This window comes from Dipteris shenzhenensis, chromosome 5 (genome assembly GCF_047967505.1).
Source record: "Dipteris shenzhenensis isolate YYH24624 ecotype China chromosome 5, Dip_SZ_1.0, whole genome shotgun sequence".
NCBI lineage: Eukaryota > Viridiplantae > Streptophyta > Polypodiopsida > Gleicheniales > Dipteridaceae > Dipteris > Dipteris shenzhenensis.
In genome coordinates, this window is record NC_141600.1 from 27,990,740 (window position 1) to 28,062,828 (window position 72,089).

A 72,089-nucleotide genomic window follows, 5' to 3' on the forward strand; every position below is an offset into this window, starting at 1 on the left:
TTTTCGGGCCCAAAAACATTATTATTTTGCCAAGTTTCCTTGAGGGTGCAAAAAATTCACCTAACTTGTGAAACTTTGCCCAAGAAAGGACATTGATGACAAGAATAACAAGGATTGCTTCCTACCTCTAGCCTTATCACATGAGAAGCGGAATCTCAATGGCTCTTTCAAATGCTTGATTCCCCTGCATCTTCATGCACATTTCTATTAGTTCATCTTCACTAAATCCATCAAATGTAGGGCTACCATCCTCATCGCTTGAGCTAGATTCAACATCAGTTGTTCAATCTCTTCCATCTCATCATCTTCATCCTCTCCCATTCTCTTTTTCCACCATTGGTGAGTTTCTATGTTTTAAGCATTTTTGCTATTGTGTACTAGTGAATTGAGGCTTGCATGCACTTTTACCATGTGCCTTTTCATATGGACATGTGTGTGCCTCCCATGTAATGTCTAAGTGTTTCTAATACTTACACGCATGTGTTGCATAGCTATGAAACGACTTTGATGCCAATTTGGTCAATTATTGGACATGAGGCATGACAATTAATGCATAGAGTTAAAATTGACAAGTATGTTCCAAAACTTTGAAAACATGCATGTAAAAGATGTAGAATTTTACTTTATTTTGTTGAACATGCAAGCAAATCGGCCTTGATTTCTAATAAATTTTATGCAAGAGCTCGGGTGATCTAGTTGAGCGTGCATGAATGCTTGGAAGCTCAACAGCTTTGTGGGAGGAAGGAGAAGCTCTGTGGGAAGTGTTATGGGTGACTTTACTTGCATCGGAGTGTGCAGAGACCTTGGAGGAACCTTTGGAAAAGTCACTTTGGCTTTGCGAAGTGGTTTTGAGGGCCTATTAAGTGTTTTCAAAGAAAAAGTCATTTTTTGAGCTTTTCCCTGTTCCTTCGATGACAGAGACTCTGTATTGACTTGTAGAGGCAACTATGGCTTGTTTTTGGTGTCCACTTCACTTCAGAAGCTTGGAAACACCTTCATTCTTGAATCTAGGATCATTTCATTGGATTTCTGACTCACTGTGTCAGTTTCTGCGTTTTTCTGCCCGGGTGTTGGAACTCAAGTTTACAAATAGTTCTATTTCCAAAAACGTTTTTCAGTCCATGTGTTGGACCCAGTGATTGAGACCACAGTTTCCAAAACCGTCTGTCCCATTGCATATCGGACGCCCAAAAACCCCTACCTGTCAGTTCTTGCGCGACTCGGTGGAGTATTTTCAGAGTTATAGATCTCTGTGTATTCGATTTCATCTCTCTATTATGCATTTTTCATTCCAAGGTTTTGAAACCTTAGATTTATGCCACATGGCAGTGGATAAGCGTTGACTCCCATTTCTCACTCATCGGTTGGGATTTTGGAGTTCCGACAGAAGAGAGATATCTACAAATTTTCTTGCAGAGTCCGATTATGCGATGGTGCCCATGTTTTGAGGCATCTCAGGTTCTATTTTCAGTAGTGATCTTTTCCGTGGGACCATGATTTCTTGAGCATACCTTATGCAAATCACTCTGGTTGCAGTTTGAGCCATGTGCGCTCATTCGTGATGTGCATTGGGTTGCAGTGGATGATTTATAGGCCATTTGGATGCATTGCGATCCTTATTGGATGCGCTGATAGGCCCAGATTGCCTTGTGGGATGCTATTATTATGGACGATTTGCACATGGATGCTATTTTATGTTGAGGGATAGCTTTGACACATTGCAGGTGATGCACTGATAGTGTTATGCTCTCTTGGATGAGATATTATTGATGCATATGCCCATGGACGGTGTTTATGCTTGAGCCATTTGGCACTTATTGGCATTTTGGATTGCCATTGCAATTGGCATTTTCTTTTGGGCCAGATTTGCTCATATCGATGCATAGTACATGCACATGAGTCAGCTGTATGTTTTGAAGCTTTGAGCTTTGAGTTTTGATGATATTTCAGTCTATTGTGGCATACACATTTGGGTGCACCTGGTATTTGGTGTGATTCTCTCTTATAGGCACTAGCATTTGGGATTTTGCTTTATTTGCATCATGGCATCCTCTTCCATGTCTGAAAAGGAGTTTTTCAACATTAAAAAGTTTGATGGGACAAAATTTTCTTTGTGGAAAGAATAGATAAGTGATGTGCTTATTCAAAAGAAGCAGATTAAACCCTTGGCAGGGATTGAAGCTAAGCCTACAAATATGTTTGAGGATGATTGGAATGAGTTGGATGCATTAGCAAAGTCTACTATTAGACTTCATCTTGCAGAGTCAGTTTATTTCATAGTAGTAAATGAGCAGACTACGAAAGATTTGTGGAAGAAACTGTGTGCTACTTATGAGAAGGAAACTGCCTCTAATAAAGTTTACCTCATGAAGAGGTTGTTTGAGCTGCAGATGAAGGGGTCTCCATTGCTTCTCACTTGAATGAATTCAATATTATTTTCAGCCAGCTTCAGGCTCAGAAAATGAATTTTGATGCGGAGACTAAGGCAATATTTCTCTTATGTTCATTGCCATCCTCATGGGATACCTTCCGTACAGTTGTCAATAACTCTGCACCTTGTGGAGTACTGAAATTTGATGATGTTGTGGGTAGCTTGTTGGCCAAGGAGATTAGATGGAAGTCTATGGATGGCAACAAGCAGGATGCAGCCTTAAATATGCAAAGGGGCAAATCATAGTTCAGGGGGAAGTCCCAAGAAAGAGGGAAGTCTCGTAGCAAATCCAGGGCATGGAACATTGAGTGTTATCGCTGTGGCAAGAAGGGCCATATGAAAAAGGATTGCTACAAGCTGAAAAGAGAGCAAAAGGATAAGAAAAAGAATGCAAATTGGGGTGCAAATCAAAAGGAAGAGAGTCCAAGGGAGGACAAAGGAAAAGTGAAGATCGAGAAGATCAATGCAGTCACACATGATAGTGACAATGACGTTCTCTTCATGTCTAGTTTATGTGTAAAGTTGCTTATCACTTTAGATGATGCATATTCCCAGGATTGGATTTTGGATTTTGGTGCTTCATTCCATGTTACTCCCCATAGGGAATGGTTCTCCACTTATGACAGTGGAAAGATAGATTGTGTGCATCTTGGAAATGACTATGCATGTGACATAGTGGGAGTAGGTGACATAAAGTTTTCTTTTGCAAATGGGTCTACATTTTGAAACATGTGAGACATGTGCCTAAGTTGACCAAGAGTCTTATTTCAATGGGTCAGCTAGATGATGCTGGTTTTCACACTACTTTTGGCTTTCAGTGTTGGAAAATTCAAAAGGGCTCTATGCTTTTGGCCAGGGGTGCCAAGTGTGGAACTTTGTATCCCTTACATGTATTAGGGGTATTTGATCATGTTGTTGCAATAACCGAGTAGCCAAGCACTTCTTTGTGGCATTGCAGGTTGGGGCACATGAGCTAGAATGGAATGAAACTCTTATGCCGTTTGGGTTATGTACCGCATTTGAGTTTCTTTGATTTTGAATTTTGTGAGCACTGTCTCTATGGGAAGCAGACTAAATCAGCCCATAAAAGAAGGGGAAAGAAAGAGTTTGAAAAGCTTGATTTGGTGCATTCAGACGTATGTGGTCCCATGCCTACACAGTCATTAGGCAGGGCTAAATACTATGTGACATTCATTGATGATGCAACTAGGAAAGTGTGGGCTTATGCTATAGATCGGAAGAGTTATGTGTTCCAGGTATTTCAGAAATGGCTGGCCTTCAGTCAGGTAGAATGCTTAAATGCCTACGGACTGACAATGGTGGAGAGTATCTCTCTCATGACTTTTAACATTTTTGTGATACACGTGGGATTAAGAGGGAGCTCACATCCCCTCGTACTCCAGAGCAAAATCCAATTGCGAAAAAGATGAACCGTACCATTCAAGAAAGGTTGCAATGCATGCTTTCCAATGCAAGTCTTTCTGGTGGTTTTTGGGCTGAGGCAATGAAGACTGCAATGCATATGATCAATAGATCACCTAGTAAGAGTTTGGATGGTGGTATTCCTGAAGAGGCATGGAGTGGCAAGAAGCCCTCTTACTCTCATTTGCGTATATTTGGGCGTGAGGCATATGCACATGTGCCAAAGAGCTTCGAAAGAAGTAGATCCTAAGTCTAGGAAATGCATCTTTCTGGGTTATGGTGAAAGTGGAGAGATGGGCTATCGTCTCTGGGATCCAAAAGAAAAGAAGATCATAAGCAGCCATGATGTAGTCTTCAATGGGAAGAAGATGCATAAGGCACCCATGAGGGATGTTGAAATGAGGAGAATCACTTTCCAGGATGTGAATCCACCTGCATATGTTGATAGACAACAAGCTGTCCATGCACCAAATGTGCAAGAAAAGGTACCACCAAATACTCCCACAGGTATACAATCAAGGGTAGATGATGGATCATCTATTGGTGGAAATGATGAGCCAAATGTGGCTGATATATGCAGGTGGGATAGCAAGCTGAAATGCCCTTGAGAAGATCATCTAGAGTGTCTAGACCGCCTGATAGGTTTGTTCCAGGGGTAGACTATGTGATGCTTACTGATTGCAGGGAGCCTTCTTGCTACAGAGAGGCTATGATGCACGAGGATCAATGCAAGTGGGAGTATGCTATGCAATCAGACATGAGTTCACTTATGAAGAATAATACTTGGAACTTGGTTTCTTTGCCACATGGAAAGAGAGCATTGCCATGTAAATGGGTCTACAAAATGAAGGTCACACGTGATGATGTGCCTAGGTACAAGGCCCGTTTGGTCGCTAAAGGGTTCAAGCAAGAGAAGGGTGTGGACTTTGATGAGATATTCTCTCCGATTGTGAAGATGACCACACTTAGATGCATGCTTGGACTAGAGGTAGTAGAGGATGTGGAGCTTATGCAGATGGATGTCAAGACATCTTTCTTACATGGGGATTTGCATGAGGAGATTTACATGGTGCAGCCAGAAGGCTTTGAAGAAAAGGGCAAAGAACATTCAGTTTGCAAGCTGAAGAAGAGTCTCTATGGTCTTAAGCAAGCACCTAGAGAATGGTATCAAAAGTTTGATGCTTTCATTCGGTCCCAGGGATTTAGGAGTGAAATTGATCACTGCCTCTACACTAAAAGGGCTAAAGATAATAGCCTGATAATCCTAGCACTATATGTAGATGATATGCTATTGGCTAGCAAGAATACTTATGAGCTAGATGCATTAAAGTCCAAGTTGCATGAGGCCTTTGATATGAAGGATTTGGGACTTGCAGGTCATATTCTTGGTATGCGCATAACAGAAGGAGTATGTTACAAAAGTATTGCAGCATTTCAATATGGAGGGGGGGAAGGCAGTGAGTACTCCATTGCCTCCATATGTGAAACTGAGTCATACAGATAGTCCCAAATCAGATGAGGAGAGGGCCATGATGGCCAAGGTTCCTTATGCATCAGCGGTTGGGAGTCTTATGTATGCTATGACAGCTACTAGACCAGACATTGCATTTGCAGTGGGAGTTGTTAGCCGGTATATGGCTAATCCAGGAAAGAGGCATTGGGAGGCAGTTAAGTGCATCATGAGGTACATGAAGGCTACCAAGGAGATGTGCATTTGCTTTGGTAAAGGAGACATGCGTGTACTTGGGTACACAAATTCAGACTATGCAGGGCATATGGATAGTAGGAGATCCACTTCTGGTTACATGTTCACCTTTGTAGGTGGTGCAGTGTTGTGGATGTCTCGTGCACAGAAGTGCATTGCTTTGTCTACCACAGAGGCTGAGTACGTTGTAGCCACAAAGGGTTGCAAGGAGGCTATATGGCTTGATCGGCTAGTGGGAGATTTGGGGATTCATACAGGTGTACTGACATTGCATAGTGATTCCATGAGTGCTATTTAGCTAGCACGGAATCCGATCTTTCATGCAAAGACCAAACACATTGAGGTCAGGTACCATTTCACCAGGGAGGTACTTGAGGACAAGCACATAGAGCTTGTCAAGGTTCATACAAATGATAACCTTGTAGATATGCTAACGAAGAGTCTACCTAGTCAGCGGTTTGAGTATTGTCGTGTATTGATGGGCACTGGATAGTATGCTCACTGGTTGTTCTCCCTTAAAGGCACATTGTCCTTTAAGTGGGAGGTTGTGGGGGTTAAAGGTCACTGTGCCTTTACCCCGGTTATGTATAATACTCAAACACATATATAAATGAATGAAAAAGAAGATTAGGGTGGTTCTGCACCCACCAAAACTTGCGTGGCTCTCTGTTTCTCTCTCTCCCACTTCCGTTCTTGCCTCCGTTGAGAGCACTCTCAATAATTCTTTCATGGAATCTTTCATTAAGCATTGTCGTAACGACCAAGCAGACAAGTGACAGTGCTAGCAACAAATCTACATATCCAAGAGCAATTAAAGTCATTATGCCATGTAGAGGTCTAGTAAACAAAGCCAAGCATAACCATTAGTTATGAGATTTTCCTTATCTCACAGTGGCTATACAAGTGTGTGTTCATCCTATATCTCTACCCTTATTTTCCTTTTCGTTCTTCTCAAAATCAATGACAAATAAAATCAATTCAAGTCCATAACAAATTAAAATCAAAGGAGCCCTTATAGTATTGCATCAACAGATTCTGTTCCAATAAGTCACACCCGTACACCATTCTCATCTACAGTCCCATGCTATTGGTGTCATAAAAATCCCGATCATGAAACAAAATAAGATAAAAATTTTGAGGACCAAAGCCACTTTTTGTCCAATATCATTCTAGTCAAACTTTCTTTGATAAAAAAGGAAAGGAAAACTGGTCCAAAAAGACATACAAGCCTGGCGCAAACTTTCATACTAAGATGCTTCATAGATATTCTACTAAAATATGATTGGCAATGGTAGTTTTCTTGAAAAGGAAACTATATATCCAATATATTAACACAAAAAAAAAAAGACCACTAAGGGTTTTTCATTGTCTCTCTAGGTTCTGCCCAAGTGGTTGGGAGTTCCATATGAGAAAATGAACCCCCTCTAATATTTTGGTGCTGCCATAAAGGTCCTCCTTGAAGGTTGGCATAATCAATGCATCCCAAAATGGATTCTTTGATTGCCAACATCACTCATCCCACCAATATCATAATGCCAAAGATATTAATCTGTAGACCCGGCTGAGAAGTGCACCAACTCACTTGGAACCATCACAAACAAACAAAAGCCACTAGAACATTCAATTCATCTTGTGGAAGCCACGCTTCACTACTAGCACACAATTTTCATTCATGTCACTCTACTCAGATTAACAACATGTAAACTTTGGCATGCATTTCTTATCATAAATTGTTGGCTACCAAAATGTTAAAGTGTGTTAAAATTATTTTTCAAAAGAGTTTTCTATGCACTTTTTCTTATGGTTAGGGCTACAAGGGGGTATCGAACTATTTTCCTTTTATTTCCTCTTGCAACCATTTGTCCTCTTTCCTCCTTCATGCCCAAGTCTGTACTAGAGCTTGAATCCTTCCAAAGGAGGTCGCAAGGAGGTGCTTGACGGACGAGTATATCACTTTTGACATCAAACTACATATTCCATCTCCAATTTATCTGGCCGACAAATCTTATCAACAATATTTTCAACCAATCGAGGGAATAGTAGGCCATATGGTTGGGCGTGGCCCGGTCTAGAGACTATATGGGGCGAGTGGTAAATCATGTGAGGGGAACAAGTAGCAGAATGCCTTATGACCTGAGCATTCTCCATGTAAATCCTTCTTGAACTCAACCACATCGTCTCTGCAGTTATCAGTGCCTCGAGTTATGTGTGGAGTACATTTCATCATGATCTCCTCTCTTGTTTTGTGCATCTTTGCTCGACAACCGTGCCTTCAAGATTCGCACTCATCTTTTTTCTTCTTTGTCGGGATGTTGCAACATCCTCATGGACCTTTATGCAATTAATGTATGTATCTCACCACCCACACTTCAACAGCTCCTTATGGTTCCAATCACCGTACAACCACATACAAATGGCTTATTCTCCCATAAATGTGAACCTTTGCAATGTCCAATGAGTGAATAGTAGGGCCTATGGAAATCCACTACATCTCAAGTAAACCCTTTTCCCTACTAATATCCTAGGGGTATAAGGTATATACTTCCAAGCCATGGTCCTTATTTCTGTGTTGCCCTAATCACATGAAATCGTGCAACTTCTTCTCTCTTTTTCTACCAACGTATTACACATTTATATATGTATTTTTTTTTCATAAATCTAATGATCCCTTGTGTATAGCTATCTAGTATTACACATTCCTTTTACATGGACTAATAAAATATCCATATATACTTAAATGGGTAAATGCTAATTCCTCTTAAGGGAAATCCAAGCACAAAAGAGGTTGTATATGTATCTATATTTCTCCAATCACTAAACATGAGACCCCCTTTTTTTACTTTGTAGAGATAAAATGGGGGGCAAAGAGCTAAGATTTGAAATGTTCCCATGCTGGTTATAATCCTCATCCTTCTTTCCTTTGGTAATAAATAGAGCAAGTGTGGGGTGGCTTGGGGAAAGACTAGAAAAGCTCCTAACCTATTCCCTGTTTTTTTTGGGGGGCTATTACCAAACAATACAGTTAACTCGTTGAAGAGAAAATACAGTTGGATTATTACTCTTGGAAACTATAGTAAATCTAATAATATTGTGATTTACACGTTATCCCAAAATTCTTGCATGAAAGTCATTCAAGTGGGTATGACCATTTAGGATATCTCAACCCGAGCCCTCTCAATCCATGAGTCAAGTCGAATCTCCCATATCATTTTCCATTTGATCCCTAGTTGATTATTAAAAAAAAGGGAGCTATAAAAGGGGGTGACACCCTAAAAAATAGAACATTCTCCTTAAGTTAATACTTATGTGGGCCAAGCATCCAAGATGGAAGACAAAGAGACATGAGCTAGTTGGCTAACAAGCAAGTATTGACAACAACCTATTCACTCAACTGAACCTCTACTTCAAGGCTAACCTCTCCTCCTTCGTTAACCATGTTGTAACCATTGCCAAGAAAAAAGGGACAATGGATAGAGATTTAAGAAAGAACTTGCACCCTCCAGTCTTGAGAGGCTTGGATGTTTCACATAAAGGGTTCATTACTGCCATGTAGAAAAGGATTTTGCAAAATGCTGGAATGGTTTTGACCTCACCATCAAATATAACTCTTTTACATCCATATTCTCATCGACCTTTCTCTCCTCTATGTCCTCTAGTCTCAATAATATTGCTAGCTTCATCCATGTAGCCAAAGGGTACATTGAAATTTGCAATAGCTAATGGACCAAGTGGAGGTTATGGGGAGCGTATCAAGGTTAATAGACTTAGGGTAATGGCTCACATCAAGATTGGGACCTATTGTGTCCAGCTTCATCATCAAAGGGTTTGAGTGTAGCCAATCCATGCAAACAACCTCTAAGATAGATATGGCTAGGTGTCTTGTTGAGTACAATCACGACTTGTTTAACTCGAATATTGAGGTGCCACTCCAATGGAGATCATTGAGATGTGGACAGGAGTGGAAAGAGCAAGGGAAAGTCTTGCAAGAGAAAGCACTCCAAGATCTTGAGGACTTTGGCCTCTAAGATTAGGTTCTAGGCTCTATGACTTTAAGCCCCTTCATTGATATTAATTAGCAGTGGCACATGGCTAGCGTAAATGTGAATTTGCATGTGCTTTGTTGAAGATTTGGTATCCATGTAATCTTCATGCGAGGAGAACATCCCGATTGGAGTATAATTGTCCCTCCCGCAGGGATAGTAAAGAAGGAATCTGCCAGGTTTAAGATTTTGCTCCCATATGAAGCATGCTATTTCATGTGACCCCTAGCTTAAGGATAACCCCTAGCCAATCCCAACCTATACATTCAAGGTCTAAAATGGAAACCCATATGAATTGGTGAAGTATGAGAGAAGGTTTGCAATAGAGCTCACTCAAAACGAGAAGGTTCATCAAGTCTTTTTACAAAAATCCTTGCATATTCATAGTCACAAGTCGTACACTCAACTATCCACCTATTCAACTATCAAGGAACATATTCCCTAATGACGAATATGAAAAAGGCCCTTTCTTCTTGGGAAGGAGGCAAGCGGTAGCACCCTCTCTCATATGTCAGTGTCACTCTGAGAAGGTTGAAAATGACTTGCATGGAGACGAGAGTTTGTCATTTGAGCAATGTCTTTGAAGTCGGTGGTCATGGTGACGGGGTGAGCATTGTTAGCAGCTTTTGTTGTAGAATTTGCTTGATTTGAAGGATTAGGGATTTACGAACCATGCCCCCACCTGCCAAAGCCACATTTTTTCTCCTTTTGGGGCGGGCAAGGGTATTTTAAGCCATTGCTAAGCTTCTACCTACATGTCACAAGGTGCCGGTTTCAAGCCTCATCAGCCACGTTGATTTTTTTTTTGGATTCAAATTGCAATAAAAAAAAGTACCCACCCCCTTGGCAAGACCCTATCCAAAATTATCCTGGCAGCATGAGTGCTGCACTCAATAAATTTTTCCCATGTGGTAGCCCACCCCTGGAGAAGAGGTTTGGTGCGCGGGGGAACCCTTGGTTTGTAAAGGCCCCAAGGATGCTCCTTAGGTTGGGTTCAAACAAGGGTTAGGGCCCAAACACCTTTTGGAGGATGGCATCTGGCACCACAAACATAAAACCATTTATTTAATTACCAAGCTCTTTGCATAGCGCTGTTGTGGGCCCTCTTGATTATGCGAGAATGCTTACTAGTTGCTTTGAAGCCACTTGGGTTCATATCCTGATTGCTACACCATGCCAAATATTTTGATTGGATAGAAGAGAAGAAGAAGAAGAAGATTTTTTTAAACTTTAGGCCACAAGGCAGGGCCCTCACGAGGTCATCAGGTGTCGATCATCAGCATTGGCATAGGCAGTGAATTGCGTCTTTCGTTACTTGAAGGCCATGTAGCATTTGCAACTATTCTATGGTGATCAGTCTTCAGTGGATTCGCATGCATTCACGGTAGTGACAGTGATTGGACCTCCGTGGCACGTCTAAAACACTCAGCGTGCATGGGCGATCGAACTCAAAACACCGAACAACAAGAGTCACTAACAAGTTTGCTCACCAAGAGCGGCGGAACGATGGCCGCTGCGTGGGTTGAGGGTGAAGCGGATCCACCATGTGACCACCAACCACCACGACTACAGTTGACCACCAACGCCCCTTTTGGACATTGTAGTGAACTCCAAAATGATCAACGGTTGTTGATGTGGCACACCAGCTCGATGTCCTCCAGGGTCCTTTCCACGCCACCTGGCCCACGGAGGCACCCGGGGTTCTAGTTGCCTCTTGGGTCGTGTTTCCATGCCACCCAGGTGCGTGACAGCCACAAGCGTAGCGGTGCGCAACCAGATCCCTGAGTGCCTCCATGTGACAGTGACCAGTACATGGAGGCACTCAGGGATCTGGTTGCGCACCGCTACGCTTGTGGCTGTCACGCGACGGTGGCCAATCCAGTCCACGGAGGCACGCATGGATCTGGCACTTAGGGATCTGGTTGCGCACTGCTATGCTTGTGGTTGTCACGCAGCGGTGGCCAATCCAGTCCATGGGGGCGCTCAGGGATGGCTGTCAAGCGCGCAGCCATGTGGCTGTCATGCACCTGGGTGGCGTCCCGGAATTCTTTCCCGCCTGCAATTCACTATAAATACCTTCTAGTTCAAATTTGCAGACCTCATTCACTTCGTAATGCCTACTGGTTTGCTTCCTTGCTGCAGCTGTCCTCCTCTTCGTATACGAGCTTTGGATTTTCCTCCGCAGAACGTTTTCCTGTCACATGCCTTTCATAGCCTCCACTTTCATGGATGCGTACACCACTTGGTATGTTATTCATACATGTAATCCAACGGCGACATTGATTTGCAGTTTTAAAACTGAATCAAATCTTAATTTGTGATTCTCGGGGGAGCGCACGGCATCCCCGCCCTTTAGAGCTTTTCACTAAATGTATGGAATATAGAAACTTGTTGCAGCCATGAACAATGACGGAAACCACTGCAAGACAAGCGTTTGTGAGGGGACTGACACCGAAGTCTGTCAAATTTCTTCGGACCCAGAGTCAGTTGGTCTTTGGTCCTCTCTTTCTACTTACATACAGACCGACAAATGGAACTGCGATGCTACGGATACATCCGAAAATATGCTAGGTAAAATTTAGGATTTATTATCTCAACTTTCCTTAGGCAGGATTGACGTTTTGACGCTACGGATTTCCATCGCACCTGGCTTACCGAATCTGCTCAGCAACATTTTTCTTATAATTCCCGTACGAACGCTTTAGCTTTCTTATCTCTGATCATTCACGTAGTATTTAAGAATACGTATATTGGATGTTAGAATGATCAAAATGCGTTCGGCAACGGTTTTAGTAAATGGTCTTCATTCCGTCATTCGATAATTTGATAGCAAAAGTTTGTCCCTGCCACTACCACTAAGATGGCAATGCATTTTCATGCATTTGGAGGCCACTACCACTACCACTAAGTTTGTCCCCTACCACTAAGATGGCAATGCATTTGTATGCATTTGGAGGCCTTAGGGATCTATGATCAAACAAGCTGCGTTCTTGCATATGTTGCAGGATTATCAGCCTCACTATTCAACGAGGCTGATTCGTTTGGTATGGAAGAAGAGGAGCCTGCACAGTATGTTCCAGCACCTGCTATAGCTGAACCAGGTGTGGCCAAGGGAAAACAAGCCTTTTTGGATTTCATATCGATGTTATTTATGCTCGTGCGCTGCGAGTAGAGGTGTTCTATTTAGTAGGCGGACTTATTTTCAATGTCAAAGTTAATTTTCTTCAAAATTTTCCCTAATAATGAATGACTTAGCTCCATTCCTCGGTGGATAACAGAGAGTAATGAAGGAGACATTCCATACTTTTAGTTTCATATGCCATGGCTGTTTTGTTTATAAAATGTTACACATCTGATTGTCTCTCTCTTCTGCAGAATTTGTATATTTCAGGTATGCCATATCGAATTCATTTATAATTGATTCATCTGATTGTCTCTCTCTTCTGCAAATTTGTAATATTTCAGGTGTGCTATATCTGAATGAAATAGAGCAAATGTAATCAATTGAATTCAATAAAAGCTGCAATATGGAATCTGGACATTGCCATGGAGTAAATCGATCCTTCAAAGCGATTGATGCTAATGGGAATAGGTTCAAGGAAGCTCCTTATTGGTTTGAAACATTCCGAGTCTGATGAGAAGTTACTTCGTAACTATAAATATATCCAATCTCACAAATGAAATGCTTTATAGAACAAGTGGATAAGGTTGCTGCCAGGCATACACCTCAAAAGATAAATCAATAAAACATAGCAGCTGGCCACCACTTGGATGAAAATTCTTATAGAACTTGCATGTTTGCTAAGGTAACAGAAAAATATACCCTAGTAAGACTAGAATGTATCAATCTTACAAATTAAAATATTTATAAAACAAGTGGATAAGATAGCTGCCAGGGTATACGCACTATCAAAAGATAATTCAATGAAACACAGCAGCTAGCCACCACTTGGACGAAAATTCTTGTAGAACTCGCATGTCTGCTAAGATCACATAAGAATATACTTGAAAATATCCAAACTTACAAATGAAGGCAGTCCAAAAGCAGAGGAAAATCAGCCCCTGGCTTTGGAAAGCCTTCAAAAAAAACCCCAAAAGCAAGCGTTTAGCTTCTAAAACTTGCAGCCTTGTATAGGGCCTACCCGAAAGCTCTCTTCTCAATGGAGAACTCTTTCTAGGGATTTCAATGCAAAAGGAACATCTGAAAGAAGTTTCATCTAATCTTGACTTGTGACCAATAATAAGTGTTTGCATTGCTAAATGTTGCTGGACTCGCTTCAGCTCTTTTTGGGTTTCTACCTCACTACCCTACAGGAGGAAAGATCTTTCAATCAAGCATCTCAAGTTGTTGATGACAATTAAGGCCAGCATGAATTCCTCCTAGTTGGTGATGTGCTTGGTTGCTGTGCTGTCACCATACCAAGGGTTGTCAAAATCAGAGTTAAGGACTCCCTTTACTAGCTGCCCATTAGCTGCCCATACAATGAAAACCAGTGATTCATTTTTGCCCTAATCCAAACTTTCAAATATCTCAGATTGTAGTAGAGGAATGAATGCAATATATGTGGCCGCTTAGGGAGGGAATATTGCACCTACGAAGACTAACATTTAGGGAGGGAATGTCTCAACAAAATTTCTCTTCCCATGTCACACTAATTGAGTGCATAAGAGGGCTCCAAGGCTCTATAATCTGCACTCTAAGCTATACAAGAAACATGGGCAGCCAAGCAATCAACGAAACTGATATCGGCAGTGACAACCCCGTGACCTTTGGGATGATGTGATGCTCCAAGGTCAACCTATGTAGAGACTACACTCCAACTTAAGCAAGTTAAGCAGCTCCAACTGTCGAGTTCAAAGAGTTGCCTCTCCATTAGTAAAAGGGATTTGGATGGAGCGAAGCAGGATGCAGCTATCATATCAGTACAAGGAAGGGAAAAAACATGATTATATGTCCCAAAAAACATTAACTTGAGAGCCTTGTTTCTGCACAATCCTGGCCTAATCTCTCCTTTCTATCTACATATCCACTTGCAGTTCTCTTCCCTCTCTTTTCACCTCCACACTTCTTTTCTATTCTCCTAGCCATGGCTGAAGAGAGTCACATGCATGAGGGAAGATGCAGCCAGCATGCCTCCACTTGAAGTCCCTTGAGGAGAAGAGGGTGATGGCATTGACTTTGGTGAAGATACCCTCGGCACAAATGAATAACACAGAGAGCTGAAGGCATATTTGAAACACAAATGAAGGACTTGAAGCACCTGTTCGCAGCCCAAGAAACACGCCTCTAGACTCAAACCCAAACAATTGCGGTGCTGCAAGCCACTATAATGGGCTTTGCAGTAGGAGTCCGGAGGGAGTATACTCGTAGTACCATTCTTTACATTTAAGACCTTTGTAGGTGAGATGGAGCGTACTCTTTAGTGCATTGATGCATGGTTGAACCGATGGTAGGTACACTTCTATTCCATCCCTTTTCCGGTGCACTCAAGATTCAAGTGGTGCAAGGGATGTTGAAGGACAAAGCACTATCTTGGTGGCGTGAGTTAAAGGAGAAACCAAAGCAAATTGTTGTGATGGAGAGATACCCATGCTGACTTGGCGCCACAAATACTCGATAGGAACACCCCTTTGAACCGAATTGAAACCAATGTCATTTCCCCAATCAGGGGTGTCCTTGTCATTGATCCAAAAGCCATTGGATTTATGCCAATTGATGTGTGCCCCTGCAGCAGTGCAAAATATATCCAAGGTTGTCTTGAAACAAGTGAGCGTGTGTGTTGTGGCATCTAGAAAAACAGCAGTATCATCTGCCAGCTATCAATACATTGTGAGTATTTTGGTTATTGTCTTGCACTTGTACTTTCTTTCCTTTCCATTCCACCTTTCATTATGCTTTCCATATTTCCATTCTGTTCCTAGCTAGCTACCATGTCTCTTCAAATGGTATCAAAGCCTTCCTTCCTAGCCCTTCCCTTCCTCCTTGCTTCTCCATGAGGTACAGGGTGGCCGGAAAGAGAAGCTGCCCTCTCTTCTCTTGGAGGAGCTCCCCTTCCCTACTCCTCTCCATTGAAGGCTTCATCAATATTGGGATTCTCCTCCAACGTTGTCTTCTTCAACTTGAGCTTCTGTCACCTCTCTTCCCTTTCCTTGGTGAGCTCTTCTCCTTCCTTTAGCTAACGTTCTGGAGTGGTGCTGTTTCTGTTGCTCTCTCTGTGACCTACGGATGATGTGACGCTTCTATTTGGATCTAGAAGCAGAATCACGACTTTGTGTCTTGAGGAAAGTTGTAGAGGACCTTGAGTACTACAATTTTCGTTTTACATCATTGCAATCCGAGTTTTCTATGAAAAAATATAGCTCCTGTAAAAAGTGACGAAAATTATTCTTGCACGTGGATTTTGTTCTTGAGCTCACGAGATGATAGTTTTCAGGCTATTGTCACTATCATCATCTCCACCTCCATCTTTTGCTGCTCCAATTGGTGCCCACGAAGCTAAGCTATAGCTGCCCACGCAGCTTTTGTCCATGTAGCTATCCTCTCTGTCCGCCATCTAGCTACGCACGTTGCTTCTAGTCGCCCATGTTGTTGCTCTTGTTGCTCACACTTCTCCTGTTGTCCACGAAGCTCTATCTTCTCGCCATTCAAGTTGCCACATTGCTCATCTCATCCGCCTTCTATAACGGTGTGTAGACTCCATACTAATTTGCAGCAAGAAGATAAAGAAAAATGATCTTGATGTGAGGTACGGTTACTTTCCGGCTTCTTCAATTACTTCTCTGATTACTCGTGGTGCTAGGCTTGCATATTGAGTGACTCTACTAGTCCTTGTGGCACCTCCAGCCTCTACATCGACTTTTTGGTGACTCTCCATCTTCTATTTTGAGAGCCATGCCATGACCGCTCCATGTAGCTACCCCATGGACTTCACCGACACATATTTTGGGGCATCCATGCCTAGTGCTTCATCGACATCGTCATCGACTTGCAGGGATGTGCACACATGTGCAGTGGCTACTCGGAGGGCATCTCTTACTCCTAAGAGAGATATTTTTATTATTCCTACAGCTTGATGTATTTTGGGGTCCTCTGCCCTGGGTAGTCCTCCTAAAATGATATGTAACTGAGTGTTTGGTTGTCATTGAGTCTAAAGGTCCTCTGCCTTGGATAGTCCTCCTAAAAATATGTATTAGTTTTTCTATTTTGGTGTGTGGCTTTCTAACATGACCTGTTATGAAGCCAAGGGGGGATGTATTGTGAGAGCCATGTATTGGCATTGATAGGTATATTTGTTTATCAGGCCTGGCTTGAGAGTTCCAGGATGTTGGTACATTGGTCTCCTAGACCTCTGAGTTGATCATGCATCCATGCATGATGAGCCTCTTAGCCATGCTAGATGAGCTTTCTATGTTATGCCCACTAGCCTTTGAGCCATGCTCACTTGCCTCTGAGATTGTGTGGGAGCCATGTCTAGTTCTAGATCGGCATGCACAGTTTTGATGACCGTCATTGTCATGTTCTGTTATTGGTTTCATTCGAGTAGTCTCTCACCTTGCCTTCATGGGGGGTGTTGGAATGTGAAGCCAAAGTGAGTCAAAAATGTGTGTTCTAGGTGGTCTAGGTGGTGTTTTATAGTCTAGTGAGTCCTAGACGTGCCACGTGTCATATTGGGAGATATCCCATAGACAATATATTGTGAGTATTTTGGTTATTGCCTTACACTTGTACTTTCTTTCCTTTCCATTATGCCTTTCATTATGCTTTCCATATTTCCATTCTGTTCCTAGCTAGCTACCATGTCTCTTCATTCCTCCCATAGGATATTGCGGTCTGTGGTGTAGATGAGGATGCCCTGGTCTTTGATGTCCTTGCGGATGATGTTTTATTACAAATTTCACTTCAGTCGGTCAAGATTGTTGGATTGGTGGAGCATGGACTTAGACCCTCGCCCACGTTTTGTTATCTTGGGAGCATGGAGATTGTGGATTTATGGGGGTGTTTCCATAAAGTACTTGTAGTGGGATCTTAGGGAATGGGATGAAGGGCACCGAGAGAAGAGTGTTTCCTTCTTTTGTTACACTGCTACAGAGGTTCCATTTGAGTTGTAGAGGTTGGAGGCCCTCCAGAGCACCCCATTGGGAGTATTATGAGATTTCCGCTCACATAGAGGAGACTTTGAAAATCCTGCAGGAATAGAAAAATCACTTTATTGTTTTGGCTTTCTATTATTCTTAGGGCGCCCAAATGAGTGAATGTTGGAAGGGTGCACTCACATGGACTAAAGGTGATTCTAGGCTTATTTTTAAATGATTAAATGTTATGCTTATATTTGTCCATGCTAAATCATATCATGATTCTATATGTTAAGTAAAAAGATAGCATTATTGAAGCATAAGAATAGTAATTGGAAATGATAGATTATTCATCATACTAGTTTTTAATGTTTACGTTCTAAATGACCTAGATGTTTGCATCCGTGGATCGTTTCGTAGATCTAGACATGAACATGAAGGCCGAAGAAATATTATATATCTTGAAGGATGTGTTAGCTGGGCCTATGAACAAGCTTGGAATGGAAGGCAAATGTCTTGCAGCTTGGAGGCTTTTAGGTCCCAAAGTTAAGGTTCAAGATCCAATTGTTTGCATCCAAGGAAAGAAGAGGTATGGGAAAATTTATTGGTTGTCCTTACTTTATATGAGTATTCTTGCAATGGGAAGAGTCTTGTGTGCATTGCTCTAAATATGTACTGTTAAGTAATTTCTTAAGGCTCATCTTTGTAATGGATGTGGTTCCTAAAACATGTACATGGTAAAGGGAATAACTAGCAGAGGTGTCGACATATGCATGCAAAGATTGCCCTCATGCAAAGCAAACATACAAAGACCTATTTAAACAGTTTCAAAATATTTCAAAACCCAACTGGCGCTTATGCTTGGGTATTAATAACGGTATAAGCTCAGCTTTGGCAGCTAAGTAGTTATTTATATTTAGACGTTTTTTCTTCTCTTTGTCTCCCCTCTCTCAATCTTCTTCATTTTCTCTCTCTCTCTCTCTCTCTCTCTCTCTCTCTCATGACCATTATGATTTGACATGTCATGTCCAAGATCTATGCATCCTCAACACAGAGGTTAGTCGGTTTGTAGAGCTGTAGGGACTTAGAGCCGTGGGATAGGTGGGCTTGTGGAGAGATCACGGGACTATGGATCATATACTCACGCTCAGAAGTATCATTGAGGAGGCCAAGACATTGAGACAGGGGGTTTATTGTTGCTTTGTGGATTTTTGACACAGTGCCGAGAGCTTGACTCATCAAACATCGGTAGGAGTTGGGGTACACTTGGGCAGGCATGGCACTTAATGAGAGAGTCTCGGGTAGGGTTCCAACGGGTGTAGGGTGGAAAGAGGAGATTATGAGTACTATTGGGGTCAAACAAAGTTATCCATTATCACCGACCTTGTTCGGCCTGCGAGCTTGAGACTTCCATTGGAACTCGAGGGGGCACTAGGTGGGTGCTCTCTATGTGGATCCTTGCTCCAGATTCTCCTGTACGCAAATGACGTGGTCCTACCATCCCCCTTAGTAAAGAGGCTCCAATGACACTTGGATGCGCTTCGAGACACAAGACTTGGTCAAGCTTAGTAAAACCAAAGTCACAATCTTCAATACATCCTGGTTAGCCATGCATAGAGAGCACTACACACTAGATGGGTTGCCATGGAGGTGGTTTCATCCTATACATGTTGGAAAAGTCACCTCCTTATGTGTGAGCCCCCATATGAGGAGAGCGTGGGCGAGGTGTAGTTTGGCTGCCACAGGGGCAGCACCTAGGCTGCCATGTGGGCAGCAAACTCAGAAGGAAATTCAAGGAGATGGGGCTGCCATATGGGCAGCACACAGGTTGCCATGTGGGCAGCACACAGAAGGGCTTACCTGGCAGGATGGGGTCTCTTTGGTTGCGTAGGACTGTACGGAACTGCCACGCGGCAGCTTGGTAGCCTCCAACAACATTACGGAGAAGGGGAGCCTGTAGTACAGACATAGGACAGGTTTCAAAGGGCAGGAGCAGGGTCAGGATGACCCGGTATAGGAGGGGTACAGATGGCGGCATGTTTGGAGCAGATCAGGGTCTTTCAAATGCCCTGGCTCAGGTCGGCCAGGAGGAAATAGATGCAGGGCAGGCTGTGGGCAAGGTACAGCAAGGAAAGGGGCTGCAATGGGCAGTGTCCTTGTTCTTATATAGGCCCCAACCAGACTGGTTGGCTGACCAATCAGGTCGGCCAGCCAACAGACCGAAGGAAGGGGCTAGTGGGTTGCTTCACAGACCAGGACTGGTCGGTTGGTCCAGGCTACTGGGTCGGCCATTTTTAGGGTCCTTCACGGCCTATATACGCATAAAAGGAGTCACACTTGGGCTCATAATCCATCCACTGCAGCAGCACTTGAGGAGCAGTTTGAAGCAGTAAGGATATGGGCCATACAAGAGTATGCGCCATCTCTGATGGTGGTAGTGCCTTTCGCGAGTTGACATTTTTTACAGCACTCTGCCAGTCACCATACGTGACAGGATGTTGGAAGCTAGTGCATGAGGTGGATTCCACACTTAGTGGAATGATTTCAGACTGTAGGGCTTATTTAGGTGCCAAGTTACCCTCCACCTGATCATAGATAATCAGCCTACCATATGAGAATGAGATCCTTTGCATATTCGCAGGATTTGTAATAGTCACTAGAGTCTTTACACCCTTTAGTAGTTTGTAGCATGAGGGTAGATAGACACGATACAGACTAGGTTAGGCTAATCATACATTTGTTGTAGAGATTAGAGACAAGCTATGCCACCTCATCTCCAACTATGAGGAGCTGCAATACATAATAACACAGATTTTAGCTACAAGACCATTGGCTCAATCGATGTCTTTAATAAATATGGTCTCTCTGTTTTTGGGAGCTTCTTTCTACAATTTGTTACTAATCAATATCGCCTTCGCTTTGCCCTCCGCCTTTGCCGCTTCTGCGCTTTGGCCCTCTACCTTGTTTAGAATGATTGAATATAAGCTGAAAACAAAAAGTGGGGAGCTGAACCTGTTTTTTCTTTTAGTTTCAAAAGAGAGTTTGATTGAGTATGCATGTGCTTTCTAAGTTAGGAATGTAATTTTGCATCTTTGTAGGAAGTGGTACATATGTGTAAGAGTTTTAAATAATTCATTCATTTTGCAAATTCTTTCTTTCAGTCCTACATGACAGAGAGAGAGAGAGATGTATTAACGTCCGCATAAGGCCTCGCAGGCCTATGGGACAAGGTACTAAGTACACCAAAAGGATGATCTCATACAAGCCTCAGTGGGCTGGAGCAAAGGGTGCACTAAGGCGCTTGCTGAGTGCTAAGACTGCTAAACTAAAAAGCTGATAAACTGATAAGCTGATAAATTGACAACTCTACAGAGCTCAATAGCTCGAGAAAAATCAGATATAACCCGGAGGCTAGCATCTATCTGAGAGCTGTAGCATGCTGAGATCTGAGACTCAAGCTCAGAAGCCAAAGCCCGGCACCATGGTCGCTCGTCTGTGAGCGGCAAAAATGTCTCGGATCTGCACTTGTCGGGCTGTGTCATGCTGTGGTGGCGGAGGGGGACATGGTCTCCTCGATCTCTGAACCCGTTGGGCTATGTTTAGAGTAACCCCTCACTTCGAGCGGTCTCCCCTGAGGAAAGGTGTGATAGGACAGACCTCAATAGAGTGTGCTCTGGTCACTCTTTGTGTTGCAGGCTCTGCATCCCTCTCCCAGTAATCGAGGCTGCTTGCATGTCAACTATCTCCTCTGCCTCCATCCTGATGTGTCCTGAATGCGTAGAAGTTTGTGACGTGATGCTATGCTCTATCAATCTCTTTGTTTTGTGGCCTGATCGCCTCCTCTACTCTCTCATCTGTCGTAGTAGGGTCTCCTTGTGTCAGCGCATCTCAGGTAGATATAGCCCAATGCAGACCTAGTTTTGGAATTGGATCAATCCTGAGAGTAGACCGAAGCTGCTTCCCTCCTGGTAGAGGCAATGGTATTGTCCCCTGATCTCATAATAGGCTGGGCAAACACATACGAAATGCTCCTTTGTCTCAGTCACTCCTAGTGTGCAAAGCATACTATGCGCTGCTCCTTGGGTATGCCTGTTGCTCTCCCCCATCTTGATCCTCAACTGAAGAGATGAAACACGCATATGTCCAATGGCAATCCTTAGTGCGTGCGAGACTCCTTTGTCCTCTAGATGCTGGGGTTTGATGAATCCTCCTCTGATATTCTTAGGAAGTAGTTGCGGTAGAACTGGGACTTGGTTGGGAGCTCTTGGTCCCCGCTCCCCTCAATCTGAGACGTATGGAGCCGAAGGAGATCTAACCGTAACATTTTCGCGGGATCGACTTTGGGGGTGCGTCGATGCTGTACTGAAAGGGGGGGAGCTTGTTCATCTGGATACTGGGCTTGGTAAACCATGTGGATATCCGTGCATACCATGTGTGTGCTCAAGTCTCTGCTAGTTGTCTGGATGGCTCGAGGCAAGTCCCAGACTTTGTGGATGAAAGTCACTGTCTAAAAGATGGCATCAATCTGTAGGGGAGTTATGGCAAACTCTGCCTGTACTATCTCATGTGGAATTGAGGGCGTACTCCGAATCATCTTGGATCCCATAGTCACCTGTAGCCGCTCAGATTTCCTCCACTCGGTCTTCGATAAGTCACATCCCTAGAAGGGTGTTGCATACATGGCCGTCGGTTGCACTAGTGTGTCGAAGAGCTAGCTCTTCGTTGGTGGGTCCTGAAAGTTTGCTTGGAAGCATTGTCTCTCTAGTCGGGCCAAAGCACCCCGTCCTTGTGAGCCGTGCCTGGGTTGCGTGGGTCATCGTGAAAAGGGGACTTGTGAAGACTACTCCCAGATATGTGTAGGAATGCACTATCTCCACTGGCTCATCACGATAGGTGAAGCTGAGTCAACGAGTCACTGCATGTGAGGTGTTGAAGACCATAACCTTGGCCTTCCCAAGGTTGACTGTCAAGTCTCTCTCTGTGCAAAACACCTCATGCGTCTAGCTGTCTCTGCAGTCCTTTCGTTGAGGATGATATGAGGACTATGTCATCAGCGTATAGCAATTTCTGTATCATGAGGTCATCCAAGAGTGAACCCTCGCCTCCTAGGTGATCTATTAAAGATGTGATCTTATTGATGTAGAGTCCGAAGAGGGTCGGTGAGAGTGGACAGCCTTACTTCACTCCAATTTGCTCTCAACCCAGTCCGATAGACCACATGGGGCATGTACTCTGCCTCTGACTGACTCATATAAGCTCATCACACCCCAAATCAGCGTCTTTGGAATCTACATCTCCTGTAGTCTTTTGATCATGCGGGTACATGGGACCGTGTCAAAAGCCTTCCGAACCTAAGGCAGAATGCTGCCTCCCGAATCTTGCTTGTCCTAGTGCTTGCTGCCCTCGGGCCTCTGTATGACTACTGAGCTCCCTCTCTAGAACCAATCCATAAATCTTGGCCAGGGTATGATCAATCATGAGGGTGCGGTAATTTCCAGTTTCTATAGAGTCGCCGGCTTTGTGTATCGGTACAATAGTGGTGGTGCTCCAGGTAGGTGGGAAGCCATGACAAACAACCTGGTTGAACATGTGTGCTAGGACTGGAGCTAAGACCTCTTGCCCATGCGCAAAGTGCTCAGTCCTTTTTTTTGGTTGTTTTTGTTTCTTGATTTGTTTGTTTATGATTTGCTTAGTCACCTTCTTCTTTCTTCTTTATTTCTTGTTATCTTTCTCTTTTGTTTATTTGGTGGATATTAGTAAGCATTAGGTTTGCCCAAGGGACTCCGCAGGTCTTTAAAAACCTAGTATAGCTGCTTGTGCTTGGGCACTGATGATGACATACGTGTTTCTTTGCTTGCTAAGTATGCCTACCTTTTTTTTTTTGGTTACCTCATCTTTCTTCTCTTTTGTTTTCTCTTTTATTTTATTTGTACAAATTTGGACTTCAGAACAACAAAAATCTAAATTTGTACGATTGGATATATTCTCATCTTACAAGGTGTATATATATATATATATATATATATATATATATATATACGTATATATACGTATATACGTATATATACGTATATACGTATATATACGTATATATATACGTATATATACGTATATACGTATATATACGTATATATATACGTATATATACGTATATACGTATATATACGTATATATACGTATATACGTATATATACGTATATATATACATATATATATATATATATATATATATATATATATATATGTATATATGTATATACACATATATGTATATGTATATATATGTATATATATACGTATATATGCATATATATGTATATATATACATATATATACATATATATATATATATATATATATATATATGTATATATATACATATATATACATATATATATATATACATATATATGTATATATATACATATACATATATGTGTATATACATATATACATATATATATATATATATATATATGTACATATATACACATATACATATATGTGTATATACATATATATATATATATGTACATATACACATATACATATATGTGTATATATATACATATATATATATATATATATAGATATACATATATATATATACATATATATATATATATATATAGATATACATATATATATATACATATACATATATATATATACATATACATATATATATATACATATACATATATATATACATATACTGGTCACCTGCTCCCTTAATGATATTGCTCTTCAATCTTCCCCCACATCACCAAATCCTCTTGTCTGTCACCCATTGGATCGTCAACTTGCCAATGATAGGAGTGACAGGTGTGTTGAGTTCAGGGTTGGCCATATCACACATGCCGGATGGCCCCATTTCCTCAGGCTTGATGCCAAGCCTTCCTGCCATATCAGGAGTTATGAAATTCGCCTTTGCCCCAGAATCAAAGAAAAACAAACAATTCTGATTTCTGAATTTTTCCCATGCTCTGCACATCTCAGTCTTTTTCGTTTCTTCTTCATCATGTGCATGTGGCAAACTCCCAATCACATCTGGAAGAAGTCCTGCGGAAGGTTTAGGCCTTTTGCCCTTCCGATCAGCCTGTTTATCACCATTCTTATCATCATCTGACCTGTCTCTTTTCTTGGATGGGCAATCATAAGAGCGCTGTCCCTCTCCTTTGCATATAAAACATTTGTTTTTCTCCATGAGTGACTTTTTATCTTCATCAGATAACTTGGTACGGGGCTGTTTATTAGGCTGTCCACGCCTTTGACCAGCTTTGAATTGGGCTTGTCCTCCCTTTTGAAATGGTCGTTTGCCATAATTTTTATTTTCAGATTTGATGTGCTTATCCTGGTGTTTGGCAACCCGTTTGTTGTCTTCTTTCTTGCTGTCCATAAAGCCGAAATTCTTTTCCTGCATCCATGCATATGCTGTCCTTGCATTCTCAATTAATTGAGTTATAGAACCCACCTTAGTTTTGATGCAATAATCGCGTAGCTCACTAGGCAATCCACAACAGTACCTCTCTATTTGCTCTTCCAAAGAAACATGCTTGTAAGAGCTCAATGGCAGCAAAACATCCCAAAACCTCTAGGTGTAATCATCAAGATTCTTGCAAAGTTTGTATGACAAGTCATGCCAGTGTGAAAGTACTTCAACTTCAAAAGTTGGAGTAAGCCAAGTAGAAGAGAACACTTGCTTAAATTCCAGCCAAGTAGCAGGTGCATCTCCATGAAGCATAAGGTTGGTGTACCACTTAAGTGCATTGCCTTTCAAAAATGTGGCAACCTTCCTCATCTTGGATGCTTCTGTAAACAAACCCCCAAGAAATGCAGCATCAAACTGTTGAAGGAATGTGAGGGCTTTGTACTTGTCCTATACTCCATTATATGTCTCAAACTTGACATGAGAACCACCATCCTTAAATTCTTTATATACATTTGATATTGGCTGTCCCAAAGATGGCTGTATTTTTGCAGCATTCCCTTCACTAGGGAAAGCCATGCTTGGCTGAACATTAGGCATGGGAGCATATACTGTGGCTTGCATGCCTGGTTGCATTCCCACATCTCTTTGAGTGGTCTCCAGATGGCATTCACAAAGCTTTTCAAAGCTCCAAAATAAAATCAGCAAAGTACCCAACCAAAGAATGACTCATGTAGCACTGTCTGGGCACTTGTGAGCCAAGAAAGAGGCGGCACACGAGGCCAACCAATAGCTTATGGCAAAAAGAAATTGGAGCAGCAAAATCACAACTCACCAAGCCCTGAAAACTCGAACCGAGTCCTCAATCGCCAAGAGGACATAGTAGCCAATGCCCAATTGCATTCTCAGCCAAAGAGGAGTGCAAAGGCATGAAGAAAGAGCATTTACAAGAGCGGACTAGTAAGAATTCCACTGAAAAATGCGAAAAGAAGTACTTCTATCGTGAAGAAATGGGAGTGCTTGGGCTCAAAAGAAGCGTGCTTCAGAGAGGAACGCATTGAGAAGGTTTTGGAGAAGTTTGATCGCCGGAAAGTCCTCCAAAACTGAGAAAAACCAGTCAACCAACGCGTGGGACCACTCGAAATTCAACAGAAAGCTGTAGCTTTGCAAGAGGAGAGGCCTAGGAGGCGGTAGAAGCAAAAAGGTCCAGAAAAAGCCACTTTTGCAAATTCGACCAGGAAAAGAAGTGCTCAGCTCTGCCCACTCTACCAAACGCACGGAGGAAAAGCATATCAATGCAAAGGGGAGGCAGAGGGAAAGCCATCGGGACTCCAAACGGAAGTCGAGGAATCCAAACGGGTGAGGAGTTATGAAGAAAAACGGAATTTAGCTGAAGGAGGCTGAAAAACCAGTCCAAAATCTCAACAAAGGGAGAAGATGAGAGAGAAAACCACACATGTGAAGTCTAGGAGGCCCAGGAAGGTCCAGGAATGGCAAAGGAGCATGTAGAAGGCACTAGAGCCACCTGGAACTCTAGGGGGGCCACTGAAGGTACATGGCCCTCTAGGGGGCCCATTAAAAATGCCACATCATCATTTCCCAACAACCACTCTTTTAATTCCTTCGAATGCCTTTGGGCCTAGGGATGAATTACGCTTATGTGCTAGGTACCATGCCGCGTTTAATTACACATTATTAAGCCCACGCTTGGACTTTTAAAACCAAAGTTGTCACGGTATTGTAGTACATGAAAGCACTTAGAATTTCATGCCCCCGTGACATAGCCGACATTGAATAGTTGGTGCACAGCTTCATACTTTGTGTGGAGGATGGAGAATAGTGCTCAGTCATTGGATCTGAGGACCAGTCGAGTATCACATGTAGAAATGGAGGGGCACACATAGAAATGGATCTTGTTGAGCAAGAGCTCACCAGAGGAAGCATAACTAAAGGGTTACACATGCATGGACGATTATGGTACTTCTAGGAGGTACCTGGCTTGCTCAATGGCAAGCATCACCAAACTGAAATTCCAGGGTATGTATTTTCATTATGTTTTTATGGATATTTTGGTAGATTGCTTGGCTTCTGTGTTTGTAGAAGTGTCTGTGTTTGTAGAAGTGCTCTCAGTTTAATGGAGAGTGGAAGGTGAAGGTCTTTCGTGCAGACAGAGGGAGATCTCTCATTGCGGAGGCTTTCGATGATTGTCCTTGACTTCGGCAATTTTGAGTTGCTGATTGAATGGGGTGATTATGAGGCTTCTCTAGATAAGAACAGTTGCATGATGTTGAAAGGAGCAAATAACGATCTTGGAGACGAAGGATCCCGAGTATCAGTGGGTGATAGACTCACTTCAGAGTTGGCTGGAGGGATTCGTACCAGTGGGGATCAATGTGGACCATCCACTAGGGTCTCATTTGTAGGGAATCAATGGACCAGGATGCAAAAGGCACGGGTTGTCTGTCAGGTTGAAACAAACCCAATATCGTTTGTACCTTGTAGAGTCTTGTTGGTCCTTATCATGTGAGGGGGATGATTGGATGGCTGTTGGTGCCTTGGGATAGTGAAGACACCGGAGTGTTCATGACTTGGACCAGAGATTGCATGGGTGTTTCAGACTAGATTTGGTTGTTCGGAATCGATCCAGAGAAGTTCTTGGAGATACTAGAGGTGCGGGATTCTGGACCAAATATAGAAGATACCTGAACGTGTTCCTGAGAGCTCTATAGAGGAGTTGATGGAGCAGCTCGTTAACAGAGTTGATGTTGTGCCGCAGTGTGTCATTGAGTGGGGCTGCTGGAGAAATAGGGTCAATGGCCCCACTAATGAGCCCCAAATGAGGAGAGCTAAGGGGTTTGACACCTCAGCATGCATGAGGGTAAATAGACCTGTAGGGGGAGGCGATGAGGCTGCCATGCGGGCAGCAATATGGCTGCCACATGGGCAGCGCATATATCTACTATTAGGTCAAGAGTATGAAAGTAACTGGGCTGGTACAGCAGGTGCACGAGGTCTGCATCAGTACACAGCACCAACATAAAAAGAATGGGTTGCGGAGGACAGCCAGTGGAAGGCTGCATGTGCAAGTCGGGGCTGCAACAAATAGCAGACTGACAGCAGCATTCAGTGGTGGGGGGCTGGGCCCCAGCCCCAGGTCAGTAGAACAGGTGCCTAGGTCGTCCAGGAAAGGCCCTGCAACAACAGTTACTGAATTTTACCTTCCAGGTCGGCAGCAGGGAGCACAGTTGGGGAAGAAGGCCTCCAGGTCGGCAGAAGGTGCAGACCAGGTCGATTTCTGACAGACTGGTCGCACAGTCTATTAGATCTGGATCAGACAGATCAGGGGGCCAGTCAGCCCATTTTTTGGGGGATTTCTCCCTATATAAAGAAACCCTGGCAGGGAACTAAAGACATTACACACGTTTGACTGCATTGCAGGGCAGCAAAAAGGTCAGGGATATTGGTTCGTGTTGGGGGAGACATTTAGTAGATCTGAAGTGGACCTAGGTGCAGAACTAGATCTACTAGGAGAGTGTAAGCAGTTGCAGAGGAAGCGTTTGTCAACTAAGAACACGGAGCAAAATTGTTCCAGGAGTGCTCAGTTTTGAGGAGTTCCTGAAGCTTATCACAGAGCCGTGCGGCAGAGAGGAGGATTTGTCTTCAGAGGGTGCAACAAAATAGAGCCTTGTCTTGGTACCTTACCTCAGGGATTGTTTCTAGAGGTGTTGGTGCATATGTCGCAAGTTTTTGTACTTGAGATTTATTCTGATTTGGCTACACATCTGAGTACTCTTTCAGATCTGAATTGCCCTCTTACATTGAGTTGTTCGGCATTAGGACCTTCCACTACATACAGTAGTGCTGGGATTAAGCAAACAACCCATCTCTACTTTTCTAACATCAATAGCTACTAAGGATGAACTCGCTCCTGCTCCTATTGCTGAGCCAAAAACAGCTTCATCTCTGTTGCTCCTCTACTCCTTTGCTCTTTATGCAAAGAAACATTTAAACGAGCTATCATGAATTTGGGACTGTGTGATATTCTTATAGTTATTGCCATACAGTGACATTACATCTTTTGTGGTAGCTCTTTTAGCTGTTTTTTCCACTTGGCATCAACAGGTGCTCCTTTCGGCTCTTCCATGTGACATATCTCATAAATTATGAATTTGAGAGTCTCATGCATCTCATGCTTGATGTTGACAACTTGACATCTTTGCATGCTCTCTTGTAAACAAGATTTGGACTTGCTTTGCTCAGCTCTCCCACTTTATGTACTTATATTTCTATTGTTTTGTTAAAATCCTAACTATGTCTCTTTCAAATAAACGGATGATGCAAGCTTTTGGCCCATTCAGGAAACATTCTATCAATGTTGTTTTAGATCTATGCCTGCCTGACATGATGCTTTGGATCTTGTCTTTCTTAAGTGTACCACTTTTGGGAATCCACAGCAGGAATGTAGATTTTGTGCTCTGATTTTCTTTGGCAAAGTGATAATGGATAAGATGGCTTCTTATATGTGAATTGTGACTATCCATGTGGTGATAGGTTGCACCTTTGGATGAAGACATTGGCAGATGCTGGTACTGTTGTGGATTTGCATGAGATTTACGCTGAGAGCTCTAGAGCACAACCTTGTAAGTGAATAAATTATTGTTCAATCCTCTCTATAGGCTTCAAATGTTCTGATTGCTATTAGGCTTGGATAGGGTGGGGATTTGCGGATAGCTTCTTTGATCTTTTCAATATGTCTACAGAATCAAGCAGTGCAAATCAACATTGGTAACTTCTCATCTTCATTTTTGGGCAAGTGAAAACTATTTTGCCATCTAACTCTTCAGCTTCATTTTGTTTCAGTTAATTATGTGTGTCTCTGTGATGTTGTCCTGTCCCAGCAGTCAAAAGATGGGTTTGTGCGGTCTGGACGTTGTCGCTCACCCAAGACCTTCGAAAGAGCCTTATGGAATTAGGGATTTGGAATTGGTGGATACAAAAGTATGATGCTTTGTCAAGGGAGACAGAGAACCAGTCCAAAGTGAATTTTGGTGAAGCATTCAACCCAGATCTCTCTGAGGGTGCTTCTCTATCAGGCAAAAGGAATGCCCCGATACAATTGAAGCTCTCTGGAGAGTCAAAATTTGAAATAGACAACTCAGGCCAGGTGTGACTTTTGCCTTTCCAATTTCATGCCTCATTATCTTTTTGAGCTCTGATTTTGATCCAAAGGCTAATTTCTTGAATACTAGTGTATTTATGAATGTGTGATTCTGGCTTGTCTTTGGTGTTCTAAACTGGTTAATGACCTTCACAAAAAGAAAAAGGTGCAGTATTGAAATAAAAATGTTGGGGCCATAGTACCTACTCTATATGTAGTGTACTCGGTACGTAGTCCCTCACGATCTTTTGCTCGGTTGTTATGGAGCTTCAAAGCTGTGCGTTGAATGCCACCGGCAGTGAAAAGTGTGAAATTGTGAGAGGTTCGGTGATGGCTAGTGAGGAATTATGTACATTGTGCGAGCATAAGAGTGCCATAGAGTGGTGTTTGTGAGAGGAGATGGGGCTCGTCGCTCGAGAAATTTCTGCCTAAAGTCCTTGGAGTTTTACTGAATAAAGTGTTTATTGACTCCTCGTTCTGGCAAATGAAAGCCACCTCCTTCTAGTGGACTAGACGACGATATTGTCTCACTCGGAAGGTGATGCTTAGTCTGAAATTTGAGCTGATTGCATAGTCTTACACTCATCATCGTACCGGTTATTGTAGGGTACAGAGTCCAAAGGCGTTGGGGACTACGATGTGTATCCATTGATGATGGGCAAAGATGCTCTTGGCTCTGATTGGTCTCTATGTAGAATGCTATATCTTGTCTTCTGTAAGGCTTCTAGAAATTCCTTAGATCTGATCATAAGGAACCATTACAATTCTAAACAGTGCTGGTTGGGTTCTCGATGCTTCGAGTCTCATAGACCCCACCCCCCTATGTAGTGAGATCACGAGATGACCATTGACGACCTATTAGAATCCAACCATCTTGAACCATTTCCCTCATACCATCCTTGTGGGCTATGTCCCGCTGCTGCCGCAATCTCCTTACAGAGCTTTAGTATCTCTTGATTGAGGCTGCGTATGAAGTGATCCTCTCCAACCCTCATGCACATAGGCAATGAACCTCTATGACGATGTGATCCTAAGCCTCAAGTGGAATTGGGTTTTGCCTCAAGTGACGAATATGGGTAAGGTATGAATGGAGGTTGAGTGCTGGGGGATATGGATAGAGGGACATAAGACTGAGAGTTGTGGAGAGACATCTTGAATGTAGCTGAGGTGAGTCCGATTGTAGAGGGAAAAGGTGGCTGGTTGAGGAGTAGGAGTGGCATGTGAGGAGGCAGAAAGGGGGTACAGTGGTGGTCGGGCTAGGGGGCCATGTCGAGGTTGTCACTAATGCGACATCAATGTCGATGTCTGTGGCAATGATGGTATCGTCATCACGTGATATGGTGACAATGTTGATAAAGACAATTTCGATGCTGATGATGATATGATACCAGAGCCAAGGCTGAAGTTGAAGTTGCCAAGGTTAATGTTGAGGCTGAATCCGACGTTGCTAGCATCGAGGTTATGAGGGCTTCCTTCTGTACAACCGTGCTGTCTATTTGCAAACGTTGTGGTTGTTGATGTTCTCGATCTCTCCTTTCGGTGGCTGTTTGAGCCGCTTTTGGCGTTTCTTGCCTCTTGGGCTGAAGGGGTTGTGGGGCACTGAGAGGGCCAATGTAGAGGCTTAGGTAGGGGGAATGGGACATGCAAGAGTGGGAATGGGGCTGAGTCGTGTAGCAAGTAGGGGTTGGTAGGCTGGATGGGTGGAGCTAGGAGAGCGGGAGGGGCACAACATTGAAGGTAAGAAAGGGTGTAGCAACAAGAAACGCGCAAGAGTAGCGGGTTGGCACACCTAGTTGATTGTGGGGGTCGAAGGCATAGTATGGCCGACGGGGCTAAGCAGAGCTAGGCAAAGTTGTAGGGGTTGAAGGTAGGCAGAGCCAGGCGGGAGTAGGAGGGTGAGAGGGGGCAGACTTGCTTGACTCCTATGCCACCACTTATGATGACTTTTCCTTCAGAGCATGAGCCATCTACAACTGGTTGCACTAATTGAGCTAATTCTCTCTCATATAACCTGTATGTGGCTTCTCTGATCTCCTGAGGGACTTCGAGCTTTTCTAGTCTTTCCCATAGCTTTTTGCGTGGAATTGTGTCAAATGCTTTCTTAAAGTCTACAAAGCAACAGTAGACTACTTCTTTCTTATTCTTGACCCCCTCTGTTGCAGCCCGTATGGCAACCAAGTGGTCTATTGTCAAATGTTTAGGATGAAACCCTGCCGGGGATGGTGCCCTGGCTCCTTGCTCTTCTGCCCATTTGCTGAGTTTTTGCTCAGTTATTGTGCCATATAACTTAGCCATTAGGCTACTCACCATGATGGTGCGGTAGTTTTTGGCCACTTTGCTGTTCCCGCTCTTATGGATTGGTACGATCCTACTAAGCTGCCATTCCTTGGGAAAACCTTCTTCTAAGGCTCGATTCATGAGTAAAGTGAGCATTTTCTTTGTCTTCTCACCCCCACCCCCCCCATTTCAGCATTTCAGCCACTAGCCCTTGTGTGTTTGTAGCCTTTCCGTTTGCGAGTTTTTTCAAACCCTTTCCCACGTCTTCCTCTGTTATGACAGCATTTATAGCTTTGATGGAAAAGTTATTATTGACCCTCTCTTCTCCCTCTCTCTCATAGAGGCCTTTGACGAAATCTATCATGTCTTCCCATGATGCTTTCCTCTCTTGGGGTATGCTGTCATGTAGCTTTTGGAAAAACTTTCTGGGATTTTTCTTAAGCTCATCAAAGCTCTCAATTTGTTTGCTCTTGAGAAACTCTCTTTTTTTGTTTTTGACCAACTTTTTGTAGGCTCTAGCTTTGTCCTCCTCGGTTGTGTCTGCTGTTGTCCTTGCTTTTTTTGCTACTCTGCATTCTTGATCATACCACTGGTTGCAGGGCATGCCCTTGCTCCTCCCCTTGCTTTTTGTAAAGCATTCATGAGCTGTTTTCTACAGTAAGTCTGTCATGCATTCACTCATTTCTTGGCATGTGGAAGGCGTCTGACAGCGTGCTATTTCTTCTTCTAGTTTCTGTTCATATATGTGTGCCTTTTTATAATCCAATCTCAGCCTGGGTTTTGCAGGAATTTCCTGTTTTTTTACTATATGCTTTGTCCCTACGTTGCCTATAGATATTGCTCTATGATCGGAATCAATAGACTCCTCTTCAATCTTGAAGTGCTCAAGTATCTGTCTTTCATGCGGGTTCATGATCACATAATCAACTACGCTCGACCCTTGAGGAGTTTTGCATGTGTATCCCTCCGTTTCTTGAAGTACGGGGTGCCATTGCAAATTAGAGAGAGAGAGAGAGAGAGAGAGAGAGAGAGAGAGAGAGAGAGAGAGAATAAATGCTACATAGTCATATCATAATAATTGTCATCTCCATTGTCACTATCATCATAATCACCATCAGATAATCTGCCATCTGAATACAAAGTGAAAAATGCTCCAATGTTACGATTGTGGTCCACTCTATCCCCCCTCGTCAAGGGTGGGGGAGCGATTGCATAAAACGAGAGATAGAATGCTGCTGGCTGCCTGTGGGCGTAGTCTTGCGTTATCTCGTGGGCACAACTCTACGTCTAACAAGGGCGATCGAGATCCTTGTTGGTTGTGCTCCCACTCTGAACAAGGAGGGAATGTCCCCAAGAATAATCTGTGTGTCAACCTTTTGCATGAGATGTCGTGTCACTGGTTCTAGATTTCGATTGCTTCTAGGGCTTGTAGAGTGGGAGCCGGCTGGAAGGGATGTGCACAGTTTTCGAGCAAAAACCTACGAGCAGAAAAGTCCAAGCGATAGTTTTTGACACCAACCATGCTTGCAAAAACCCTCATTGTAGAGAACATCATCTATATATGAACAAATAGTGAACACTTTAGAAACTCCTATAAATACCTCCCTACCATAATGTCTTTTGAGTATTATGGTAATTCAATCAATTTAAAGACTTTCCCTAATCTTTAGCAATCCCATATTTGAAGCTCTCATATAACAATGTATACCATATTCCTTGGATAAGTAGGAAAAAGATATTGGAAACCTCATACTTGAAGCCATTATAATCGATCATAAATTAATCTCTAATACATTATCAAATATGGAAAGGCAAGGTAGGGATTTTAAAAATATTCCCAATTCTCTAAACCTAAGTACTTTTAAGGAAATGTGGTCTCTACTGAACTCCTTCCTACCATAATATGAATTAGGAAGAAGTTGTAACTGTCACCACAATGTTAATATCCTAAGTCAAAGTACAGTTGACCATTTATTTGATCATAATTAAAGAGTTTTATCCGTGTTATTTATGGTCAAAGAGTTATTTTAATGGTCAAAGGATTGACTACGGTCAAAGATACTTGACTCTAGTCAAGTAAACCTGACTTCGGTCAAGGAGACTTGGTTTATTACCAAGAGGGTTAACTGCGGTTAACCAGAGAACCACAGAGCTGACTACGGTCAAAGAGTGTTGACTTCGGTCAACAAGACTTGGCATGCGTCAAGAGTGTTAACCTTGGTTAACCAAGATGTGCCAACTTCGGTTGGAGAGACTTGGCTATAATTAAGGCACCTCGACCTTTGGTCAAAGCTCTTTAATTATAATCAAGAGTGTTGACTCCGGTCAACCCGAGAATATATATATATTTACTTATATATATTTGTTTAGATGTGCACATGTGTTCAGTGGGGACGCCCACCGTGACTAGAATTAGTCCACAGTGTGTTATTTGCATGCAAAGCGCTAACAATTAATGGGTGCCATAGTGGTGCGCTTTAATTAATTGTTGCAGGTACTAGGAAGAATTATTTTTCCTAAGCGTAACGGGAGCCTGACAAGCATCTAGGAGGCGGTTCGTGTGACCGAGAGCTTTGAAGACTCCAGAATGGCCCTTAGTGGCATGTAATAGGACTTAGTCTAGATTTTAGACAAGTGGCATGTTGCCAATTTGAATTGAGCTTGAAGCTCTTGTAATAAAGTGGATTTTTCACGTTTTGAAATGTAGAGGTTATCAGACAGCTCTATGCTGAACTTCTGTAACAGATTTTCTCTCATGAATGAAAACCTTCGGGGGGGTCCAGCCCGACGTTTTGTCCTGGGCCCTAGTGCATCTTCAGAGAGAGGGAGTGAGGGAGAGCTTATGAAAGCATAATTACTGTCTTTTATGAGTGGTAATGGTTGTCTTTCAGTAGCGAGTCGGTTTTATTGGTATCAGGGCTCAGCCTCCTGATTTTCTAAAATCATGACGGTCTTCGAAGCACCTGGAGAAAAGCCCTTTTTGGTATCGACTGAAATTCGAGCACGAAATGACTGTTCAATAGGATGCCAGTGTGAAATCACGAATTGGATAAGGGGCAGATGCTTGGAATGGTAGAACTGTCGTGCTAGGAACTGTAAAGGCCTGTAAACTAGACTAAATCGAGGGAGCCTGTATCTGAGCGAGTCGGAAGATGGAGCAACGACGTATGAGACCTGTTGGTGGGCTGGATTAAAATCTCGAATCATGGTCGTGCTCCACTGACGTAATAGCACGCAAGTGCTTAGGTGTAACGTCTGAAGCGGGGTGCGAGGTGCTGGCGAAAGTGAAGCGTCTGTCCACAAGAACGCGGTGCCTTGTGTGTCTTCTTTGTTATGATGTAGATCCGTCATATATGGTCAGGCGTGGAGAAGGTGCGAAGGAGCGGCGAGTCACGCTATCGTTTTAATTTGGCTAGTCCACGGAAAGCTTTGCTAGTTTCGTGATGCTGTGTGAACGCGATGCTTGGCGATGCCCTCTACGTTAAAGCTTCACGAAACTGCTAAGGTGACGCAACGTCCACGTGGATGCTGACGTGGCCAGGGTGCCAGCTAGGTGTACACGTGGCAGATGAGCAGTGGGCTTGATGATGTGGCAGTCCATGCTGGCAGACGGTTCAGCAGATGACGTGGCAGCCAGGTGGCATGCACGTGCAGGTGTTGGTGTGGCAGTACACGTGGCAGACAGCGTAGTAGTTGACGTGGCTTTGACACGTGGTAGGTGCTGATGTGGCAGGGCTGACAGAAAGCTGATGTGGCAGATGCTGACGTGGCACTGACATGTGGCAAACCAGTGGTTAAATTAACTCTGGTTAGTTAACTCTAGTAAGAGGTCTAGTTAACTTGACCCAACCAGACCAGCCTGGTCACTGTAATTAGACTGTGACCAGTCCAGTTAGTCCAGTTGCAAACTAACCAGACCAAAACCAGTCAGTCTGGTTAGAGTAACTAGCCAGTTACTCCATCTGGTTACTGTTCTTAAAAAAAAAAAAAAAGAGAACAGTTGCAGAGACTGTTTTTGCTAGCAATTTTCACTTATCTGTCAGACTTTTACTGTCAGAAAAGCAGCAGAAAAACAGAGAAAACAGAGAAAACAGAGAAAGTAGATTTCTACTGTCAGAAAAGCAGCAGAAAAGCAGAGAAATCAGAGATTTGTAGAAAAAGAGCATGCATGCCTTTGAGCAGTGAAAAGAGGGAAAAACAGATGCCTTTTGAAGCCATCTGCAGCAACCAGAAAAGGGCAATATAGTTGTTGATATTTTGGCAACTGTGTGGGTTTATGCCTTGAATTGATAGCCAGTACTGGCATAGACTGTGAATGCAAAACACCTCTTGTTGAGGTATTTTTCTGTTGGAAAAGCAAAGGTAGTTGTGCATCAGTTACCTACACGGTGTGAGAAATCTGCAGATCCCAGAATATGGATCAATCACCTATCCAGTGGGATTCACAAGATAGGGATGTACATCCAAGACAGAGAAGTGTGCCGCAAACTCAACAAGAATTTGAATAGATGGTACGCACTCGTATACAAGAGATGGAAAATCTCAAAAGGGATCCAAGGGCTCAGCATTTGTTTCAAGCAGAAGCTATGCCCAATGCAGTATATGACGTGCCAATGCCAGAGGCACACTCTCGTGTACAGCTTGAGAAAGAGAGATCTCATAGGAGACGGTCTCATAGCAGAAAGAGATCGAGGCATCATTACCGATCTCCTAGTCCATCACCGTCTACCTCGAGTTCGACTTCTGTGTCTTCTTCTTCCTTATCAGATAAACCATCCAGGAAAAGAAGGAAACACAAGAAGTCTAGGAAAAGAAAGTCTTCCAAAGAGACCAAGGAATTTAAAGAGGGAGGAAAATCTGTCAAGTTTATGACCTACAATGGACAGTATGGTCATACAGACAAAGCATTGCAGTTCATCAGACAGTTTGATGCTGCATTCGGTACAGAAAAATTTTCAGAATCCTCCAAGTTAAGAATGGTCAGTTTGCACTTGACAGCAACAACTAGTGCATGGTGGAGTGCACAGACCATAGATGGGTCAGTCCCAAGGAAGTGGAAGGACTTCAAGAAAGCCTTCTACCAGCAGTTTATGCCTAAACAGTTTAGAGACCATGTTCTTCAAGATTGGGATAGCTTGCATATGGATGCAGGAGATACAGTGGATGTGTACAACCAAAAGTTTTGGGATGCTTATTTGCAGGTTGCACCTTTCAAAAAGATCTCCAAAGGCACCCAAATGAGAAAGTACAGAGCAGGTCTCACTCCAAGAATTCAGGCAGTAGTGAATGCTTTGGGGGCAAAGAATATTCAAGACCTTATGCATTCAGCTTCAGTAGCGAGTCTTGTGCCGCTACAAGATCCATCTACAGTGCCATCGTTGCATGCAGGACGTGCTGATAAAAAGAAAACTGATTTTTCAAAATCAGAAAAGAAAGAGTACCCCAAGGCTGAAAAGGATTTTTCAAAATCAGAAAAGAAAGAGTACCCCAAGGCTGAAAAGAAAGGGTTTCAGCCTCAGAAGCCGAGGGGTACTCAGTTTTCAAAGACTTATAAGGGCAAATCTCTATTCACCTCTGAACAGATAGCGGAATTCCGTAGAGATGGGACATGCTTCAGGTGCGGTAAAGAGGGGCATGTGGCTGCCCAGTGCCCAGAAAAGCCTTCAACTTCGAAGGGAAAAGAGGCAGAGAAGCCACGAGGACCGCAAAAGCCAATGGCGGGGGGAATTCCTGACATACTGGGTCATGCTTTGAACCCAGAAGAACGAGAATTGCTGCTATCATGGGGCAAAGTTAGAGACCAGCAAGCGCTAATTTTATTTGATCCAGGGGCTACTGATAATTTCATATTAGAGGATCTAGCCCTGAGGCTGGGAATAAAGACGGAGGAGTTAGGCAAGGCTTTGGTGTTCTGTGGGAATCCTGTGCCAGTTACTCCCTTGATAGGGAAGCTCTGTCTTCATGTTCAGAGTTATGTGGATCAGGAAGACTTCTTCATTTCTCCAGTGAAACATTATGATGTAGTCTTGGGCATGCCTTGGTTTCATCGCAAGGCAGTGAAGTTGACTCTTCCTGAAAGAGTGCTGGAGTTTGTGCATAGGGGGAAAAAATAGTGTTTAATTGCCAGGAATAAAGGGGACACTATCCCCATTGTATCTGATGTTACATGTGGTAAAGCAATAAAGTCTGCAATTTCTGTGTACATGGTTTTTGTAAAAGAAAAAGAGAATGATATGCATGCTGAAATGAATGATGCAGACAAAGATAAGTTTCAGTTTCTTGTAAACTTTAAAGATTGCTTTTCTGATGCTTTGCCAGGGGAGTTACCCCCAGAGAGACCAGAAGATCATCAGATAGAGTTAATGCCTGGTAGTGAGCCACCAAACAGACCACCTTATAGAGTCAGTGCGACTCAGAGAGAGGAGATTATGGCTCAGGTACAGGACCTACTGTCCAAAGGGTTGATTCAGCCGAGCTCGTCTCCTTTTTGTTCTCCTGTACTATTAGTACAGAAGAAAGATGGTTCATTCCGTATGTGCGTCCATTATCGCGCACTGAACAAAATGACCATCAAGAATAGATTCCCTATTTCGCGCATTGATGATGTCCTGGATCAATTAAATGGAGCTTCAGTTTTCAGCAGGATAGACTTAAAGAGTGGCTATCACCAAGTGAGGATACAGCCTCAGGTTGTGCACAAGACAGCATTCCGCACTACATTCGGGTTGTATGAATACTTAGTGATGCCTTTTGGGTTGACAAATGCTCCAGCCACATTTAATAGAATGATGGATCGTATCTTCCGAAAGTACAGACATTTTACGGGTACTTTCTTTGATGATATCTTAGTTTTTTCTAAGACAGAAGAAGAGCACAGAGAACATCTTGCTATAGTGTTTCAAGAGCTGAGAAATCATCAGCTCTACGCAAACAGCAAGAAAAGTGAATTCTTCTTGGAAGAAATCCACTATCTGGGGCATGTAATATCCAAGAATGGGATACAAATGGATCCAGCGAAGATCCGTGCCATTCAGGAATGGCTAGAGCTGGAAACTGTGCATGAAGTTCGAAGTTTCCTAGGCCTGTGTTCTTACTATAGAAGGTTTATCAGACATTTTGCTGATATTGCAGCTCCATTACATGACCTTACTAAGAAAAATGCAGCCTTCACATGGGGATTATCACAGAAGAAAGCATTCAATACACTCAAGGAGAAGTTGACTACAGAGCCTATTCTTGTAGTCCCGGATCTTTATCAGTCTTTTGATGTTGATTGTGATGCTTGTGGAGAATGTGTTGGGGCTGCATTGCATCAGAATGGTCATGTAGTAGCCTATGAAAGCAGGAGACTTCGGGATGCAGAAAGATATCTAGGAATCTATGAGAAAGAGTTATTGGCTGTAATTCATGCCATCCATAAATGGAAGCACTATCTTTTGGGTGCAGATTTTACTGTCAAGACAGATCACCAAAGTCTGAGATACTTTTTGACTCAGACCAAGCTTTCCGAGAAGCATATGAAATGGGCAAACATGCTGTCAATGTATCATTTTCAGATTGTCCATACTCCAGGAATTCGGAACAGAGTGGCAGATGCTTTGTCCCGAAGACCACAGGTCAATAATGTGACTATTGCTTATCATCAGGACCTGGAAGGCATGAGGGAGCAATATGCTCATGATTCAGATTTTGGTGAAATTTTACAGCAAATGCAAGAGGGGCAATCCACCAATCACTATTCCCTGAAAGATGGGTATTTAATGAAAGATGATTGCCTATGCATCACCCAGGAGATGAGGAAAAAGATTTTGGGGGAATGCCATGCACCTCCCTATGCTGGACATAGAGGAATTACAGCAACAACTCTAGCACTAGAGAGGTATTTCTTTTGGCCAGGGATGCGGAAAGATATACATCAGTTTGTTACTGAATGCCTTACGTGTCAGAAAGTGAAGTATGATAGACGGAAGGCACCTGGCCTACTTATGCCTCTTCCCGTGCCTCAGGCACCATGGGAAAGTATTACAATGGACTTTATTTTTGATTTGCCGAGATCAAAGTCAGGGAATGATGGGATTTGGACTATCATTGATAGATTCAGCAAGCAAGCTCATTTCATTCCGGTTTGCAAAACCATAAAGGCAGATCATATGGCTAAGCTTTTCATGGCACAAATTTTTAAACATCATGGTATGCCTAAGTCCATTGTTAGTGATCGAGATCCTAGAATGACCAGTCTATTCTGGAGAGCTTTATTTGATAACATGGGGACGAATCTGAATTTTTCTTCTTCTTTCCATCCCCAGACAGATGGTCAAAGTGAAGTAGCAAATTCTATAATTTTGGATATGCTGAAATGCTACGTGGGTGACCAAAGTTCAGACTGGGAAAAGTACCTACCGTTAGTAGAGTTTGCTTACAATAATACAGTACATAGCTCTACAGGGAAAGCCCCTTTTGAGGTCATATATGGGAAGGTGATTTTGCCACCTATATTGAGGACCAAAGATGAAATATTTGCAGCTGATCAGTTTGTGAGAGACCTCCAAACAGCTTACAGCCAAGTCCGGACAGCAATTGAAAGGTCTCAAGAGAAACATAAAAGAGCTGCAGATAAGCATAGGAGACAGTTGGATCTTAAGGAAGGGGACTGGGTACTTTTGAGTTTTGAAAAAGCTAGGCTCCGCAAGTTTAAAGGCAAACAGATAGTGTATGCAAAGTTATCTCCCAGATACTATGGCCCTTTCAGGGTTACAGAAAGAATAAATGAGGTTGCATACAGATTAGCATTGCCAGAGCATTGGAGGATTCACAATGCATTCCATGTGAGTCTTCTAAAGAAATTCCAGGGACCAGAGCCTACAGAACCAGTATCAGAGGATCCACCAGAAGTGGATGAGCTAGAGGAAGTCCTTCAGCCAGAGCAAATTGTGTACCATACTGTACCTAAAGGCCCTCAGGGTAAGCAGTTTTACCGGTATCTTGTAAAATTCAAGAATTATACGGCATTAGATGCCAAGTGGATGGACGAAGACATGTTATCCGATCATCCACAGCTTTTGGATGTTTACAAGGAAGCTTTTCAGTTGAGGTCAACTGAATAGAAGCTGAGGGGATGTCACCACAATGTTAATATCCTAAGTCAAAGTACAGTTGACCATTTATTTGATCATAATTAAAGAGTTTTATCTGTGTTATTTATGGTCAAAGAGTTATTTTAATGGTCAAAGAATTGACTACGGTCAAAGATACTTGACTCTAGTCAAGTAAACCTGACTTCGGTCAAGGAGACTTGGTTTATCACCAAGAGGGTTAATTGCGGTTAACCAGAGAACCACTGAGCTGACTACGGTCAGAGAGTGTTGACTTCGGTCAACAAGACTTGGCATGCGCCAAGAGGGTTAACCCTGGTTAACCAAGATGTGCCAACTTTGGTTGGAGAGACTTGGCTATAATTAAGATGCCTCGACCTTTGGTCAAAGCTCTTTAATTATAATCAAGAGTGTTGACTCCGGTCAACCCGAGAATATATATATATTTACTTATATATATTTGTTTAGATGTGCACATGTGTTCAGTGGGGACACCCACCGTGACTAGAATTAGTCCACAGTGTGTTATTTGCATGCAAAGCGCTAACAATTAATGGGTGTCATGGTGGTGCGCTTTAATTAATTGTTGCAGGTACTAGGAAGAATTATTTTTCCTAAGCGTAACGGGAGCCTGACAAGCATCTAGGAGGCGGTTCGTGTGACCGAGAGCTTTGAAGACTCCAGAATGGCCCTTAGTGGCATGTAATAGGACTTAGTCTAGATTTTAGACAAGTGGCATGTTGCTCAATTTGAATTGAGCTTGAAGCTCTTGTAATAAAGTGGATTTTTCACGTTTTGAAATGTAGAGGTTATCAGACAGCTCTACGTTGAACTTCTGTAACAGATTTTCTCTCATGAATGAAAACCTTCGGGGGGGTCCAGCCTGACGTTTTGTCCTGGGCCCTAGTGCATCTTCAGAGAGAGGGAGTGAGGGAGAGCTTATGAAAGCATAATTACTGTCTTTTATGAGTGGTAATGGTTGTCTTTCAGTAGCGAGTCGGTTTTAGTAACTCTCATATACATCTTGAAAATTTTTATTTTTCTCTTTTATATCTATAAAAAGTATAATTTTAAGCCTACCATTGCATAGATCATTAAATTTTGAACATTTTTTCTTTTTACAGCTCCTCAATCTGAGCTAAGGCGCAAAAGTTATCACCCCTTCTGCATAGGCTCTCCAAGGGTATTTCGCCGGCGAAATAGGGTTGGGGCAAGCTCTTCAAACCATATTCCTCTGGCAAAATACACTTAGAGGGTCTATTAAAAAGATACTATTTATTTTTCTTAGGTCATCTCGAGGAACTATAAAGAGGATATTTGCTCAAAATTTCATGATCCAAGCAATGGTGAAAGGAAAAGAAAGGATTTTTGAAAGTCATAAAATAAGTCACCACTTGGACATTATATATGTATATTATGTAAAGGTATATTTGTATCTATATCTATTTATCAATGTTTCATATTTACTTACATATTCCTTGAAATAATTTGGAATTTTTTGCTCCCCAAAAATGACTTGAGCCTATATATTTTACCTTTTGTCCGCTCGTCGCTCGGGGGTTTTTGCTCGGAAAATGGAAACCCCTCGGCTGGAAGAACTCCGTGATCATGCTTTGAGAAAAGTCTACCAGGGTATGCTCCTCTTGTCCCTGTAATCGAAGTAGGCGCTCATGATGTCTGACTTCCTTATGAATGAACGCGGCCAAGCATGTCTGATATGGAAAAGAGAGGAACCAGGATAACAATCCATAGCTATCTTTGAATAGATAATATAAGCGTCCCCGGATCTCATAGTACGTTGGGCATCTGAAAATGAAATGCTCCTCAGTCTCAATCTCTCATACATCAGATAAGGTGCATATAGTCTCTCCTTGGGTAAACCCTCTGCTTGGCCACTCTCAATATAGAGTCTATGAGAAGAGACCCGGAACTGCACAATAGAGATCCTCACCGAATGGGGCAAATGAATCCGCGTGTATCCCGGTTGGCCAATAAACCCCTCATCTGAGATATGTAGACAATGATCTCTACCTGGGAGCTCACTTGGTTCCAACTAGGTCCGGAATGTGTGTAGCTACCTCGTGATACGGTAGTGGGGAGAACAGTACATCAATGCTGTATTGGACGGGGGGAAGTTTGTCCATGTGGAGCTCCCCAGTTGCTCAAACCATCTCACTATGTGTGCAAACAAGCACCTCTGGTCACTTGCATCTGATAGAGCCATAGAAGAGGACAATGCTAGCCACGGTAATCCGCTGCATCCAAAGGTGCAATCCCCATATGCCCTGACTTGATATAGGTAGGTGATGACCTTAAATGCTGCATCGAGTTGTAATGGAGATGATCCAAACCCCTTAGATGATCTGGTGAGGAATTGATGGTTTACTGCGAATCATTCGTGATAACATGAGTACCTATAGTTGCTCCACGCGAGTCCACTTAGTATGTGGTAGATTTGGCACCCAACGAGGGTTGCCAAACATTCCCGTTGGTCGAACCAAGGAGTCAAAAAGTAAGCACTTGCTCTGAGGGTCTTGAAAGTGAGCGAAAGCACTGCCTCTCTAGTCTGCCTAGCAAGGCGTGCCCTCTGCTCAAGCGAGCTTGCATCGCTGGTCTCATGGTGAAAATAAGTCCTGAGAAGATAACCCCCAAGTATGTGTATGACGAGACAGTCTCAACCGGCGACCCATCAAAGGTAAACTGCTCCTGATGCATAGCGACCCAAGATGTATTGAAGATCATAACCTTGGTTTTACCAAGGTTGACCTTCAAATCATGCGGCTCACAAAAAGACTTTAGCGCGTCTAAGTGCCTCTGGAGGCCCTCTGCTGAGGACGATAAGAGTACCACATATGCATATAGCAAGATTTGAATCAAAGTGCCAGCAAGAGAGGCAACCAGCCCCCCTAGTGTCTACATAATAGTCTCAAGCTCGTCGATGTAGAGGCCAAACAAGGTTGGTGATAATAGTACTCAAAATCTTGTCCGTCCATCTAGACCTTGTCCGACTTTGCTTGAGACGCTCTCGTAAAGTGCCATGACAGCCTAGATAATCTCCTAATCATAACCCTAATCCCACAAACACTTGATGAGGTGGGCTTTCGGAACTATATCACAGGCTTTGTGGAAGTTCACAAAGCAACAATAAACCCTCTGCTTCTGTGTCCTCACCTCCTCAATAATACAACTAAGTGTGAGAATGTAATCCATGGTCCCATGATCATGTCGGAATCCGGCTTGTCCATATGCACTAAGCCTCTGCATCTCTGCGAATTGACTTACCTCAGAGTCAACCTCTGAGTTAAGCACTGATTTCTCGCTCAGCCATTATGAAGCTTCATCACAACCTCCTTAACACCCCCCTTGGTGAAGAGTGTACAGGAAGTGGGACGAGGTGTATGTGAAAGGTCAAGAGATGGCTAATTTGGGATGTCGTACAGTGTGCGTGCATAATCATACCAGACTTTAGTATCGATGAGAGGTGAAGTGGACCGTTGCTCTATAAATCTCCGCAAAAAGTCCTTGGAGTTGTTGCTAAACAAGGTGTTAGGTAATCTCTCCTCGTTTTGGCGGATAAAGTCCAATTTCTTCCTACGAACCAACCAATGATACTCACGTATCGTTTTAGGTTCATTCAGAAGGTTGTGCTTGGCTTCGAATTTGAGGTGGTGGCGTGGAGCCTCACACTCATCATCATACCAACTGTTACAAGGGACGGTCCCAAGTGGCGATGGGGGCGAGTGGAGTGTGTAGTGTGAGGGAAGGCATGAAGGGCAGCCTCTAGAATTGAGCGGGTGATTAGAGCAGCGCGATCCTCTAGTAAGGGTATGAAATCGATATACTAGAGAGAGAGAGAGAGAGAGAGAGAGAGAGAGAGAGAGAGAGAGAGAGAGATTAATGTCCATGGGAGGCCTCACGAGCCTATGGGACAAAGTACAACAAATGGAAAGAAACTCATGCCCTCAAAGGGCTGAAACAATGGGCACACTAGGGGCCTTGCTGAGTGCTATGCTAAGCTAAGCTATATAACTCAAAATACTCAGAACAAAAAACTGGAGCTGAAAAGCTGAGATTTTGAGACTCAGACCTTCATGGCCCGCATGAAAGTGTTGATTACGTTCTTGCAAACATACAATATGTAGCTAGTGAGCAGTAATTGTAATCCCAAAGCAGTCTCCATTTATTTATATTGCAGAGGCCCTGAAAATTGTACATAAAATATTTGATCGGTATATACATATTAACAAACAAGTGGATGGATCATAACATTAAAGCTCAACCTGCATGGTGTTGCCACGATGTGGCGGGTCAGTATATTCCTGATAGGCATTCCCTTGCTCATCATTAGAAATTGGGTCGGGAAAAGAGATAGGAGTATCTAAAGGCATAGCTTACATAAGTTGTAAACATAGTGGATCAGCACCAATCATCGCGGACCAAAGCCTACCAACCCCAAATCCATTAACTGCCATAGGCTCCTCGGAGAAGGATGCATTCTCCAAACAATTTCTATTAATTATTGTCCTTAGCTTGAATATATTTCTAGGCGATTGTCAACCTGATGAACAAGCTTTCTCTCTAGCTAGCATTCTGTCCCCTGCCTTTGGAGCTGTAACCTACATTTTAGCCTTGCCTTTTAAGCCATTGTGAGGAAGATGCATCCCCTAAACCACAAGTGCATGGCATTGCTTTGCAGGCTTTGCCAAAGAAGCTATTAGAATTATTATTATATTCTAGGCAGTGGCCAATGTAATGTAATAAGCGGGTTAGGGGCACTTTTCCCTATTAGAGGTTTTTCCCCCTAACCACAGTCTAATCTCTAACTACGGTTAGTGATTAGATAGGATTTTGTCACTTAGACAAAACCCTCATCTCTTTCATTGTACTTCACTTCATTCAGTGCACTTTGGGAGTGACCTACGTTCAACTCACTCTCCATCTTGCTCAGTCTTGCTCTCTTCCATTTTTCTCACATTTGGTATCAGAGCAACTCTCCTTCCCGGACTTGCTCCTCGCTCCTACACTTCAGCTCCCGCATTTGAGCTCCAACACTTCCGTCTGTACAATCCGTACGACTGTACTGATTCTGTATCTGCGTGTTTACCTCCATTGCCATCAGCTTACGTACAACGCCGTTTGTATATCCGCATGTTTCTGTCAATGCCGTACGACGTTTGTACAATGTACAAACCAGCAGTTCGTACTGCATGCACCGTACAGCTCTTGCGTCATACAGACTTGTCGCATGTGTGGTGCCGTTGTTCGTACTCCGTACACCTGCATTCCGTCGGTACAGTGTGCCATTCAGTCCGTACAACAGTATGACTGGCACACAGTCAATTTTGACGTACTTTTGTACAGTTATTCGTACACTAACAGTTCCGTACTGTCAGCTTGTTGCAAGCTGAAGGTGTCCGTACACTTCCGTTGCAGGACCTTTTGTGCATGTTTGAGTCCTGCAAGAACTCTAGTAGTTGGTTTTTTGGTAGACATTTTTTGTAGATAGCCATTGTTTGGCTTAGATCTTGCTGTGAATTTGGGGCATTCTGTATTTGTGGGAAGACATTGCAGTTGGTTTGCAGGTTGTCCAAAATTTTGGGGCTTTTGCAATTACACTGCAATTTTGTAGTTAAATTTGGGGCTTTTGTAGGCAGAGTGCAAATTGTGCAATATTTGGGGCTTTCAGACCCTTTGCCCTCTTTTGTATGCAATTTCCTGCAAGAAATTGGGTCTTTTGCATTTGGGTTGCAATTTTGCAGGTAAAAGAGCATTTTGGATGTTTGCAAGCATTTCTAGACTTAGTACGAGTCAATTTGCAGACTTTTGCCACTTTTTGCAGATTCTATTTTGGGCATTCAGTAGAGCACTGTGGTGCATTTTGAGCCTTTGATAGGCTGTGACAGTATTGGTCACTGTGGGCAGATTTTCGTTGGCAGATTTCACTTGTACATTTTGCATCCCAGGAAGGGATTTTACTTGTTCAGTTTGCTGTATTTTTTAGTTTATCTGGCAAAAATGGCTCAGAACAACCCCAATGAGGTGTTCGGAGTCCTCACACAAGAAGATAAGTTGGATGGCACCAACTACTCCTTGTGGAGTTTTATGGTTCGCAATATCTTGGTTGGCAGACATCTTTGGGATTATGTCAATGGAGATGAAGCAAGACCAGATACAGTGGCCACACCTGTCACTCCTACAGTTGGAGGCAGGGGGAGAGGTCAAAATGCGGCACAAGTAGTTGAAGCTGCCGCTCCAGGAGCTCCCACAGCAGAACATAAAAGATGGGATTCTAGAGATGCACAAGCTCTATCAGTGATTTCTCTCTTTGTCCAGAGGTTCATTATACCTCACATTCGGTCATGAAAGACATTAAAGGCAGCTTGGGAGATACTAGAGAGTATGTTTGAGAGTATGTTTGCAGTAAGAAATGATGCCAGAGTTTCTTTTCTGAAGCGAGAACTTTCTCATACGCATATGGATGAGGGAGATTCCATGAATTCTCACCTCACTAAGCTTCAAGATTTGAGGGAGCAATTGCTGAATATTGATGAAGTCATTCCGGATTCAGAGATGATTACCACCACTCTGAATTCTCTTCCCGAGTCCTATCTTGGTTTCCACACCTCCCTGAATTTGTCATTGATGGGAGGTAGCAATCCTCTCTCTTTTCAGGAGTTGGTAGGACTTCTGTTGCAAGAGGAGCAGACACGAAGAAATATGGCAACCTGGGTTGGTGAGCATGCCATGCTTTCCAAGTTCAAGCCCAAGGGAAAAGGGCAAGAAAAGAAACATGCCAATCAGCCCTCACATAAGCATAAAGCTGATTTAGGACAACCCTCTTATAAGGCTAAGGGTGATGTAGATAAGCAGAAAAAGAATTGCATTTGTCACTACTGCAAGAAGCCAGGTCATTATATTGGAGAATGCAAGAAGCGCATAGCTAAAGAGAAGAAAATGAATTCAGGTATGGCTGTGTCAGATGCATCAGCTCCTCATTCTCATGACGGGGGAGATGTTACAGCCAACTTTGTGGAAGAACACTATGTCTTTCTATGTTGCACTTCAGATTTTTCAGTGAGTAGTTTAGATGCTACGGCCACTAATGATGATGACCCTTATGCTTTATTGACTTGCAGTTACGATCCTTCAAAGGATGCATGCTCTCTCAGTGTCAATGAGACATTGAATACTTGGTATTTTGACAGTGGTGCTTCAAAGCACATCACTTCTAAGAAGAGCTTGTTTGCATCTTTGCATCCTCCACTAATAGAAAGAAGGTGACTTGTGCAAATAATTATTTTTATTCAGTGTGTGGAGTGGGATGCATTATTCTCACATCCACTGATGGCACAAATTTCAGGATTACAGATGTTCTCTATGTGCCAGGCATAAAGAAGAATTTGCTTTCAGTGTCCTCTCTTAATAGAGGAGGATTTTAGGTCGTATTTGATGATGCTAAGTGTGCAGTCAGAGACAAAGAGAATGACTATGCTTTGATGTTGTCTGGCACTTTGTATCAGGGTCTTTTTCAGCTTGATTTATATGAAAAAAGATCCGATCTTGCATTATCAGTGAGCACTCCCACTGCTATGATATACAAAACGGAGTTATGGCATGCCAGGTATGGGCACATGAGTTATGGCAGCTTAATGGCACTACAGAAGCATGATATCGTTGATGCATTGCCTCCTTTAGAGTCACCTTCTCCTCATGCATGTGAAGGTTGCATCCTTGGCAAGATGCATAGATTTCCTTTCAAAAAGGATAGTGCAGTGAAAGCTACACGGAAATGACAGCTTATTCATAGTGATGTTTGCGGTCCCATGAGGACACTTGCTTTTGAGGGTTATCTTTATTATGTTACATTCATAGATGACTTCACCAACTACACTTGGGTCTATGGTCTTAAGGCAAAATCAGAAGTGTTTATGCATTTCAAACACTTTGTGGCTATGGTTGAGAATGATACAAGACTCAAGGTGCAGACATTTCACACAGATCGAGGGGGGGGAGTATATGTCTCATGAGTTTGAGGCATTTTTGAAGCAGAAAGGCATCACGCATCAGCTTACAGTGAGGCTTACATCTCAATAGAATGGCAAAGCTGAGCGGAAGAATCGTTCTCTTATGGAGATGGATAGATGCATGCTTACTAGTAAAAAGTTGCATCGCAGGTTTTGGCTTGAAGGCCTCGTGTGTGCCAACTATGTTTTGAATTGGGCTTCCACAAAGGCTTTGAAGACAGTCACTCCCTATGAGGCATGGCATGGGAGAAAGCCTTCAGTGGATCATTTCAGAATTTTTGGTTGTGTTGCATATGCCCACGTGTGTGTGGAATTTAGACACAAGTTGTCAGATAAGGCACTTAAATGCATTTTTGTGGGGTATAGTTCATAAAGCAAAGGCTATCGTCTTTACAATCTTGCTTCACGCAAGATTTTTGTTAGTAGAGATGCTATATTCTCTGAAAATTCAGCACATACACATGCTGAATTTCAGATTCGATTTTAGATTCCAGCTTCTTCAGATGATGTTTTTGAGGGGACGCTTCCTATAGCATTTAGTGCCCCGGCTGAAGTTCATGCTGAAAATCAGAATTTACAGCAACCTCCTCTTGATCCACATGCCCTAATTCAGCCACCGTTGATTTTGTACCTCCACAAGGTGTGGATTAAGTTGTCAGGCAAGAGATTCAAGAGATACACGCAGCCAAAACATTCCTGAATTGGTCACTACAGACTCTCAAAGAGAGTAGGCTTGAGGCCCCATTTCGTGGCAGGACTCGTAGGCACGCAGGGGGGGCTCTTTCAGTTGAGACAGCTTATGCAGGGACTCTTCTTGATGAAGAGGAGCTTGACTCTTTTGGAGAAGCAAAGGATAATGTGCATTGGATGCATGCCATGCACAATGAGTTGCAGTCCATAGAGAAAAATCAGACTTGGGATGTCGTGGATTTGCCACTAGGTAAGCATGCCATTGGTACCAAGTGGATTTTCAAGGTAAAAAGGAAGCTAGATGGGTCTATTGACAGGTACAAGGCAAGGCTGGTTGCCAGAGGCTATGCACAGAAGAAGGGCATAGATTATGAGGAGACTTTTGCTCCTACATCTTGGATGACCATCATACGGTCAGTTATTGCAATGGTTGCAAATTTTGTGTGGAATGTCCATCAGTTGGACATAAAAACAGCTTTTCTTAATGGGGACTCGTAGAAAGTGGGAACTTGTAGGAAGAGGTTTATGTCAAACAACCTCTTGAATTTGAACTTTCTGGCAATGTACTTCAGGTTTGCAAGCTTAACAAAGCTTTATATGGGCTGAAACAAGTCCCACGTGCATGGTGTGCCAAGATAGATGCATTCCTGGCACTGCATTCCTGGCACGTAAGGGATTACATAATAGTTCCACGGAAAGCACCCTCTACATCAAGAAGGATGGGGGGGATATTTTGGTCATCATTCTTTATGTAGATGACATGTTGCTCACTTGGTCAAACGAGGATATAATTGCAGATTTCAAAGATGAGTTGAAAGCTGAATTTGACATGACAGATTTGGGCATGTTAAAATTTTATTTGGGGATCCAGTTTATACAAGACAAGCGTTGCATTGTTATGTATCAATCCAAGTATTTGTAGAAGCTCTTGGATAGGTTCAACATGCATGATTGTAAGCCTATAGGCACTCCCATGGAGCCGGGGCTGAAGCTTACTATGTATGATGCAGGTGAATCAGTGGATGCTACACTTTACAGCCAGGTTGTTGGATGCCTCATCTACTTGTGTAATACACGGCCCAATATTCAGTATGCAGTATCTCAGGTGAGAAGATATATGCACAGCCCAAAGACAACACATTGGCAGGTTGTAAAACGCATCTTCCATTATTTGCAAGGCACAAAGTCTTTTGGCTTGATGTTTCCCAGGGGGGTGACTTGCAGATGCATGCTTACAGTGGTTCAGATTGGGTTGGAGACTATGATACTAGACAGTCCACTAGTGGTAATTGTTTCTTTTTGGACAAAGCTTGCATTTCTTGGCCGAGCAAGAAGCAATCTACAGTGGCTACTTCCTCATGTGAAGTTGAGTACATGGCAGCTTTCACAGTGATAGTTGAGTGTGCTTGGTTGCGATGTTTGTTCGCTGATCTTCGTCTCTTATTGGAGGGTCCTTCTCCAATTCTCACTGATAGTCAGAGAGCTCTAGGACTGGCAAAGTATTCTGTGTTTCATGCTCACACAAAGCACATTGAGGTTCATTATCATTATGTCATAGAGAAGTTGCATGCAGGGGAGATCAATATGATCTATGTGTCAACACATGACAATGTTGCAGACATCTTCACCAAAGCACTTCCACGTGAGAAGTTTGAGGCATTTCGCAGTGCCCTAAACTTATCTCGTTTTGGTGATTGATCACTACCTTGTACACCACATTGGCACTACAAGGGGGTGTTAGAATTATTATTATATTCTAGGCAGTGGCCAATGTAATGTAATAAGGGGGTTAGGGGTACTTTTCCCTTTTAGAGGTTTTTTTTCCTAACCACAGTCTAATCTCTAACTACGGTTAGTGATTAGATAGGGTTTTGTCACTTAGACAAAACCCTCATCTCTTTTTTGTCTCTTTCATTGTACTTCACTTCATTTAGTACACTTTGGGAGTGACCTACGTTCAGCTCACTCTCTATCTTGCTCACTCTTGGCTCTCTTCCATTTTTCTCACAGAAGCATCATTTGGCCGTCTATTAGCATGGGCAGGTTTCTATAAAAGCTGTGGACATTCAGATTGCCTATGTCTAAATTTATCAACATACTTGCAAATTTACCCCATTTTAATTTGGGAAAAACCTGTTGGATGGCATTCCTGCCATATTAGCTTGAAGAGCCACATGTGGAGGAGTGGATCTATCAATGTCCCAAATACACAAAAGCGATTCACATTTCTAGAGATTTTGACTTTATCACGTGGAGTGCTTTGGTGGTTTGCACTCCTCAATTTGTGGCGCCATCTTCTTAGCTGATTCTTGCTATCCATCTGTGATTCCTATCCGTGATCCAATGGCTGCTACTAGTCTCGTCTACTTGTCTATTTCATGGCTCACTGTCATGGTATGGTAGTACAACTTGTTCTTCACAATGTAACTCCAGCAAGCCCTGTAGGGATGGGGAGAGTTCCTTTGGATTTCCTTGTCTGTTTTATCATGCAATTTAGTTTAGTTTCCAATCTCCATATTGTCGACTCTTTCTATGTTTCTACTTCAAGTGTTCTTGATATATCTCTATCATTTTATGTGACTAGTTTATGAGTGTAGTTCAGCAAAAGCCAAGGTCTCGCTTGGCATCTCCTAGCCACCTCTTCTCTTGTTAAGAAGTGTGTGGTCTCTTGTTGATTGGGGCCATGACCCATGGTGGGTTTCATGAGTGGAAACGTGAGTTGGTTGATTACATCTATGAAGAGCGCAGTGCCAAACCTTTGACAGGGTTAGTTGTTAGCATGCAATAAGAGAGGTTGCTATGTCAGTCAGCACGTGGAAAGTTTGCATGGCTACGTATGCAGGCCTTTGCGAGGAGAGACGACTTTATCGTGTGGGGTGCTTTTGTGATTTGCCCTCAATTTGTGGTGCCATCTTCTTGGCTGATTCTTGTTATTCATGGTCCGTGATTGCAGCGGCTGCTACTTGCCTTGTGTATTTCATGGCTCGATGTCATGGTATGATAGTACAACTTGTCCTTCACAATGTAATTCCAACAAGCCCCGTAGGGATGGGGAGAGTTCATTTGGATTTCCTTGTTTCCTTCGTGCAATATAGTTCAGTTTCCAATCTCTATGCTGTCGTCGTTTTTTTTTCTATGTTTCTACTTTGAGGGTTCTTAATATATCCTCTATCATGGACTCGCATTCAGCATTGTATAGCTCTCAGCCTGAGCTGGTCTTCCAAGCCTTGTTCGTGGCTGGGTCCTCGGTAGTCCTCAGGCCCCCCTAATTGGCACTTTACAGCTTGGGCTTCTCCCACACAGATTTTCTTCAGTTGGAGGGTGGCTTCTTGGTTGTGAGTCCTTCTTGGGAAGAGCAAGTCTTGTTTGTTGGTTCCTTCAAGCTCCAGCTCAGTCTTTTGGCCTCTCTTTCGCCCTTTTTTGCTGTCCTTTCCTTGGGAACAGCCCTAACTGCCTAATCTCCTCCAGGCCTAGGGAGGGGAAGGCTTGTACCTCCTTTTCTTAGTTGAGAGCCTTTTTTCCTTTCTTTAGCCTCCCTTTTCTACTCGTTGTGATTTGATTCTTAGTGGCGACCCTTGGCATAAGCCCTTATATAGGGCAGGGGAGCCAGCCAACCAGGCCGACCAGCAGGTCAGCTGGTTAGGGCTGGTCAGCCTGCAAATGTCGGCTGGAACAGACCCCCTGAGTCGGCAATTTGGCTTGGGGGGGGTTGGTATTTTTGGGGCCCCTTGGGGGCACTCTACATCATCTCTGGAGCAGCCTTTGAGGAGCAACAGTTCAGCATCCTTTGGGCCCACTTCCAAGAGGACAAAGAAGGCTGAGGAGCTGCAGACATAGCTCGCTGGAAGCTGCCCACCTAGGCTGTACACCCAGGCAGCAAGGTGGAGGGATCAGACACGGAGACTCAGGTCTACATATGCTCGAGACGGAGCACGCGGACTCAGGGATCTAGGAGTGTCTCGGAGGTAGTAGGACATCATCTTTTCGGTTTGGTGGGACTTTGGGCCTCTGTTGTGTTGTGTCCATTGGACGGAGATATTTTGTTGGTCCTATATCTCTATGGAGCATTGTCTATTTATTATTTTGCACATCTATGTGAAGCACGTTAAGTAAAGAAGTTTGTGATTCCACCCACACCACACACTATGTGAGCTCTTGGGCTATTCTATTAGTCTTCCGCTTTGCGTACCCTCTGTTGGTTGATATCTAACAAGATTGTAGTATGAGTGGTAGCAGATGATAGCATGCTCTGCCTCAAGTTGATAGTTGAGTGCCCAAAGACCCTACTAGAGGAGATCCTCCTTGTTGAGACACTTGATGGTGGAGACTTGGGGCAACACATCGAGATCTTGGGGCTGCTAGGGCAATGCGTGTGGTGTAGATAGACGGGACATTTGGCTCGTGATTGTCAAAGGGTGTGGGCATGACCCCTCCTCAGCCTCATCAAGAACAAAGGGCAGCCCGCTTTGAGAGAATGCAGCGCGAGTCTAGACATAGGGTGGAGTCTCAGACCCCTTGGCTTGCCTTGTTGGGGGGCCTGGACTAAGGTGGAGTGCAAGAAGCCTAGCGCATAGGCTCCGTGAGCAAGTGAGGGCAAAACGTGAGGCAGCTTCCCAATCCCAGGGGAAGCAATTGGAGGATGCCCTAGCACTTCGCTCTTGAACCGCAGAGGATGGCGACAGGGGCTCAGAGCACCCAAGTACCCCTCTTACTCAGCCCCTCCCTCCCTCTTCTTCGCCCCCTCTTTGTCCGCCTTCTATTTGTGCCGTAGTCACTCTCACTACCTGTCCATCTCCCGCCTCCTCTCCTCATTCCTTTGTAGCAGTTTCGGCCGCTCTCACCTCCTCTCGCTTCTCTTCTAGACTCGGCCCAAACCCCAAACGATTGGGCAAGGGTGTGGCCGAGTCTTCTCTCTCTCTGTCTCTCTCTCCCCCCCGAGCTGGGGCCTCTTCTTCCCAGTCACAGTCCTCTTCTCTCGTACAGGCTCCACCTCCTTGAAGAAGCCTGAATGAGGTAGTTTGTTCTCTCACTTTCTAGGTCCGCGGCCTCGCCCTCCCGCCAAGGGAGTTTCAGAGGCTTGGTTCATAGAACTAACTAGAGATTTTGGACGCGTTTCCTTTTGCTCTACTGATGATGGTGTTGATCTTGCAGCCCTGAAGGGTGGTTCCATTGGTGTGGTTGGTTCCCACACTTGTCCTTTCTGTGGTTTCCACTTTGCCTCCACGGGAGAGCTGAAGTGGACCCCTTCTTTGTTTGATTGTATGATGGGAGAGCAGACGTACCGCATGATGGAGGCATGGGTGGGTCCCTAGGGGATCAATTTGTGGCTCACCCATGGGGATTCAGCTACTTTCTAGCTTGGTTCTCGGTAGATAGTCCGAGCACAGGCATGGCCATGGGAGTGATTCCGTTGGGACTAGAGGAGCAGCTCACGCAAATAGTTTGGGGCCGATGTCTCCTTCATGATGCAATGGGCCTTGAAGGCAGGTGATGCCCTTGATACGTTGCCGCTCTGACAATCTCCCTCCAAGAATCCTTCGAAACACAGAAATTTGAAGTTGTGGTGTAGGCTCCCACTCATAAACGAGCTTTGTTCTCTCTCTCTCTCTCTCTCTCTCCTCCTCACCATGAGTTGGACCATAGTGAGCTAGAACGTGCATGGGCTTCATGACCATGTGTGGTAGCAACCAAGCATCTGATACTCGCTAGGAGTTGCAGAGGGCAGTGGTAGGACGGCGAGTGGATTTCCTTATGATTCATATGTTCTCAGCATAATATGTCAGATGCAAAGGCCATCTACTCCTAGGCCGAGGCCCAAAGGCGCGGTTCCCAGCAGCAGGCAGGAGCGGAGGGTTTTTCATCTGGGTCTCACATGTGATGGTTGCAGATGTTTATGATTAGTGTGAGTTAATCACAGGGAGGGAAATATGGAAGGAGTTACGGTTGGGTGATTCCAGATTCAATAATTTGAATGTTTATGCCCTTGCTTATAGACAACAACACCTAGCTTTTTGGAGGTTGTTGACTGATCCTCTAAAAGTAGATTCTTGGATTGTTGGAGGAGACTTCAATAATCTAGAGTTTGGGGAGGACAAGCAAGGCGGAGCCTCTTTCTCGTTGCTGAGAGGAGCATATGGACAAGCAGTGCAGAGCCTCTTTCTCGTTGCTGAGAGGAGCATATGGGAGTAGTTTATCTTCATGATTCATGGTAGGGATCTGTAGCATGAGGCTGAGTTCTCTAGACTCCTTGGCAACCTCCACTTCTCCTTTGGCCAACAAAATGACGATAAAAGGATGGTTTGTAAGATGGATCCTCTTATTGCAAGAGTTTAATTAGAAAATAATACATTAGCTCGATGAAGCTCATTGTGGAGTAGATGCACCTTCTTTGAGATCGAAGTGGTAAACCTCTACCACGAGGAGCCAAATGTGGTACTTGTTGATTCTAGAGGAAATGCCTCGAGATGAAACATGCAAAGTTGCACTTAAAGCTTGGTGGTTTTTTTTAATAGTAGGACATGTATGATCATGTGAAAGACACTTAATACTTTGAGGAAGCTCACCAAGTGGTTACTTTGGCTCCTAGATAATGGCTAGAATGTAATGCAAGCTGGTTTATGGTGGACGACCTCAAAGATGCAGCCAACTTTTGCAAACAGTGTGATCTCTATCAAAGAATGCGACCCTATTGAGTACTTGCGACTGCCTTGAGCTCATGCGACCCTTCAAGAATCAAGTGAGTGATCCAAACAGCTTAAAATAAGTGTATAATAGTGGCACATCTCACCATCCTCTTGAAGTTCCTTGGCAAAACATGAGGTCTCTAGACGTGAGAACCGCCACATACAGGGACGGCACTATCTCAGCCCTACTAGGGATATACCTCATGCCCCAAGACACTTAACAACTCTCTAGCCTTGGGGCTCCTTCGATGGTCCCCCGGATCACCCCAATCTCTGCCTCTGGCCCTCTACCTCTCACACAGTGTATTTACTCCCCTCCCTAGTCTCACCTCCCTCCGATTCCCATGCCATACCAGACTTCCTTGTCCAAGACTACTAGGCTTTCTCCAGCACCCTCCGCCCTCACCCCTTCCCTACTTTGCACATATCCACCAGAGAAGCCCCGGGTCCCCCTAAATCTCTTATAGAAACTCCTCACAGAGATGCACCGCCTGCGAGCTCGATAGGCTGAGTAGAAGCACCAGATACACAATCTTTGGCAGGACTTTCTTATGATCTAAGTTGAGGCCAAGTGATACAATTCAGAGATTTCCAGGCTCAACTAGTGGCACTGTGCAAGCATGCAGCTCTTCCAGATCGCTCACAAATCCACATGGATGAGGCGGGAGACACGGACCCTCTTAAAACAGCAAGATAGCAGACAGTGGTACAAGATGGATGACTATCGAGTAGTCCTAGACCACCATCTGTTGACACACATACCTCGGAAGGCAGGGTCTATGAGACTGAGAGGACCCAAACCTTGACCTGCACGGTTTGGAATTGTAATGGCACCTTGTGGTCAGAGCCATGGAACTTCTCGGAGTCATACATAGGACAAGACACACAGACACTCACCAAAGACCACAAAGCCCAACATCACTTCTGTGGCTATACTGGAAGTCAGCCTATCGAGACGAGACGAGACTAGAAAGACAAGGGTCTTTGTACTATTGCAGCTTCCGAACCCCTCCCCCCCCCCCCCCCCCCCCCCCCCTTCTATCTCTATCTCTATCTCTATCTATCTATCTCCATATCTCGAGACATGTGGGGAGGTCTACTCCAGATCAGAGGGATAAGGTGGAAGGCATAATTTCCATCTATGCAGTGCTCTGATTTCTCATCTTACCATCTCTCAGACCATTGAGGCCCAAGAGGAGGAGAGCGAAAAGGCACTATATGGCTGCAGAAGGGGACATAGGGGGCTGTAAAATGTACAAATAAACCCTCCTTTTACAGGGGAGGAATGGCTGGTCTGCCCCTCTCTTTCCACCCCCGATTGCACCCGACTTTTTTGTCTTGGGCTGACTTACACGAAGGGGCCGATCCGTCTGCTTTGCCCTGGCTGACTGTCTGCTGGCCAACCTGGGTCTGCTACCTGGCTGACCTGATGTGGCCAACCAGGCCTTTTCTTGCAGCCTTTTTAGGGCCCAATGCCAGCCCATTTGTGTGCCTTTTGGGCCAGCCTTCCTTGCTCTGATTGAGCACATGGACTTTGCTTGGCCCTGAGCTAGGGTTCAAACAAGCCCAAGGTGGATGGCCTGTCTGCGGCCCATGTGGCAGTCACGGGTGTCCCACATGGCAGTCCATGGAGCCAGTAGTCCTGCCACATGGCATGCATAACTTCTGCCCATGTGATTTCAGTCTCCCACATTTTTCTGCAGGTGTCACTCTCCCACGTCCTCATATCAGGCCACACCGTTGCAGAGTTGACCCATCTGTACTCAAGCCAGCCCTTGGACTAAACAAAGAGGCTCCATAGCAGCTATTGAACCTCAGAGTGGTATACTTGCACCTTGAACTAAAAAAAGAGGCTCCATAGCAGCTATTGAATGTCAGAGTGCTATACTTGCACCTGATGACTTTGAGCATCCAGCTTGGATGCACTGTCTATATGGTGTCTATTGGCATGAGTCTCTTGTGCATGAGGATTGTCTTGTATGTTGATCTTTGATCTCTTCTCATGCCCCTACATTATGTTTCCACACAGCCAACAAGTGGCCTTGTTCAGCATCTCTGACATTACCATCGTTATATGTGGGGCAGCTAGCAATCGGGATCTACTGTCCCATTGCGGATGATGTGATCTTTATGCAGAGACTTCGAAACTTGATTACCCCACTAAAATGGAGATCAGAGATTGGTTTGAAGTACAAAAGAGAAAACAAGGAAAGTTTGAACCGAAGGTGATGTGGATTGTTTTATGAAGGATCAATTATGATGAGTATGTTATCGCTAGAAATGTGAGATTATGCAAGTTTTTCTACAAAGGTGTTTCTTGTGGGGTAATTTGAACATCTTATGTCTAGAAAGGTTGTCTAGAGCTCCGAATCCTAAAATTAACAGTAATATATCTCATTCAAGGCCTCTAACAAAATGATCGATTTATGAGATGGATATATTGAACTTGTCTAAGCTGATTTTTAAAATCAAGGCTTCCCTGATTATAGGTGGTATCTATCCAATCAGCATGGTATATTACAAAGGATGGAGGGAGGGAAATGTTTGAAATCGCCAAATTATGGCTTGCTGCTTTATTGTATAAGGAAGCAAGTGGCTGAAAGGATGTGGATTGTACCTGATTCTGAAATCCATAACACTTTTTCCTGGCACCTAACTTGTAAGCTTTTTCAAATTCTCTCAGATTCTGAGATTGCATGCGCTTGATTGATAATTGATGGCTAGAAAGCTGGTTCTTGGTGATTACTTGGTTCAGGCTTGTTGGCGTTGCTGCTTCTTGCGGTGTTAATGCAGTTCTTCTAAAGCTGGGATGTCCAAGAGGGTAGAATTTATGCCAAAGGCGCGCTGGAGCACTAGTGAGGAGGTAGCGGCAAAAGGGGCAAAGATAACCATAGGACTGGTCCCTGGACTGAACCAGGGGTGGTAGAACGATGACTGGGGGTTGGTGATGGGATATGAGTGACTATAATGACTGAGTGTTTATACATCCATCACACTTTTGGACTGCTTTTCAAGCTTCTGTGTAACATGTTAACAAAATCATAGAGAGTCCTTTATGCTTTTCTCCTTTTGTCTTTCAAATTTGCTTTACAACATCCAATTTTCCTTCTCCATTTGCTGTTTTCATAAAATTTGGTGAGTTGCCCAAACTCGGCATAAGAGGCCTGGTAGAAAGATTAGAGACACGGAAATATTGAGCCAATAAGGAATGTATGTACAAACACAATAATGAATAGATAACTTTGCTTTAGCTATACGGTCCTTTTGGGTCTTCCATAGGTCATAATGTAGATCCTTAGGCTTTAGGCCCTCCTTAGGGTGGTCGATAAGTCCTTATGTAGGTCCTTGTTGTGATGTTAGTCTTCCACTAGCTTTCCTAAAGGCAATTTATAGGTCCTAGCAAATTGTGCTAAGAAAACCTTTCAATGAATATTAACAATTAAAACCAAACTTTTAAAACTCAAGAAAGCTAAGACATGTTACCTAAGGACTCTTGAAATTTCAATTAACTAATGCATGCTAATTTAATTCCTCTTTTAATTTTAATCTAGATTATGTTCTCTTATTATACCTTTCTCAAAATTTTGGTTTTGAAACCTTTCACTTTAATTCCTTTCTATTTTCATTCATTTTCACATCCTTTTTCAATTTAAGTAGGGTTTCGTCTTTCTCTTTCTCTTTTCCTTTCCCCTTAATACTTTTGAGTAAAATCCTTTTCAATTCTCTCTCTCTCTCTCTCTCTATATATATGTGTGTGTGTGTGTGTGTGGGGGGGGGGGGGGGGGGGCTCCACAAGATTAGCATTAAATGGAGGTGGTGGGAGATTGAAAACGGCTTCACATCAATATGTGGAAGCTTTTAAATGTGGCTCTCCCAAAAAGTGAGGATTAGATATGGATCAAGGTGGTAATGAAGAGGTGCACGCCCATGGTTGCATGGCCTCATTTCTCCAGCCTTATTGCATCGCATGCCATGATGCCATGCATGATCTTCATACATAGTTCTACATTAGCTCCTTAAAGACACATGATCCTCTACTTGTAATCGATGAAAATGCCTTGGAGGTGTTTGTTGCCATGCAGATTGTAAATTCAATCGAGTGCACTAGTTATTTATGCCATATGAGTTGCCAACAAGGTCAAGATATTGGCTTGCACATCACTTTCTTTCATGGATCCATGTAATACATCATTTTTCACCACAAGTCACATAGGCTTTTCCCAAACCTCAATTGAGGCATTATGCAACATAGCTTGCTAACAAGGGCCTCTTTTCCATACCTAAATCAAGGTATCGGACGTCCACTCTCTTCCTTGTCACAAGGGTTTCCAAGAAGGCGATGCTCTCCATATCTTGATTGAGGTATGCACATTAAGCTAGGATGACACCTTGGATACTGCCTGCTTGAGGCAATTCAAATTCCTTGACGAAGGTATTGCTACACGTTGCTCATTTCTTGCCTTTGTCGTACTTTGGGTGTTTCGTTTTGCGCAAAGGAATCAGTGTTAGAGAATAGAGTGAGAGTGCATCAAGGTGGAAGAAAGGAGAGCAACATGGATGAGGAGCAGATCATGGCAACAATGGAACATGCTCAACTTGTACATTGATTTGTAGCCTCATAGGCTTGTCCAAGCCTATTTACCTCATTGCTTAGGTCACTTGAGCTTACATCACCCACTCAATCTTAGTCCTATCTAGACTCAAAGATCACTTGATCTTTCATACACTCAAAGCACACACCACACAATCTCTCACAAGATCATTTTCAAACACAAGCAAATATTGGCACGCTAATACAAGGGCCTCCTTGCACGCATTTAACTCCTAATCCCTAACACCACCTTTGCGATTAGATGGCGAGTCATGATCAATAGGGTTTCTAGCAACATCAATGGTGGCCTTCGGATTGCACACCATCAGTGCCAACACTCGGACCTTAGGTCAACAAGGCATGATAAGTGAGCTCCATCAAAGCTGCAAACTTCAAGGGCACCTTCGCAAAAATAGTGTGTTCCCTCCCCTCTTCCCCTACCTCTTGCTCCAATCCTTTTATCTTACTAGGTGCAAGTGCTTGCACTCATGTAGAAGGTGAGAAATAAGTGGAAGACCTTTTATATGATCAAGGCCCCTTTTTGCAAACTCACACAAGTAAAACACACATTATTATTACGATATTTGGGGGGCATCGTGGGTAGAGTGTAGTGACTCACATACTTAAATGATTTGGAAAGCGATTCATCCTTATTCACCCATTTATTATTATTTTCATCTAACTTAAAGGATTTAGAAATCGATTCATCCTCATTCACCCATTCATTATCATTCTCATCTTACTAGGTGCAAGTGCTTGCACTCATGTAGAAGATGAGAAATAACTTGGAAACCTTTTATATGTTTAAGGCCCCTTTTTGCAAACTCACACAAGTAAAAAACACACACAATTAGTACATCATTTGGGGGACATCTTGGGTAGAGTGTCGTGACTTGCATACTTGAATGATTTAGAAATCGATCGGCATTCACCCATTCATTATCATTCTCATCAAGAGGAAGACCATGAATTTTGGCGGTGGCTACTATCTTCTCTCTTTCTTCTTCAAGTTCTCCATGGTGCTTTTCTTGTTCCTATTCCATTTTCTTGGAGCACTGAGCTTCTTTGTGCTCAAGTCTCTGACAATACTAATGTTTGATCTCGCTCCCTTTCTTCTCTTTCTGTCTTCTTATTAAAGCAATGTTAGGATCAATGCTTGTGTCATTTTCCTCTTTTAGTCCCCTGTCTTCTTCAATAAGTCGTGGTGCTAGAGTCTTCATAAGATGTATCTTTTGCTAACCGGAGAACAAGTAGGATATGGGAGAATGTGATTTTTGTTGTGTGCTCTTGAAGACCATAGCAATCTTATTCTTCATCTTTAACAACTCTAAGGCAAGAGAGTTGTCGAGTGATTGACCCAATAGAGCTTGAATGTTCTCTGAGGTCACCACCTTAAATCAAGGAACCTTTTTTTTTTGAATTGACAACTTCATTTTGGTAGTCTTTTAAAGCATATGCAGTGCAGTATAAAGTACAGAGAATATCTGTAGTACAGAGTAGTGAAATGCCCACAAGAAGGTAGATTTGCAAAATTAGACCGCTTCTAACAAGTGTATGTGGGTGGTTGCAACCTAAGGATAACTGCATTCAGTTGTGTTAGGAATTCAGAGATGTGTGTGTGCAAGTGTGTGTGTAGTAGTAGTAGTAGTAGTAGTGTGATCATATTTTTGTTTGAGAGTTGTGTGTGATCATATTCGTGTGTGTTTGAGAGTTGTGTAGTAGTAGTGTGATCATATTCATGTGTGTGTGTGTGGTAGTGGTAGTGGTAGTGGTAGTAGTGTGATCATACTCGTGTGTGTTTGAGAGTGGTCTTGTGAGCCTTTGAGTCTAGATAGGGCCAAGATTGATTGGGTGATGCAAGATTTAATGACCTAAGCAATGAGGTGGATGGACAAGCTTGTGAGGCTATAATTCACTCTGCTTTGGCCTACAATATGAGAGAGAGAGAGAGAGAGAGAGAGAGAGAGAGAGAGAGAGAGAGGCAAGGGGGGGGGCCGCATGCGCACCACCTCTCACTTTGTACAACTTTGGTATGATAACTCTTAAAGACTTACAAAATTTAGCCTAAATAGTGAGCTGTTTAAATGTTGACACATGGTCTTCAACTATATAGACATTCACTTTAAGCACTTATCTTATGAATCAAAATAAGAAGAACAAGCACCTTAAAGGGCATGTAGAAAAGGAGATCAACAATATCTCATTTGAATTACATTTGATTGAATGTAACACTATATATCTTAGAAAAGAGTATAGTTGGTTATATGGGATTTTGATTAATGTCTTAAATGTCTTCATGTGCGAGTGTAAAACACATTGCTAAGACTTTCTCTTATCACTTTTTTCTATTCTCCCATTCAATAATGAACGAGTGACTCTTTTTGTCTTTTGCCTTACTTGAATATTTTGACCTCTAACAATTCGCTTGAGCGAAGAGCAAATAGAGAGAAAAAACTTGTATAGCTTTTTGACCAACTTCTCTTCAACGAATGGCCGCTTTAAGATGCCAAATTGTCTCTCTCATGTTCTTATTCAAACTTTGTAGATCCTCCATTTGTTCTTTTACTTATTGTAATCGAGGCTAAGCATAATGCGATCACTTTGATTCTTGCACGTTGCATTGTCATGTCCACAAATCCTCACAATGCATTCGTAAAACTGGGTGCATTGTTTGAAAAGGTTATAATGGATAGATGGATAGATTTCTTTGCAACACCAAATATCTAAACATTTTAAAATGTTGATACTTTTGTTGCGCACTTCTCTCTTGTCACACTTTGTAGACATACATAGTCTTGTGGCAATTCGATGTGTAAGATATACGTTTGGTTTGCTCGAGTACAGCTAACGGATTCTCATTGTCCATACCATAAGAATAAGCTTTTGGAACCTTGAGCTTGCTTATCCTATGTAAGACTCTATGGTTCCATACTTGTACTCTATGACTCAAACTTGTGAGTGCCAAACTTCAACATAGTAAACAAAGAGTTGACATACAAAGATTCTAGATTGAAGTGACAAAAAAGGAGTCATGTGTCCCCAAGGAGGAGCCCAAGCTTGGTTCGATCAACTTGTTAGTCGTGCATTGAAAAATGGGTGTGCTTTTATTGCCTCAAGCTTGCTTAGCTACAATTGCAATGAATGCATCTAATATTATGAAAAATAAAACCTAAGGTAAACATGTACGTTCTGTTGGCTTTGATTCGAGAGGCGAAAATGCTTTAGCATTAAAGGTACTTGTGTTGGCGCCAGCCAACATGAGGTCTATTGTTAGAATCTTAATTACCAAGACTCAACCCCATCAAGTAGTAAAGCAAACAAGGTGGCCAAGATGGTAAGCATGATTGGGTCACGCCTTACAAATGGGTGAGTATAGCTACCAAGGAAATGTGGCAAAAATGGGGGTAGCCCACCCTTAGATTCTACAAGTCAAGGTTATTGATAAACCTGTAGGGCTAGTTAGAGATGTGCACGTGCCCTCACATGGGACCTTAAATGTATTTCTTCAAACCCTCATGTCACAAATATTATGTAAATCCCAATCATTGATCATCAACAACTGCCTCATGAAAAGCCTTCCAAGAAGCACATTATAAGATGCATGCTTGGGAAAATCCATGATAATTATATGTCTTACAGGTAAGATGTTCAACTCTTTAAACACATACATGTCTTTAAGACACGCTTAAAACGTGTCTAATTTTTTGTTAATAAATAAATCATTTCTTTTTGGGATGGTTAAGTGGGTAATATCTTATTTACATTTTCAAATTTAATGTGTGCTAGTGATTTTAACCTTTTTTTGGATCTCTTGTGTCCAGTGTCACTTGTCATGGCTCACTCTTAACAAATGACTTGATACTTCCATTTCAATTACCATCTTAATGTTTGTTTTATAATGTAGTAGAGTCCAATTATGATATCTATGATGATTGATTTTGGACTTCAATATTTCATGTTTCATATTGGTAATTGTGAAAGCTAATCTAATCGTTATTTGGATTTTGAGATTTCAATTCCGAGTTGTGATTTGCAAGCTCTTGAATAGAGTCTTTACTCTCTATAGTCTTTAATATTAAATGTTGCACGTAGAGTGCGCTAAGTGTGGACTCTAAAGTTAAAATTGACTTGTGTTAAATGTTTAGATTGTAGGTACTTACTTATATATGGCACTTTTTGGTTATCCTTATATTAGTAACCAAATATTTATTTTGTATACTTTTATATATATATATATATAATATTTATGATCAAAAGAATTTACGTGTCTTAAGTACGTTGGTTTTAAGGCACTTAAGACACTATTGTCTACAATGTGTCTAATATGTTGTCTTAATGTGTCTAACAACCATGGTGGGGAAAGGACAGCTGGGGGGGGGGAGAGAAGGGGATAGAGGAAAGAAAGAGTAGGCGAGGGGCTGGATCAATGCACAATTGGGTGCAAGGGAAAAAAATTCCCTTCATGTTGCAACTACTAGTCCAGTTTGTCATGCTCATCAAGATATGTGTCTCCATCCATGATATTAAAAGAAAAGAGAGCCATGGGAAAGGTTTCTTCAATTGGAAGCACCTTCAGCTTTGATTCAAGCTCCATGTATGGCCCATCATCCGTGAAATCGAAAGAATATAGTGAGGAAGAAAAAAATTCTTGAATCTCTCATCTCCTCAGGCTTGATTGCAACATCCATAGATTTTGTGAGTTGCCCCCATACTTGGTTGCACTCTTCTTCAATATCTTGCATGGCATCTTCCATAAACACTATTGATGCCTTAGGTAGTAGACTTTGAGCTTCATAAGACATTTCTTCTGGACCCGTGAGACTCAAGGCATCAATTGGCGAATTGTAAGAATCACTGTAAATCTCAATCTCATCATAATCACTGGAATTCGATTTCAAGACTTCTAGCTCATCAAGGCTTTCATCATCAAACAATTCTTTTAGTGCTTTAGCATCTATACTTTCCAAAGGAGGAGAAAGAGCACTAGAGGGGATAAGTGTATTTACAACCTTACCCTTGCGTGGCACTGATGAATGTACTCCCCCTAGTTGAAAGATGCATCCTGTTCCATAGAGGGAGGAGAGCCATACCTCTTGTCATTTCTTCTTGTAAGGGAATTTCCAAGCAAAGGCTCCTTAATAGTAGGAATTATCTCTTCAACATCAGACTCTTCTATCTCAGTGTCATATCTATCCAAAACTTGCACCAAATGAGGATTAGGGCTCTTTGAGTGATAATTCCCTTTTTGGTTGCAACCATGCCAAACCACCTTGGAGTTATCTTGTTTATTAGCGATAGCCTTACTTTTTCAACCCACCAATTTAGTGTGAAGCTCATGAACATTCTTCTCAAGAATGGGAAGTGAAGGAACATCAATTGTGATAGGAGATATAGACTGTGAAGGAGGAGGAGAAGATGGGGGAGGAAGTGGCTTTATTAAGACAGATTCATCATGAACCACCTTGAATTTTGATGCTAAGGGATAAGGAGGAATGATAGACATTCTATCAATTTTCAAACTCTGTTGTAATTGCCTTTCCATGCTCCATGGTCTTTAGGTCCTTCCGCTTCAACTTGAGATGAAACTCATCCATTGCACCAAACACCATATGACAACACATACTGAGTCATTCTGGCAATGAACCCCTCATTATTTGGATGCATAGCAATTAGGCAATCTAGGAGCCCAGCCGCTTGATCCACATATCGTTGTACTGTTTCCCCTTCTCCCTACCTCAACCTGTGGCTATCAACAAATGCACATTCTTTGGTTCCTCACCCTTGCCAAAATACTCAACCAATGTTGCAGTTAAATGTGGCCAGCTTTGTCGAACTACATTGGTTTTCCTTTTATACCACACTTTGCAAAGCCATCCAAGTACGTAGGATGAACCAATAACCATTGATCCTCCATGAGAAAATTATGAGACACACCGGCATTTGAAAGCAATAGGATACTCTCGTAGATTCTCATCCATCCGACCATAGAAGACATGAATGTCCACCATTACATATAGAGAAATGAAAGTAAGGGAAGAGAATCACTAACTTGGTACACGGTGATGCACAAGTTTGTTCATCAATGCGAAAAGCAATGCCATGACAAAAGTAAGGAAATGCAAGGCGTGCACATCACCCTCTGCTTCCTCAAGCTCTTGCAATCTCCATGAAATTTCTTCTAGTGGGGTGTGGTTCGGCATTTTAACTTCTTCTGGGCAACTCATTGGAGGAATTTCTTGATGATTGCCTTAAGACAAAGGACACGTATGAGATACAACATTTAGTCTCATGGTGGCCACATCCTCCGTATTATTTATAGATGCTGACCCTCATGCGGGTTGTTTGTATCTATTGAGAGATTACCAATTCTTTCTTCATGAATCACTTCAAACTGTGTCCATAGGCTAGTGGAAACCCTTGCCAAATCAGACATGCTAGAACTGTAGAGTGTAGAGAATTGAAATTTTTTCCTTTTTGGGGCACCTCAAAAAGAGATCAAGAGCATGAGTTACAACAAACTAACACTTATTGTGTCAGGTGGTTTGGAACTGAAGCGCTTTTGAGGACCCCCTATTTTTGTCATTTTGACAATCTAGAATTGTAGATCTAAAAAATCCATTCATTTCCCCCTTTTACAGCATGCTAAACTTCCCTTCCAATCAGAAGTTATGGCATTTTGAAGAATGGCCACTTTTCTTCTTTAAATCCAACTTTCTCTCAATATATTTCATGAAGCCTTGCATATCCTAGTGGTAGAGCAAAAGTTTGCTAAAGGGGAGGTCATGGGTTCAAATCCCCACATTTTCCTTGACCATGTACAGGTTATAATGTGGCAGTCGCGTAAGGTATGATGTATCATTGTGCAAGGATTGATGAAATGGGAGTTGTGCGGGTTATGGTGTGGCACTTTGCAAGGGACTGTTGATGTGGCAGACTGTGCAAGGGCTAATGATGTGGCACACTATGTAGGTGATGATGTGGCATTGTGTAGAGATTGATGATGTAGATGGTGCAGGTGATGATGTGGCACTAGGTCGATGATGATGTGGCACTCAAGGTGTAGAGAGAGAGAGAGATAGGGAGAGAGACATAGGTGTAGAGAGAGCGGGAGTGAGGGGTGTAAAGATAAAGAAGGTAGAGAGAGAGTGGCAAGAGGATGTAGAGAGAGGGAGGGTGGCGAGAGAAAACAACTGGGGAAGAGAGGGGTGAGAAGAGGGGGGTTGGGTAGAGAGAAAGGGTATGAGAAAAGAGTGGAGTGAGAGAGGATTGTCCCCCTTTTTTTTCCTTCAATTGAAAGAAATCAGAGGACGAGAGGAGCATATACAAGAGAACCAAAAGATGCCTTCGGTGGTGAGATGAATGTGGAGATTGAATCTTAGCAGCCACACCAAAATTGTAGTGGTATTTTGAAACCACCACAAGGCAATAGGAAAAGCCATCTTCATTCTCCGCAACCATAGGAGTGAGTGAAAAGAGGGTAAAGAGTGGCGATATGGTAAAGGAGAAACAGGAAGGAGAGGGAAGAGGGGGAAGGGAGATGGTATAAACATCGATAGAGCATGACAAGCAAAGGAGAAAGAATGATATAGACTTCAAAGGAGAAGGAGCAATGGAAATTAAGCAATATGCAAGAACATGGTCGCTATACAAGAATGAGCATATTACTTCAAGGAATAGACTCTCCTTTTATAACCAAAAGAAGGGGTCTCTCTCCAAGTCTCAATGTGAAAGAGAATGCATTTCTATTTTTTAGATACATCATGCTTAAGGATCTTAGGCTAAGGTGCCTTTTTAAATATTTTTATCTTTTGGATAGAGAGGACAATGATGATTAGCTTCCTCATTCTTTTCTCCTCTATCCCTTTCTCTCAAAGTATAATCAAGCCAAAAGATGCTTGCCTACTCAAAGATTCTTTTCAATTAAAAATTTTCTCACATGTGGCCTTTTTAAATTATTGAACTCATGGGGCGAAGGATGGCATGAGGATCCCCTAACACATCAGCCTAGAGAAATTATTTAGGTCTCGATTACTCACACCTCACACACACATGGACAATAACTTGGAAGGGTGGCACATGGATGACCCCACCACCTCAACCATGGGCCCTTGTTACACAATATAAAAGGAACGAAAGTTGTGCAAAAGGTTTTTTAAATTGGAAGCACCGTCAGCTTTGATTCAAGCTCCATGTATGGCCCATCATTCGTAAAATCAAAAGAGTATATTGAGGAAGGAAAATTTTCTTCAATCTCTTATATGTCAACCATCTCTTTAGGTTTGATTGCAACTTCCGTAGGTTTTGTGAGTACCCCCCATACTTGGTTGCACTCTTCCTCAATCTCTTGCATGGCAGCTTTCCTAAACACTGCCAAGTGTCTCCGGTAGTAGACTCGGAGCTTCATAAGGCATTTCTTCTAGATCCATGAGACTCAATTCATCTATTGGATAATGGGAAGTATCACTGCCAATAGCAATCTCATCATAATCACTGGCATTAGCTTTCCCAAATTTATGGCCCCTTAATGTCCCTTCGCTTAGGTTCCATCCGTGTTATCGTTGCTTCTTCGCCTGCTATGGCCAGAGAAATCCTTCAAACATACGATCACGTCTTCGCCTCTCGAACCCCAACAGCAGCAACTATATATACTCTCTTCGAAGGTTCGGATATTGCTGCTGCTCCTTACGGCCCTTACTGGAGATCACGGATGCGGCACCTATGTCTTATGGAGCTCTTCAGCAATAAAAGGCACGAGTCATATAGGGCTTTGAGGGAAGAGGAAATGGCGCTTCTAATGCTATCCATTCTCGAAGATAGCAAGATGAGAAGAGAAGTACCGCTCTTTTCACGGTTGAGCTGCACCTCGAATAATATCATCTCCTGTTGACTTTGGGTTAAAAATTGTCAGATCCTGTTAGTGGCTCCAGATGAATTGTTATACGTCCTTGGCGTATTCAATGTTGGAAGCCTTGAATGAATTGTTATACCTCCTTGGCGTATCCAAATGAAAAGCTACGTGCAATGGATGGATCTTCAAGGCTACTTGAAACGCAAGAAGGTTGTTGGGGAAATGCTCAGAACCACCTTCCAAGAAATTATTGATGATCGGCGCGAGCTGAGGAGAGCAGAACCAAGCTCTTCCAAGGACTTGCTAGACGAGCTATTATCTGTCGTGGCCGAAGAAACCCAGCCGAATGTGCCAATTACGGATGATAATATCAAGGCAGTCTTACTGGTAATAGGTTGAAAATTTTCATTTATATGGAGTGCAATGTCGAACATTCTGAGTAACACAACGTGCATGAAAGAGCTCCACGAAGAACTAGATCCTGTGGTGGGCAATGATCGACTTCTTGACGAGTCCGACATCGCTCAGCTGACCAAGAGGTTACACCCGGCTGCGCCATTCTCGCACTGCACGAATCCATACAGGCTTGCGAGATAGCGAGATACAGCATACCGGCCAAAACACGCGCGTATGTGAACGTATGGGCAATAGGGAGGGATCCGAGTTGCCGGGAGAGGCCACTGGAGTTCTGGCCGGGGAGGTTCTTGGGAAGCAACGTAGACGTGAAGGGCCAACATTTCGAGCTACTGTCGTTTGGGTCAGGAAGGAGGGGGTGTCCGGGGTGGAAGCTGGGGCTGCTAAACGTGCAGGTGATTTTGGGAAGGATGCTGCATGCAGTCGAGTGGTCGCTCCCACTTCATGGGGGTAGAGTGGACATGAGTGAGAGCTCAGGTCTTACTGTTGACATGGCCTCGCCCCTCCTTGCTATGGCCATACCAAGACTTCCTCCTTATCTCTACCATTAAAAAAGCATTGCCAAGTTTGTTATCTTTAGCTTTTCACTCACACGTTTTTCCTAGAACTTTTGAGGTTTCAAGGCCAAAATATAACTAAACTATGAAATTTTTAAAAATTGTAAAGAACGTATATTTGAAAACTTTAAGTTTCATTATATAAACTTTGTTGGTTTTCTATGAATATTGATTTAAAGGTGGCAAAGCCCAAGGGTGTGATGTGTGAAATCCTAACAAAATAAGGCTTCTAATGTGTTTGTATAGCATAATTATAGAATTGTCGTAGGATCATGCACTTGCAATGTTGCAAAGAAAGGATGCTAGCATACACCATTAGCTCTTTTCCAACTAGGACATTGAGGGCTACGTTGATGAACCCGTCTAGGCTTTTGTTATATGAGATGTTTTGCACTAGGTTTGACAATTTTGTACAATTCATCTTTCCTCATCATTGTGTTGTTCAAATTGTATTTTCATTGCAATCTTCATCTTCCCTCATGTTGCAACAAGAAGTGTTGCTTTTTCTCATTTGAGCACTTCAATAATGCATTTCTTTGAACACATTTTAGTTGAGTATTGTATTTTTATGGGCTTGCAATGCTATAAAGGAAGGATGTTAGTCTCAATCATCTTCCATAATTTTTTTTGTATGATTTATTTTCTTGTATGTGGG

General features: G+C 42.9%; 1 protein-coding gene across 7 annotated transcripts; it reads left to right on the forward strand.

Moving 5' to 3' along the window:
• The first annotated feature begins 11,643 nt into the window (after window positions 1–11,643).
• LOC147901817 (uncharacterized) lies at window positions 11,644–60,062 on the forward strand. 7 transcript variants are annotated; one of them, XR_015541019.1, is made up of 8 exons: window positions 11,644–11,843; window positions 11,983–12,169; window positions 12,604–12,699; window positions 18,092–18,260; window positions 29,652–29,740; window positions 29,999–30,264; window positions 59,514–59,683; window positions 59,780–60,062. XR_015541019.1 is itself a non-coding variant. In XM_087374977.1 (7 exons), the coding sequence occupies exons 1-7, from the start codon at window positions 11,712–11,714 to the stop codon at window positions 59,622–59,624; spliced, it is 1,050 nt and encodes a 349-aa protein (XP_087231103.1). In that variant the 5' UTR covers window positions 11,644–11,711; the 3' UTR covers window positions 59,625–60,062. The 7 variants fall into 7 exon arrangements, 6 of the variants coding, with proteins under 6 accessions (XP_087231103.1, XP_087231106.1, XP_087231105.1 ...); XM_087374977.1 differs by having other exon boundaries at window positions 59,514–60,062; XM_087374980.1 differs by lacking the exon at window positions 59,514–59,683.
• The last annotated feature ends 12,027 nt before the right edge of the window (window positions 60,063–72,089 follow it).

Excerpts from the sequence above, each read along its gene's own strand:
- LOC147901817 (XM_087374977.1), top strand. The coding sequence starts at position 11,712 with ATGCCTACTGGTTTGCTTCCTTGCTGCAGCTGTCCTCCTCTTCGTATA. Across the intron at positions 12,170-12,603 it reads TACATCCGAAAATATGCTAG|GATTATCAGCCTCACTATTC; the intron begins GTAAAATTTAGG and ends CATATGTTGCAG. Across the intron at positions 18,261-29,651 it reads TGCATCCAAGGAAAGAAGAG|GTTGCACCTTTGGATGAAGA; the intron begins GTATGGGAAAAT and ends ATGTGGTGATAG.